Source organism: Desmodus rotundus, chromosome 8 (assembly GCF_022682495.2).
Source record: "Desmodus rotundus isolate HL8 chromosome 8, HLdesRot8A.1, whole genome shotgun sequence".
NCBI lineage: Eukaryota > Metazoa > Chordata > Mammalia > Chiroptera > Phyllostomidae > Desmodus > Desmodus rotundus.
Genome location: NC_071394.1, coordinates 67,567,778 through 67,639,866, shown reverse-complemented (window position 1 = coordinate 67,639,866; position 72,089 = coordinate 67,567,778). Strand labels below are relative to the sequence as shown.

General features: G+C 39.8%; 1 protein-coding gene and 1 pseudogene across 3 annotated transcripts; both read right to left on the bottom strand.

The window, feature by feature from the left end:
• Positions 1–17,034: 17,034 nt before the first annotated feature.
• On the bottom strand, positions 17,035–60,689 carry RIPK2 (receptor interacting serine/threonine kinase 2). Of its 3 annotated transcripts, none has more exons than XM_045200452.2 (12): positions 60,291–60,689; positions 51,383–51,536; positions 48,949–49,104; positions 35,290–35,447; positions 34,505–34,554; positions 33,583–33,744; positions 26,224–26,309; positions 23,663–23,752; positions 22,581–22,674; positions 20,941–21,009; positions 20,001–20,378; positions 17,035–17,483 (listed from the first exon to the last, which is right to left on the bottom strand). In XM_045200452.2, exons 1-11 carry the CDS (start codon positions 60,461–60,463, stop codon positions 20,041–20,043), a joined length of 1,530 nt encoding a protein of 509 aa, XP_045056387.2. In that variant the 5' UTR covers positions 60,464–60,689; the 3' UTR covers positions 17,035–17,483; positions 20,001–20,040. The 3 variants fall into 3 exon arrangements, with proteins under 3 accessions (XP_045056387.2, XP_024422299.2, XP_053785717.1); XM_053929742.2 differs by lacking the exon at positions 17,035–17,483 and adding an exon at positions 17,523–18,660; XM_024566531.3 differs by lacking the exon at positions 17,035–17,483 and having other exon boundaries at positions 17,521–20,378.
• LOC123480370 (RNA-binding protein EWS pseudogene) lies at positions 53,271–55,288 on the bottom strand (annotated as a pseudogene).
• Positions 60,690–72,089: the final 11,400 nt, after the last annotated feature.

Sequence of the window (72,089 nt, the reverse complement as noted above, 5' to 3'; positions counted from 1 at the left end):
TGGTGGTATAGGAAAATGTACAGTGTGGTACAGTGTATGAGGCTACTCAGTTTTGTCTTTTTTTTTAATATATTTATTGATTATGCTATTACAGTTGTCCCATTTCCCCCCCACTCCACTCCATCCTGCCCACCCCCCTCCCTCCCACATTCCCCCCCCATAGTTCATGTCCATGGGTCATACTTATAAGTTCTTTGGCTTCTACATTTCCTACACTATTTTTACCCTCCCCCTGTCTATTTTCCACCTATCATCTATGCTACTTATTCTCTGTACCTTTCCCCCCCTCTCCGCCTCCCACTCCCTTATTGACAACCCTCATGTTCTAGTTGTTTGCCTAGTTTGCTCTCGTTTTTGTTTTATGTGTGGTCGTTAATAACTGTGAGTTTGCTGTCATTTTTACTGTTCCTATTTTTGATCTTCCTTTTCTTAGGTAACTCCCTTTAACATTTCATATAATAAGGGCTTGGTGATGATGAGCTTCTTTAACTTGACCTTATCTGAAAAGCACTTTATCTTCCCTTCCATTCTAAATGATAGCTTTGCTGGATACAGTAATCTTGGATGTAGGTCCTTGCGTTTGATCTTGGGTAATGTAATTATGATGTGCCTTGGCGTGTTCCTCCTTGGGTCCAGCTTCTTTGGGACTCTCTGAGCTTCCTGGACTTCCCGGAAGTCTATTTCCTTTGCCAGATCGGGGAAGTTCTCCATTATTTGTTCAAATAAGTTTTCAATTTTTTGTTCTTCCTCTTCTCCTTCTGGCACCCGTATAATTCGGATGTTGGAACGTTTCAAGGTGTCCTGGAGGTTCCTAAGCCTCTCCTCATTTTTCCAAGTTCTTGTTTCTTCATTCTTTTCTGGTTGGATGTTTGTTTCTTCCTTCTGGTCCATACCATTGATTTGATTCCCAGTTTCCTTCTCATCACTATTGGTTCCCTGTACATTTTCCTTTGTTTCTCTTAGCATAGGCTTCATTTTTTCATCTGGTTTTCGAACAGATTCAACCAAGTCTGTGAGCATATATTGATAACCAGTGCTTTGAACTGTGCATCTGATAGGTTGGCTATCTCTTTGTCGCTTAGTTGTATGTTTTCTGGAGCTTTGAAGTGTTCTGTCATTTGGGCCACTTTTTTTTTGTTTGTTTGTTTGTCTTGGCGCGTCTGTTACTGTAAGGGGCGGAGCCTTAGGTGTTCACCAGGGCGGGGTAATGCTGGTCGCTGCCGTGTGAGGCTGTATGTGGGGGAGGGGCCGAGTGGGAGCAATGGCGCCCGCCTCAGTCTCCTCTGGCTTTCAATCTTTCACTCCGATACCCACAATCAAACTGGGCCACTCTGGTGCTGGTTCCCGAGTGGGTGGGCCTGTGCACACTCTAGGCCCCTGTGGGTCTCTCCAACAACCTCTCCTGTGAGGCTGGGAGTCTCCTGCTGCCGCCCCAACCCCCAGGGGCGCTGTCAATCAGAGGTTTGAGGCTTTATTTCCCCGAGCTGGAGCCCTGGGTTGCGCGGTCTGCTTCGCTGCCCGTCATTCCTCCGGTTTATCTGTGGGCGAATATGGTGCCGCAGGGTGCTACCCGCCACTCTGCCTGCCTCACTCTCCACCACTCTGAGTCCGGCCCTCTGGGTTTATCTGTGCAAATGTGGGGCTGCAGGGTCTGCTAGTGCTGGGACTGCCTGCGCCGTTTGTCCCACACTCCGCCAGTCTCAGTCCCGCCACAGCCACGCGAGTCCTCTCCACCCTGGTGCCCGTCTCCGCCCCTCCTACCAGTCTGGATGAATGTTTATTTTCTATTTCCTTGGTGTCAGTCCCCCTTGCTGTTCGATTCTCTGTCAGTTCTGGTTGTGCAAGGAGGCGCAGTGTGTCTACCTACGCCGCCATCTTGGTTCCTCCACCAGTTTTGTCTTAATAACTCATAAAAGAAGACAAGGTCCATGGGATGGAGTTTAATTTCTGACTGGTAAAGTGCAGGAAAATAAATCCATGTCCCACTCACTCTGTTTGTGTCCTTTCTGAACAATCAGAACATTTGGTCATTTTAGCCACACTGTCACTCCAAGTGCCTCATAAATTAGTGAAGAACCAAGATAAATAAAGTTTTCATGGAGCAAATGCATTAGGTATGCCACTTGATTTTTAGAAATTCCAGAAAGAAAAGATATAACCACTTGTACTTTTCTCTCTGTTCAAACAATTGAATAGTTATTTTGCTGATTGGTAACTGACAAATATCCAAATTTCCTTCTCCTGAGGAAAATCCAGGCCTGCCCTTTCCTGCCCCTGCTCCTTCTAGTTTGTCATTAGCAGAATGTCATTAGCAGAACCAGTTAGTTCTGTGTCAACACGAAAGTTCTCCAATGAACAGGAGTGGGTTTCTTTGCTCAGGTTTACCTGAGAAAAATAGGATCTGCCTGGAACTCAGGGTCCAGTTGCTCAGTCCTGTCTCAATAAAACAGCAATCATGGAATTTGGACTTAGAGGGAGAGGTGGGGAAAGGAGATTGTAGTTTGGGGTAGGAAATAGAAAGAAAGAAAAGGAAGGAAAGAAGGGAGGGAGGGAAACGGTGTTGAGATCTTCTCTATGGAACACCGTTTTGGTAAGAGAAGGATGTTAACAATTTGAAAAGCAATTGTCAAATTCTTTCTTTAAGAATCTAAGTCACTGCAGATAGGGCACTGACCTTGTTTCCTTTCTGGAGTTTCAGCTTAGTCTCAGTCCTGCCTGCCTGCACTGGGAAAAGTCAGGCGCCTTTAGTGGCTGCTAAATATGGTATTTCACTCTCAAGAGGTCTAGATGCAGTCTATACTTGATCTTCCTTTGGCACAAGTGTTAAATTATCTTAATAAGGGTGTATTCATAAATTGCCCATCACCCATGACCATGCAAAGCATTCAAAAGACAACTGAAAAAACATAGAACTTTTCAAAACAGATCTCTCTTTTCCACTGGAAATCAACATCTCCTTACTATGTAGATTTTTTTCTTATGAAGACTAAGTTGTTACAAATGACATCATTCTACTTTCACAATTTCCTGGTAGAGTTCCAGAATCATGATTAATGTAAACAATTTTAAATAACATAGATTTATCAAAAGTGTACAGGGTCTGGCACAAATAATGCCTCTTTTTATCATAAAATTGTTTATTACAAAATCATAAGCATGTAATTCTGTAAGATAACAATATAACATGCAAGCATGCCATATGACATTTTAAGTGAAATGTTTAAATTGCTGTTCATCTTGTGTGAGGCGTTCATATACCCTACCAACCACTCTCAAGCAGGTATTACTTCTGCCAGACACTGTATATGTAGGAAGAGAAGAAGTAATCTTCAGGACCTTCCATTTATTACCCTTCGGATAGTCACCATCTGTTTGCTATATTTCAGTATAACTTTATTTAACTAGTTTTCTCCTTTCTCATTCCTGATGACCTTACCCCTTTCATTATTTTAAGTGATGTCTACATGCCCTGTATTCATTGATGACTCAGCTTTATTTCTTTGATTACAGACTTGATTGGACTTCTCATTGCAATCCTAAACTTAATGTCCCCCAAACTGAACTCTTGATGTTTTTCATCTGCAACCTGGTTGTTCCCAGTTTTATTTACCTCAGAAAATGATACCATCATTCAACCACATTTTAAAGCTAAAACCTTGGGGCTTATCCTTATGTCTCTTTCTACCCTGTCCCTGTATTTCCAGAGCTGATATGTGGACAAGTCTTGTTCTATCTCCGAAAAATATATTGACTTGGCCACTTGTCTCCACTGCCACTGACAAGACCCTGGTCCAAGCCACACAGCCCTGCACCTGGATGGTTACATTGGTCATGGGATTCAAGGGATCAGACTCAGATCATATAGATTTTTTACTAAGCATAATGGAGTGTTTTAAGTGAAAGGGTGTTACATGTTTAAGCTGGCATGGTACCTGGCAAAGAGGTGCTGATTTTGAAGCACAGTAGTGCAGTTGGACAGAAAACATTGCCTTGAAAATTCACCTTTGGAGGAAGAATCGAAAGACTAGTGATTTCTTGGATGGACATGAGTGGTAGGGAGGAAAGCAGGCTGTGGCTGTGTGCAGCAGTGAGGAATGGAAGGCTGGCTGGAAGGTTGACTTTCCTGTGGAACCATCGAGGGCCAGGGCTACTGTGAGGAGTCAGGTCAGGGGAAATGACTGGCTCTGGAGCCACTGATATCTAGATGACCAAACTGGTGGGAAAGGGGGTGGCAATTCTGTCTAGTGGGGAATGGCCTGAGCACTTCTCCCAAATGGCTTTTATTGGGAATGGTATGTGTAGGTATATACAGCACACATGCATAGTTCATCAGTCAATGTCAAAAAGGCTATAGTCATACAAAAACAGGTATTGTCTAGACAACAATTGAAGGAACACAGATCTGTCATAGGTTGGGGTCTGTTAGTCATGCTGACGCCAGAGGGTCTTTAAGACGTGTTTCATGAGATAGGGAGCTTACTCCTTATGCCTTGAACTTAAACATCCAGTTTATATCACAAGGGCTATACAAAATAAAGCAGAGTAAGCTTTAAAGGATACAATGTATTTATCAGGCCTGATTCCCATGGGAACCCTTGGTGTTAGAGTCAGGTAATGTCTGCCACCTGCGTTTTTACTTGGTTTTGCAGGGAGACTTACTAGCCCCTTTCAGGGCTTGCTCTGGTGGGGCTATAGTCTCGGAAACCACACAGAATGATCCCCAACAGGGGAGGTTATGGATCATGGGACACTTCCACTTTGTATATTGCATATAACTTTGATTTTTTATTTTTATCTTATTACCTTAGAAAGGTGGGGGTGGGTGGGAGAAAAAAAGGAACTCTCTTGTAATAGAAAGAGGAAGGGGAAAGAGAGAAATGGATTGAGAGGGAAGAGACTATTTACTGAAACACAAGACCCTTGAGCAGGTTTAGTGTTGCTGGACAGAGCCTGCAGAGGCCAAGGCTCTGGGGGGGCAGGCACTGGCAGGCTGGGGGCCTCAGGAACACAGGGCTATTCCTAGAGGGAGGGGCCACCTCTGCTAGTACAGGAGAAGAGCAAGAGGACAACAGCACGTTGTCACTTCATTTACAGGAATTAGGAGTTGTTGCCCAAAAAGATGAAGAATCATTTATCCTTTGTCGTTGGTGTTATATTTTGTTTATCAAATAATATCATGGTTTCACATTTATGTTGTTTTAAGTTAGCATATCTCAAAGTCTGACCCTAAGACTCCCTGTGGCCTTGTCAGGGGGTCCATGAGGTCAAACGTATTTTCAGTACAATTCTAAAATATTGTTGCATTTCTGACTTTCTCTCCCAGGTGAATAGCAGAGTTTTCCAGAGGCTTTGCGACTTCTGGTTCTGCAACAGGCTGAATGCATATATGAGAACTCAGCTCACTCTATTTATCTCTCTTAAACATTTAAAATCATTTGCAAAAATGTAAGTAATACCAATACTACAGATTTTATTTCATTTTAGAAAATATAGTTATTTTTCATAAAGATATATTAACATGTGGGTATAATTATTTTTACATAAATTAATAAATGTTTTAAACATTTTCTCAGTTTAATTTTTACTGTGGTAGATATGGGTAGTTACAGCTCATATAAACAAAAGCTATGTGGTTCCTCAATAATTTTTAGGCATTAGCAGTAAATATCGTGTGGCTTAATCTTTACACATACCTGTGATTGTTACCTTAGAGAAGATTCTTGGATATTGAGTTGCTGGGTCAAAAATATGTAGAAGCCTAAGGAGACAAGATGGTGACCTGTGATGTGGTACTCTGGGGCATAAAAAGGACATTATGTAAAAACTTAGGGAATTTGAATCAACTGTTTACTTCAATATTGGTTCAACAGTTATAACAAAGACACAAATTATACTAATGCAAGACTAATGTTAGTAATAGGAGAAATTGAGTACAGGGTATATGGGAATTCTATGTGCTGGCTTCTCAGTTCTTCTAGAAATCATAGAATGTTCTAAAAAGATTGCTTTTTAAAAAGGGAGTGTATTTGTGTCTTAAGGGCTAACAATATCAAACTACCATAAACATGGTGGTTTAGGAACAGAACAGAAATTTATTCTGTCACAGTTCTGGAGGCTAGAAGTCCAAATGCATGTTGTCCCCAGAGGCTCCCTCCAGAGGCTCCAGTGGAGGGTCCTCCCTGCCTCTCCAGCTTCTAGGAGCTCCTGGCATCCCTGGGTTTATGGCTGCATCACTCCAATCTTTGCCTCCATCTTCTCGTGGCTTCTCTCTGTCTGTATCCTCTTCTGTATCTCTTACAAGGACCCTAATCATTGGATGTAGGACTACCCAATTAATCCAGGGTGGCTTTATCTTGACTTCATTAATTTAATGATATCTGCAAAGATCTTTTTTTCCAAGTAAGGTCATATTCACAGGTTCCAGAGATTAGGATGTCAACATAACTTGTTTTAAGGCCACTATTTGACATGTTTCATGGAGCAATACTACTACTACTGCTGCTGCTACTACTACTACTACTAAGCACACTAGTCAAAAACTGGGGAATCATGCAAAAATGATGGTTTTGGTTTTAGAAAACAAAGTCTCAGCCCTTCTTTCTGACTGTACTTGACCACCATGCTGCCTGCCTTAGGGGACCACTTGGAGTTTGAGATGGCACAGCTCTGTGATCTGCATATGAAGGACCTGGGAAGGGGGGTTGATGCGGATCCCGGCCAGCAGGATCCTGTGTTGTGGCAGCAATAGACAAATTCACATGGACTACAGAAATCCTGTACAGAAAAAGGGGACAGCATGGCCACTCTCTAAGTGAGAGAAAGTGTGAGGTTCAGAGAGAGCCCAAGAGAGAGCCCGACCCCTGCCTGGATAGGCTTTTATTGCTTTTCTGAGCACAGTACATCGAGGATGGTCCTCATTTACTATGCACAGGTTCACTGTAGGTGATTGTGGGGAACCATTCCAAGCATGGGAAATGTGGCTAGCCCCCACTCGGAAAAGCCAGTGGGGAGAGAGGTTGGCGGGCAGCACCCATGTCCATGGATAAGTTCTCCAGTGGGAAATCAGGCCTGCATTGTACTTAGACTGCTATGAGACTTGATCTTGCTAAAAAATTCCCTCACCCTGAATTGAGGAAGCAAATGTTTACTGAGTATTTTTATCTTTACAGAATCTGGGCTAGACCCTCCAGGTATGGGACAAAGCCATTTCAACCATTTCTCCTTTTACATTGCAAATGTCCTCCTTTGATATATTCAGTGACATCCTCTCTGTTGTCAGCAAGAGATAACCACCCAAAACAAACCTATGAATAATAAATGAGGACCATCTTTGATGTAGGAGGCCTAGAAAAACAATAAAGCCTGTCCAGGCAGGGGTGAAGAGGTCTCTCTCTAACTTGGAGAGTGGCCACGTAGCCCCTTTTCCTCCACAGGATGTCTGTAGTCCGTGTGTATGTGTGTTTGAATACTGAAACCTCAACAGCAGATCTTGCTGGCCGAGATCTGCGTCAACTGGCACCCAGGAACAGGGACCCAGGGCTCCGAGCCACAGTTGTGGTCAATACACCAACTTCGTGGGATTTGCACGCAATAGCCCAGGTAAGGGCAGACGGCACTGAGCGCTTTTCGGCACTGAGCGCTTTTCGGTTATGCCGTAGGGTGTATTGGATTCAGGGGAAAAGGGGTTTCTTTCCAAGGTCGCGCTCTCTTGCGACCGCTTTACAACTGCACTTTCTTCAGTAAGCAGGAGCCTTGCTCTTTCTCCCAACTAGGTCTAGGCTTGGGAGAAAGAGCAAAGACTTTTCCTTTAATCAGCTTTAAAAACAGCAATTAGTTACAGGGATATTTTAAACAAGCCGCCTCTTGCGGTCCTTTCCATTCTTGCCCTTTCAATCCGTCCGCCTGCATAGGGAAAAGTGGATAGGAAATGAGTGTTTCGGTTTCGGCCGGACTCCGAAGATCGCTTTCCGGAAGAATTTAGTGCTAGTCACAGGTTTTGTATGAGAGCCTTTGGCATTCGCCAAGCTCCGAAGACAAAAAGCACTTCCTCCCATCGGCTTGAGAAATTGGGTGTTCCCACGTGAGTTGGAACCTTGCGAGGGTGTCTGGGATCAATTCCTGAGATGTGCAGGGGCCTTACAGGGACCTCCAACATCACCTAATCTAACTTCTGGCTCATTGGGGGGAAGCCCCTTCATCGCGGTTCTAAACGCTAGGGGAGTACCCGAGACCCATAAGCAGGGTTAGGGCACTCGGAAAGTCCGGTGCCCCTTTCCCTGTCGGTCTTTCACCAACAGCATGTTACGACCAACACTCTATCCCTTAACAGTTAACTAGTTAGGGTTCAGCATAAGTGACGTAATCTGAAGGGACAAGAATCGAAAGTTAAAAGCCTTTTTAATAGCAAGAATAGGCTCTGGTTTATCTAAAGAGCAGGAGGTATACCTGCGAGTGTTACAGCAGCTTCTCCGGAGAGCAGGTTGTAAGGTAAAGAAACAGCATCTCATTCAGCTTTTACGAACTCATCTTAAAGGAAACAGGTGGAGTAAAAAGCAAGACTGAAACCGGTTTTATAAACACCGAGTTTGCGGCAGGAGGGATTTCGGAAAAGGTTTTTTTAATTGTTAAGGAATTTCTTTAAAGGTGGGAACGGGCTCTCTAAGGAACAAGAGCAAGTCTCATAGCAGTCTAAGTACAATGCAGGCCTGATTTCCCACTGGAGAACTTACCCATGGACATGGGTCCTGCCTGCCAACCTCTCTCCCCACTGGCTTTTCCGAGTCAGGGCTGAGCCACATTTCCCACGCTTGGAACGGTTCCCCACAGGTGATTACCTTTTACAGACAACAAAGGACAGAATGCTGCTAGTTACTTCAAAGAGAAGGATGTTACTGCTCAAGGGGGAAAGTGGTTGGACTGGTTACACTCCATACTTGGGAGGTTTAGCACAGACTTAAGGAAGTTAAAGATACTCAGTAAACATTTGCTGCCTCAATTCAGGGTGAGGGAGTTTTAGCAAAAGCAAGTCTCATAGCAGCCTATGTACAATGCAGGCCTGATTCCCCATGAGAGAACTTGTCAGTGGGTGTGGGTCCTGCCTGCCGAATCCCGCTCCCACTGGCTTTTCTGAGTGGGAGCTGGGCTACATTACCCGTGCATAGAACAGTTCCCTATAGGGGATCAGAGGTTGAGAAAGACTGAAGAGACTCACATGTATGTCCTATTTCCTGGTGCGCTTGTGTGTGAAGTCCTTAAGCAGTGCATGGCACACAGAGCTTCAGTAACTTTTGTTTAGTGAGTCATTGATCGCTTTATGCCTATCTAGCATACACATCTCTACACCCATCTGTCATCTTTAACTGTTGACGTGTATGTATCTTTCTCTACAACTGGAAAGAGGTGACTGGAGAGGTGACTGGTCCATGTTGTGATTTTCTCTGTGCTGCATAGTCTCAACACAGAGACTTCTACACAAGAGGCCCAGTAAAGATGGGTTAACTCTCTTGTCAACCCATGGCTGATTATCCAGATGTGCTCACAGTCCTTTTTCCCCCTTTTGGTTAGGACCACAATTCTTTTATTGTAAAAGAATACAATGTTAGGTTTCATTATAGCACCTATGAAGTGTTGTCAGGGACCCGGCAAATGAAAGAGGAAGAATCTGTTCAGTAATATAAAGAGTTGATTGAGGAGGTCAGGGTGGTTTATGGCATCATTGTTGGACTCAGCAGTGTGCTTCCTAGACTGTAAATGGTAGGTGGGTGACCTAGGGAAGGTCACTTATCCCCAGTAACCTCCTAATCTCAGTTTCCTCATCTGTATGATGGGGTAATGATAGTACTATCCTCAGAATTAATGATATTTGCAGAGACACTTGGCAGGATAACAGGTAAACATTCAGAGATGTTAGCTACTGCATTATTATTGACCAATTACAGAAATCATCTCATTGCTCATGGCTCTCATTTAGGTTTCTGGTTTGGTGCCCTTGCATGATATCCAGATGATTCCAGATGGGTGTCCAAAAGGCTTCTGAAATGCATTACATCCGGAACAGGTATCTGTTCCACTTTGCCAAACCAAGCATTAACTCAACCCCAACCCACCCAAACCAAACCAAACCAAAACTTAATCTCTTTCCCGTCCACTAAGTTACTCAGGTCCAAACTTAGAAATACGGTAATTATTAGTCCTTCCCTTCCCGCAGATCTCATCCATTACGACATTATGTTGGTTCAGGCAACTAAACCTGAAATGCATATTGAATCTGTTTGTCTGACCATCTAAATGGTACCACTCTGTCCAGGCCTCCAAGTGAAGTCCCCTTCTTGCCTCCCCCACAATCTACCATCAGTGTCATTAATTACTCCCTAGAACTCTTTGGTAATTTCCTTCCATGTTTAGAATAAGATCAAACTCCTTCTTAGAGCTAAATGAACGTCCAGTTCTGGGCTTCACTTATCTCTTCCACCTTCTCTCACCACTTTCCCCAAGGCTTCCAGCCATAATGCCCGCAGCCCTTCTTTGAGCCTCCAAAGGGCTTCCCCCACCCCTCATTTTCCATAATGTTGTATTAAGTGTCACAAGCTGAGAGGTGTTGCCTACCATTCCAAGAAAATTTATTCTCTCCATTTCACATCAATTCTCTCATGAGACCTTGTTCATTTCATTTTTAGCTCTTTCTATAATCTGCAATTATCTTCCTTTTTGTTGTTTGGTAGATAATTTACTCATCTATGAAAAGGTAATTTCCTTTAGGATAGGGTCCTTCTTGGAATGATATTATATGAAGGAAAAGTTATGTGCACATTGTGAAATGAGTAGCCCAGTTTCCAAGCTTTCAAAAATGCCCAGTTTGGTGTAAGGACAAACGCAAATGAAAACTAGGAGGCTTCCTTCTCCCTGTTAAAGATGTTTTACTCCCCTCCATTTTTACTCAGATCACTTACTTTTGAAAAGTTTTAATGGTAAGTGCCTCTCATTTATTTGGAATGTACATAAATTCTTTTGGAGACTAGATAGGCCTTTGGTCATACTTATAACCCAATTGTGTCTTTCTCAAGGACCTGGGGACCATCTCTTTGAAATGCAATCACCAAAGAAGGGAGTCCCTATCTCCCAGTATTTGTGGAAGGTCTGAGCCTAACTTGGTGGGAGGCTGCCTGGCTCTTAAATATATGAGTTTATTTTTCCTTTGAATAAAATCAATTGGTCAATACAGATGGTTACTCCAATTACTAAGTGTATCTAGGACGAACTGTGTGTGACCAATGGTGCTGTCCAGCCCTCTGACTTGAGGACTGGCTACTATTTATCTTGAGAGGATGAGTGGAATGGGTTGTGTTTGCTTGGCTACACACAAAAGGGCGACATTTCTACCTTTGCGGTCTTTGCGAATTGCTTGTGATGCACATCAAATTGTGGTTGAATGCTTATTCAGGAACTAACTTTCTTTACCACCTTTGTGGAGAGAATTTCAGGGTTAAGAAGATATTTTGTTTTTGATTATATTTCCGAGAGTAGTAGTAAATTGTTTAAAAATGTTAATTGTTAAGGTCTTAACATAATAATGTTAATATTGGCAAATAAAATATCTAGTTAACTGATTTTTAAAAGTTCTAATTGTCCTTAGTTGTCACATAGCATTTTCAGGGCAACTGTCCATGATGTAATCAATTTCCTTTCCTTTTGGCATTTGTTGATGGGAAACAGTTGTGCAGGTCTAAAATAACCAACTATTTTACCCATAATGTCATTGGCAAAAACTGTACTTGAACAACAACAACAAAAAAAAGTAAAAAAAAAAAAAAGGCTCTCTTTTAAAGAGTATGTTTACTAGTAAAGAAACTGGTAAGGCTGTGTATATAAGTCCACATCTGCCTTTATCACAGAGATCTGTTAGACAGTGGGTTTCTTCATTTAACTCAGTGTCATTTTCCTTCCTCAATGACTGTGGTGGGAATGATAATATGACCACTAATGGAGAAAAAGGGAAGTGATCTTAAAAGTTTTATGTTGATTAGAGCTTAATAAATGGCATACTTCAGATAGACATCAATTTAGGGATAAATTAACTGGATAATATCCTAGAACTTGGAACTCAGTGCCTTGAAAGGAGGATGGGGTTTTCCTTGATCCCCTTAGGTCCCTGGCTGGCTCTGAATATCAGACGGACAAAGACAGATGAACAGGAGTAAAGCATACCCATTTTATTAAATTTTTACATGTGCACAGGAGCCTTCACAAGAGAATGAGGACCTGAAGAAGTGACCAGAGCAGGAAAAATTGACAAGATAGAGCAGAGGTGTCAAACTCATTTTCACCGGGGGCCACATGAGCCTTGTAGTACCCTTAAAAGGGCCGAAATAATGTTAGGACTGTATAAATGTAACTACTCCTTAACTGTTAAGAAGGTGAAATTACACTTGGCCCTTTGAAGGCAACCACGAGGCTGATGTGGCCCCTGGTGAAAACGAGTTTGACACCCCTGAGATAGAGGAATTTTGGGCGAGGAATAGTACATGGTGGAGAAGTAACTAGGAAGATGAGGGTAAGTTTAACAGTCTTGGTGGTACAAATTTCTTGGTACCCAGATCTCCATCCAGTGAGAAGTGTCTGCCTTTTTCCTGGTGCAGGGAGAGCACCTTTCACAGTGAGTTTTTTGACTCATTTTGGGGAAGAAGGGCCAGGAGGCCAGAAGGTCAGAACGACCTTCCTGCTTCTCCATTTTCTGAAACTCCTTCAGGTTAAGATATTCAAGGAGCTACCATGCCTTGTGCTGCTGGAGGAGAGATTGCTTCCTGGGACAGACAGACAAGCACCTGCAACAGAGCATGTTTCCTCCACAAGAATTCCATTTACTTCTAAAACTATCTGTTAGCAATTTAAGATGAAATATTTTTCTCCCAAAATGCTTTTCTCCAATAAGCCTGTGCTTCAGGAATTATTTGCTTATAACTCTCAGGAACAAGGTATATCTTTGTTTTTAAATTAAATCTGGCTCAGGCTTTTACCTGAAGGTGTTGGTGGGAAATCTGAATCTAGTGTTGCTTCTGGGTCCTAAGGGCTATGCCCATCCTGGCAGATGGGATGGGAGAGCTCTCATGGTCCAAGGACCACACCTTAACTTGCAGTACTCACTGCCTGTCTGGCTGGTTGCTTTTCTGCCTCAGGCACAGCTGCTGGGCACTGGTTCTTCCTGAAGGGTATCCACATCTGTCCTGCCCCTCCTCATACCCCTGGAGTGCCCTGCTTGCTGGGTCCAGTCTTTACAACCCAGGAGAATATCCCAAACCACCAACCACCCTCTGTACCAGTAGAGACACTTCTCCATCAGGGCTGCTTTGGGACTTTTGTGGGCTCCTGACCACACAACATAAAATAGACAATACGATGTTTTAAACTACATTAAGACTACTACAGTCCTAGCTATATTTGCTACTGTTATATTCATTTTTCCCTTCTGATTTTAAAAGAAATTATGAGTTAAAATATCTTCCTGGGCCCTGGGCTCTGTGCTTGTGGTGCTTAGATTAGTGGGCCACACGCCCCCGCTGTGTCCACCTCCTTTCCTCAGGGCAGGTTCAGCTCCTTGTCCATGGGAGCCTAAAATTCTAAATCTATGAATTCTCCTGGGATTAAAAGAAATTCAGATTTTCAAGTCCTTTTAACCTTCTTGGGAGGTATGGGTGAAATATCTCTCACTTGTGATAAGGCTATGCCCCGTAAACTAGAGATAGTTAATTTTCAAACTTTGTTTTCTTGTCGCTTTAAACTGTTCACCATCTACTAAGGGCAGAGGTGAAAACGAAGGTGGTGGCCACCCCTACCAGCTGAACCTTTTTTAGTGAGCTCATTTTCCTTCAGTTACTGGGAGAGACTCAGAGCAGATGTGGGAGAGCTCAGCACTGTCACACAGGAAGAGGAGGGACTAAAGGGCAGAAATGACAAGTGCCTGCAGCCACATCCTTTTTGGCTTCCTGTTTGCTCAGGAGTCTCTAAATATCCTCAAAAGGAATCAACCAAAGTTTAGGAAGGTGGAGCTTTTGACTGGTTGTCTCCTGTAGCTATTGCTCTAGGTCAGGAGTCAAATGAGAAGGTGTTATAAAAAAAAATGGAGGTTTGGCTGCCTGCCACCCCAAAAGCCAAACTCGTGAGGTGGGCATTGGTACAAAAGGCGTTTATTTAGGTGCCACACCACCTGGGAGAATGGTGGACTCCCGTCTCAAAGACCATCTCAATCTTCCAGCTCATGCCCGAGATTCATATAGGAAAAGGGAGGTGAGACTTTTAAAAAATACAGTTCTTTCTAGCTTTTACTGTGTCAGGGTCCTATCCATTCATATTTCTAGCTTTCCACCAGCTCAGTTTAAGAACCTCTCCCTGCTGCCATCTTGGTCAATAGGATGACTCCCCTGACACTCTGGACAGATTGTCTACTGGTAACAAAGGGGGATAGTTTTTAAGAATGGACAGTTTCTTGCTTACTTTGAGAATCACAGTTCCAAATTTTCCCAGATTTATACTTGTTTCTATTGCATAGTCACTTCTAATTTTAAAAATACACCCATTTAATCTCTCTAAGGGTATTATTTTAACTAATTTTAAGGTTGTCTTCTGTTTAATCTTTAATTTTCTAAGGTTTTTTTTTCAGATGTTGATTTTGGGGATTCTTCATACAATTGGTATACTTAAATCATGAGATTTTGGTGGGCACAGTGCCTTGCACCCAGATTTCATAGGCAGAGCCTGAGCAATACCATATTGTTTCTATGTAAGGAGAGGGGGGTCACGTCCTTTTAATATTTTAATATCATCATTGTAAAACAAAAGTGTGCTTATGTTGAAATACACATTTTACATGAAAAAAACTAGGCAGTGCTTCAAAAACTGACCGGGAAATTGGGATTACATATTCTTTTAGATGAATATGTCCATACATTAAAATGTTTTAATTGTATTCATTAGTGAGCAGGGGAATAGTTGTATCTGAACAGCAATGATTAATTGAGCTCATCAAGTTGAAGGAAGGAAGACTGTGGCATTTGTTCTTGTCCCAGCACCATTCAACATTTTAATTAGTGACCTGAATGAAATTACTAAAGGCAGTTTGTAATTTGCAATTTTATAATTTGTGAATGGTGAGCTTTGAGATTCCAGATTTAGGAATCAAACTATACTGAATGACTGGAATTAGGGATGAAGTTAGAGAATTTAATTTAAGAGGGATAAAGGCAAAGTGTTATATGTGGGCCTAAAAAGCCAACTCAATTCTGAGTACAAAAAAGGAAAAAGAGGGGAGGGTCTTAAATAGAAGGCTTTGTAGTTCAGATTCCATTCAGTAGGCAATGATATCTCTGCTGTTTTTCGAGCCTGGGCACAATGTGATAAATATGCTGATGGAGAGATATATCACTAGAGTAGGGTACAGGGTGAAAAAAGGAAAATGATCCTGGAAGCTTTTCCAGTGACTAACTTAGGAGTTGATGAGACCAGGCCTGGGACAGTGGCAGTAGGAGTTAAGAGGAAAACCATAAATGTTGAGACATGGATGGAATATTATCACGATTAGTATCCTCACACCATCACTCATCTTTGCATCCTAGGAACCAGCATTGTGCCAGTGCTCGGGGCAAGCAGCAGCCGGGATGATTTCTAGAACATGTCTGTACTTTCCCATAATTATTCCTTCCCCTTTTCTCATGCCAAAGATGCTGTACTTTTCATATGGTGCTCATCTGTGAGCAGAGGCCAGAAAATAATTAGGAGTATGCAGTCTCTGCCATGTGTTTGTCTGATGCTTTTAAAAAGAACACATTTTAGAGATCTGACCTCCTTGTTTCTGCCATGCTTTTAGCCTCTGTCTCTTTGGTGCTTTTACCTTAGTTTTGTCATTTGTGCACTTGGTTCTTCTGCCTTCTTGTAGAAATTTCAAAGCAAGACAGTTCTCTCAACACCACCTCTGTCTCCTGTTAAATGGATATCTAAGGTGTTATTTTCTGGCAGCTTATCTGATGGTGCTGAGATCAGAGGCCCTGTGATTTTCAGCAATAGGAGGTTCGATTCCAGTATGACATACTGTAGGGGCTCAGGCTTCAGCAGATTCTCCCCAGTGGCACAGTGCCAACAAAGCCATCTTCGTCTTACTCCCTCAGCATCCATTACCATCAGGAACAGTACACACACACATACACAGCAGGTTAGGAGAGTTAAACTGATCATTTGGAATCCATGGACAGAGGACATATTAAAAAAAGGAGAGAGATGGCAAAAACAGCATAGTAAGAGTATTTTAGCTGACAGTGACATATCAATTCAACAATGACATGTGATGCTGATAAATGGGCTTTTAGTATATTGGTTATACAGCAGGAGATACCCCACTGTGCTGGTGAGACCTAACTAGACTGGAGTATCATGTCAGTGACAGGTACCATTCTGTACAGGAATACAGATCAATCCTCTTTAAACAGCCATTGAAGGAAAAGGGAATATTTTGAAGCATAAAAAAGAAATTACCAGGAACATGACAGTTACCTGGAAATACACAAAGTGCTGTCATATGCGCATGCGTGAGATTTACTGTTTACTCTGTCCCAAGGTTTGGATCCAGGAACAGTGGATACAAACTATAGGAAGTCGATTTTTAAAACAGCTTAGGAAAGATTACCTGGCAGGACTGTCTGGGGATGGGCAGTAGATCTGAATGGGCAGTAGATGCCCGTCATCAGAGGAAGTTTTTGCTTAATATCTGTAGCGTAGTGGAATTTGAGGCATATCCAATGTGTTACTATTCCTTTCTACCTAGAGAGTCATTAATTCTATGACATAAAATTTTAAATGATTAAGAACAAAATTGCAAGAGTAGAGGCAGTTAGAATAATTTTCCAGGAAATGGATTAGAAGAGACATGCAGGAGAAGTAAAGGAGTTTTGTTTTTGAAGGAAATCTTGACTGTTTGGGAGGATGAAATCATCCATTGGAGGGAGGGAGGGAGGGAGGGAGGGAGGGAGGGAGGGAGAGAGAGAGAGAGAGAGAGAGAGAGAGAGAGAGAGAGAGAGAGAGAGAGAGAATGCAAGAAATGGTTGGGGAACCAGGCTTTGTGAGGGATAGGAGGTGCAATTTTAGAGGAGAAACAAATTTCTGAAACTAATGAGATGCTTGTGAGAATGGCTAAACGTGAATGTTTACTGATTCTCCTGTTCTCCCAACTAGTCATAACTTTTCTGCATAAATTAGGAAACCAAGTATTTCACTGAGGGTGTAAGGGTGGGCAGAGGATGACTGACAAAGGAAGGAAATGAAAAGCAGCCCCACTGCTTGGCACTTCTGCTGGACCCCAGTCTTGTTGGTGGAACCTTCAGCAGTTAGTCTTCGTCTTGTCTTGTCATCATTCAAGTGTCTGTCCCTCTGAACTTCTTCCTTGAAGAGCTGAGTTGCAGATTCAAGCCTACTGGCCTGATTATCGTGGTTAAGTGATCTTTCTGAAAAACAAAACATAACCAAACTTGTTTAGGGAATTCAACTTGGATGCAAAAAAAATGTTAAATATTTTCATCAAACCTTGGTTCTGAGACTGTACATTCTGAAGACAAGGGCAACCAGACATAAGGAAAACACATTTGTGAACCTAAAGAGAAATTATTTTATGTACAATTATAGTATTTTTCAAAACAAGAGGTCTGGAACTTTTGCATGCATAATGGCCTGGAGGGTTTGTTACAAGAACTTCCTGGACCTCAAACCAGAGCCAGATTCGGAAGGTCTGAGGTGGCGCCACGGGTTTGCATTTCTAACACACCCCAGTGCTGCCACACCATGGCAGCACCTCTGTGGACTGCACTTCTGGCAGCACCATCCTAAAATACAGTGTGAAGAATGCAGTCCTCAGTGTTATCTAGTACTTCCTAGTTCAAACAGATCATTATAGATTATTTGGTCCTTTCCCAGAGTGAATGAATCTTAATTTGACATTCTCCTAGTACCACTATGATTATTATCACATTCAGGTACTACCTATATAATTTCATACTTCAAATTGTCTTTATTTGGATACTATAAAATGAAACTTTATTATAAATAGAAAACTAGTACTAATTGTTACATGTAGAAGGTCATTTTCAAACAAAATATAATTTAAAACAATGAAAAAATTCTTGCAAAGTATTATTTCTGAAGTTCTCATCCTGAAGTCTATTCTTTTTGTTAACAACGGGGGTTAAAATGTGACAGCGGTTGTGACATTCTCCTTTACTTAATTAGAAGGCTCGAGCAGGAACTGAAAAGAACTTCCTTACCACAGGACCCAAATGTCATTTATCACTGTGTCCTCTGTGTGCCACCCAATGTGGCCCACTGAACTACCACCTCTGCACCAAGCCCACTTGTCTTCTGACCGGTTATACTCAGCATACCCGGCCACACTTTCCCTTATACATCATTGTTACTGAACATGGCTGCAATGAAAACTGGCCGCTGGGATGGCAACAGTTCTACCAGAGATGAGGGTTGCTTGCAGATCCACCCAGATCTTCGATATTTCACCATAAGTTGCTATTCATGGATGACTATTCTGTCTCCCCATATTAAATTATGGGGACAAGTAGCTGGTATGCATGTATCATATGCATATAGACTGGTTGGAAGGCTGAGTTTTTAGATCTAGGAAGAATGGAAAACAAGGGGCAAATGGTCACTTTACCAATCAGATTACCACATCATCAAGCCAATATCAAGGCCTATTTGAAACCGTCAAGATTTAAAATAAATAAAATTTTATAATATGTAAAGAGAAAGGGGAAACTTCTCAAATTAAATCTTTATCCTAACACTTTAAAAAATAATAGTTATAACAGATAACCCGATACTTAGTTTCCATTTTCCATATTAATTTCCATATTTCTCAGAGCCATAGTAATGTGGCACTACAGGTTAATGTCAGCCTCAAAATGGAGATTAAAATACATATTTTATAATCTGAATAAAATGTTTAATTGCCTCAATGCCATCCAGTCATTTCTCCTCTTATTCATTTTTTCATACTGTGGGTATAGTGCTTGTTGAAAGTTTGTACTTTCAAATTTGTCCCATATCATACTTTTTGCTGACATGGCTAATATTATAAATATTTTCAGAAAAGGGCTATTATTCCTTGTGTATTTTTACTTTGAAATAACTCAACCAAGAAAGAACTCACATTATATCTTAAAGAAAAAAAAATGCCGCCTTGATATTATGCAGTTAAAAAGAATGCACCAGAGCTTTGTGTGGTACAGACATGATATTACTCAGTGCAGAAAGTGGGCTGCAGGATAAAGCTATAACAATGATAGTATGAAGCAAGGTCCTTTTCCAAATGATCAGGAAGAAGGGGACAGAAGAAAACACACATCACGCTGTTTACTCTGTGTGATTGGTTGAGGTCAGAAATGGAGGTAGAAACACATGTGGAAAGATGAACATTTTTCTTTATATACTTGGTATTGTTTTACCTATGAAACAATTTTTAAAAGAATTATTCAATAAATAACACACATAATTTTGAATAAAAATTATTCCAAAAAATTACATAATAAAATGTAATCTGGGGAGTTTAATACACACCCCTTGGGAGAGGATATGAAACTGGATGGCAGGGCTGTGCTCTCTCTGATGTAAGCATAAAGGGCACAACGCAAAAGCCAAACTGCATCTCAGATGAGTAATAAATAATCCACAAAGTGAACATGAAGATGGCTTCCATGAGAAATGCCTGAAAACTACAGACATCATTCGGTACAAAAAGCATATAATTATTACATTTAAAAATAGCTTCAATTAGCCAGATATGAAAGTTGAACTATGTAGCAAAATGCAAATTTTCTACTATATTAATTTAAAAAATACTGTAATATCATGTAGGAAACTAATATTTACCTGAAGGAGAAACTTCATTAAAGCTACCAATACTCACATGGATTTCATAACAACAGTCTGATCAGGGCAACATAAACACAAAATACCTTTTAATAAACTGACTTTCCTTCTTAAAAAAAGAGTCACCTATAAGCTTTTATTTTGAAATAAATTTAAAGATGGTGATTGAGAAGCTGGCAGTATTTCTGGATATGGCTGAAGACCCATCTGCTTGTTGTCCTTCAGCTTTTGTACTATAACTTTGGCAAATTCCTCTCCTTGGATGTCAGTGGTGTCCAGTAACTGTCTGACTTTTGCAGTCCTTGTGGGTTTGGTGCTGATGAGTTCATAGTCCTCCTTCATGATCAGGTCCCTGGACAGAAGGGCATCCAGTGACTGGTTAAGGCAGGCTTCAGTCATCTGGTTCACAATATCCTCCCTTTTACTCTGGATCCACTGCTGGGCCACTCCAGGCTGTGACCATTCTGTATAGAGCAGGGGTAACAATTAAAAGGTAAGGACAGATATGTAGTGAGAAGTAAAATGAGATGAAAAAAGAAATGATAAGGCATAAAACCCAATTTGCTATGATTGTGCTAATATGGAAAACTAGTATTTTGGGGGGATGCTGTTAATTTTTGGGAAACATTCAGACATTTGAGTTATCTCTTCCCATCCCCTCCCAGAAAAAAAGCACTGCCTTTTTATATACTATAAATCACAGGGGCAACACCATTTTTCAGGTTTTTTAAAAATATATAAAAGATACCTGAATATTTGTTAAATAAATGGAAATAACTTTGCCTTTACTAAGGTATCAGGTCACATCTCCTCTTAGCATCCCTGCCTAGAGTGATGCTCATGGCATACCATTGAGCCTGTGGTTACACATCAGCCTTCTTGTGTTCTGGGATTGGAAGTGCTTTATGACTTAAGAATGTATATGTTTATCATATTAAGGAAATAAAAGACAAAACACTGTATGGAAGATCTACTGAGCATGTAGTTGTGAGGTGAATGGTATCACAAGCACCTCATAGTATTTACCTGAATTTCCCTTGGCTGAGAGTGGATTTATTGCTAAAGAGCACAGGGCAGAGAAGTCCTGGGTTTTTCCTGAAAAACAACATCTTCATTAGGGTATAATATTCCTTAGCTATTCCTGTTAGATCAAGTATCAACATTTGGTCATACAGACGAGAGTACTCAAATATCTGTAATTTTTCATTGCTGTTAAAGCTGGCTCATAAACCTAATTCTGCAAGTACGTATTTTTTAGAACATATAAAAAGGTTTATACTGAATGTTTCTATCATGCTTCTGTTTGTGCTTGTTGCTCCTGTGTAAATTAAAAATCATGGAAAATCATTTCTTTACACCATCTCCTCTTTCTTCTTCCATGTCATCTTCCTCCTCCTGCAGTTTAAGTGTGTCTTCTAATTCTGTGCATGACATATGTGTCTACACTCTCCTTTGGTAATCCAATTCAGCCTCAGGGCCTCAGCTGTCACTTCTCTTCCCGAGTCTATGTAATTAAATTTTCTGGCTTCACAGAACCTCAGTCTCAGATTTTAAGCAGCCCACTGGACATCACCCACATATACATTGCTGAGTATCTCAGATTAAAAAAAACATGAAAAACTTAATTATTCATCTTAACTTTAAAATCTATTTCAGTTATCAACATCAGTGTTCTCCCAGTCACAGCTTTATTTTTCTCTGTTCCCTCCTACAAGTGAGAAGTTATGAAGTCCTATCAGAGTGTCCATATACCTTGCACACCTTCCTCCCTTCCTGATCAGGCAACCTAGTCTCTCAGCTGTGCTGCAGCAATAGACCAAGAGTCTCCTAACCGATCTCCCACCTTGTCTCCTTTTCCTTCCAAAATATCCTACAGACTCTGGCCTGGATGAATCTTCCTAAAACAAAAGATTTCATCATGTCATACCCTTGCTCAAAAATTTGCACTAGTTGCCTCCTACCCTAGGGAAAGCCCAGAGAGTGCAGCCGGTGTTGGACACCCTACTGACCTTTGCTCCTCTCCTTCATTCCCTCTTCAGATAATCCCAACTACTCACTGTTCTGTGTTTTCTTGCTGCTGAGCCTCTATGCTGTTCCTGTGCCTGGAATGCCCATCCTTTATAGGTCAAATTTATAGGTCAAATCATCAGCCAGAAATAGTTCTTCATGATGACCACATGGTATAGCAGAGTAACATGAAAATATTTATCAAAGACCTGGCTTCAAGTCTTGGATTTGTCAGCTACTAACCATGTGATCCAGAAGTCTTGATCTTAAAAATCTGTAAAATGAGGAAAGTCTCCCTCACAAGGTTGTTGTGAAAGTACTTGTAAAAATGCTACTCTCCTACTGAAATACTACAGTTCTGTGTCCAACTCCCTGTTACCTCACTTTCTATCTCACACTGTGGATACTTAGACACATTGTTCCTTCTTCTTACAAGAGATTTTTAAATATTTTTCTATAATGTCTAACATCATGTCTTTGATACTTAAGTGTATCTATTGAATATCCGTAGAACATCTATACTCTCTGTCCCTTTGTAAAAATGAGATGAATGCAAGTGAAAGACATGTGTCATACAAACCATGATGGTTTGCCAAGAATATCATCTTGAAAGAAAACAGAAAATTTGTAAATCATACTGACTAAAAAAATTTACATACTATATAAAAAATCATTGTCTTGAGGAGCTGACAGGGACTTTGAGGTTCCGGGAGAAGCACTATGTTTATGAAGCTGAGAGGATCCACATGATTCCTAAAGTAAAGAGGGGATAAACAACTCAGGTTAATGAAAAGCCATTTTAAAAGTTATCCAGCTTTAATTTCTAAATAGTTCTTGCATTTGGGTTACTATAAACAAAGAATCAAAATCACTACAGATTATACCTTACAAAAGTAAAGACACATATATCAAATAAACAAAAAAACTTGATTTTATCAACTCACATGGGGGATACAATAACTAAATGCATTAAAAATCATTAGTTTTTCAGTATTTGCTATATGACCTCAGAGGCTTTGTACAGTTGATGAGAAATTTGAAATCTGTAACTCTGGTTACCTACTGATTCAGAGCAAATGCCCACTCTCAATGTATCAGATTCCTTCCACATGAAGGGGCCCATGGAGAAGTGGGAGAGAGCTCGACCTACTCCTAGCTCTGTCATGGAGTTATGAACTCACCTTCTACAAGGCCTTTCAGCCCTCTGGCTCTCTTGGTTGTCCTTCTGTGATCTCTGTACTATCTAAAAATGTGCATGTATGGGCTCAGAGATCCAATGAGATAGTGTATGTAAAGGTGATTCAGAGACCATGTAGAGTGTTTTATGGTTCATTTTGAAGCTATTTTCTGAATCTGTAAAGTGAACATACATATTCTTAAATGAAATGATCAATATGAAGTAAGCCTGCATGAATGTGCCTGAAGAAGTCTTTTTTTGTGGATAGCCACACAAATGGCATTTTTCTTTTATTAATAACCATAAGAGGAAAGGGCAGGCAGGCATAACTGTAGTGGCAGAACTGTAGTCAATAGAGCACTATAGTCAGTGCCAAATGAGGAAGAACTGTGCTCGGTGGGGACAACTCAAAGAAGCAGCACTGCAGTTCCAGTGGGGACTTCCCGGGCTACCTGACAGACCCTATAACCTCCCCGTCTAGCTTCCTGAATACAAAAGAAGGAATGAGAGTAAAGGACTTTGCATATTCTCACAGTTTGAGTTTATAACAATTTTTTTTTTTACCTCTTGTGGAGCACGATTTAGAGGTATGTTCAGAGATGACTCTGTTTTCTTCTTGTCACATAAGTGAACAGTATTTGAAGCACTCTGCAACTGGAATGAATATATACATATATATATATATGTACTTTAATTGGAGGTGATTAATAAATTATATGAGTAAAACATTCAAACAAAGCAACTCACGCTAAATGGTGATCTTTGTTTTCAGAAATTTCTTTATGAAAAATCTTATTAAATTTGTATTCTACTTTTGGCCCCGCTGTTTGCTAGCTGTGTGTGGTGTTATATCACTCACTTCTATGTACCTTGTTATCTCACCTATACAATGAAGATAATATTCTTGCCCTACCAGTTTTACAGAACTGATATAAGGATTTTTTTCAATTAAAAAATAACTACAACCACTGAGTGAAAACAATACTGCAAGTTAAAAAATAATGATGAAAATAATGCTATCATTAAATGATATTCAGGTATTTGAAAATATATATTCAATACTTCAATTATTTAAAAACTCAAAATTTCTTTTTTTCTTAAAGTTTTTATTTATTTATTTTTAGAGAGAGGGGAAGGGAAGGATAGTGAGGGAGAGAAACATCAATGTGTGGTTGCCTTTTGCATGCCCACTACTGGGGACCTGGCCCACAATCCAGGCATGTGCCCTGACTGGGAATCGAACCCACAATGCTTTGGTTCACAGTCCAAGCATTCAATCCACTGGGCCACACCAGCCAGGGCTAAAAAGTCAAAATTTCTTTTAAAATTAAGTTTTAAGTATAGATCCTAATGTGAAAGTTGTTTGGGGACAAAAGGGAACTGGAATGGTTCTCTTCTATTTTAAAACCAAGAAAACAGACCCTTCTTTCAACCTCTGCTTAGAAGAGAAAGTTATGAAGAAAGAAAAGGGAACTGAAAAATAAAGCAAAAAGAAATGTTATCGGAAGTTTTTATCTAGATACTAAGTAGGAAAATTGTAATGTTCTGGAAAAGACTATACCTACTCAGACGTAGTAAGTCAGTGAAAATTTATCAAAAGAAATAACATAGTTCATCTTTAGTTCCTTAAAAAACTCAGGTACTAACTAGTACTATCACTGTCAATTTTTAGTTCAGTTAAGGGTAGCTGTTACCTTTATGTGTGTCCCTTCTAAACCAAAGGTTATGTCAGTCCACCCAGCAAATTGCAAGAGGCCAGGAGCAATGTCACTTGGTGATAAGTAAATAATTCAAGAGTTTGGATCATAAGTAATGATTTTTATTGTCATATTTCAAATGCAATATAATGAAACCCAGCAAGTGCTAAACTATGCTTACTCCATCCCTAAAGGACTATAGTTGCTTTTTAAATACCTTTTGATAATGTTAATAAAACCCTGTAGTATTAGGTCTGTTCAGTTCTTCTAATCTGCAAGAGCCAGTGTAAGTGAATAAGGCACCTGTTTTAGATCCATATCAACTGCTACTTTGGTCTATGCAACATCAAGTGAGGACAACTAAAAAAAAAACAATTTAAAAATACACATTTTGGCCTCAATATTTAGTAAAAATCCTGAAGCTTAACTTAAATCTCAGAAAAGCCCTAGAACACTGGACAAAGAGAAGTGTGAAAACCCAGACATCTATTACTCTGAATATACTAAAACTTTAGGGAAGTAAATGTAGATTTAAAAAAACCTCTAGTTGATTTAGGGAATTCATTGTAAACACTGGCACTTATTACATATTACTTTTAAATTTAATATATGGGAGTCCTGGAAATATCTTTGAAATTTGGAAGTGGCCAATTTGAATGAAGTGGAGGTGCTCTTAGGTGAAAGAAGAATAGTACTTACAGTCTCTCGTAAACTCTCCCACCCTATAGGGAATGTATAGGGTGTGGCATGGTGAATGTAGCTCAGCCCCTGATTTGGAAAACCGATGGGGAACGAGTCAGCACACAGGAGCTGAGCCCATGGACTGGTTTTCCCATGGGGAATTAGGCCTGCATTGTACCTAGGCTGCTATGAGGCTTGCTTTTTGCTAAAACTCCCTCACCCTGAATTGAGGCAGCAAATATTTACTGCCTATCTTTAAAGTAACTTCCTAAAATCTATGCTAAACCTCCCAAGGATGGAGTGTAATCAGTTCAACCGCTTTTTCCTTTGCATTTGCAAATATCCTTTTTCTTTGAAGTAATTAGCAACTTCTTCTCCTTTGTTATCTGTAAAAGGTAATCACCTAAACCGAACCTGTGCATAGTAAATGAGGACCATCCTCAATGTAATGTACCCAGAAAAGCAATAAAAGCCTGTCCAGCCAGGGGTCGGGGCACTCTCTCACTCGGAGAGTGGCCATGCTGTCCCTTTTTCTCCACAGGACTTCTGTAGTCTGTGTCAATTTATTTTTTGCAGCCACAACACATAGACCCTGCTGGCCGGGTCTGCATCACCACCCCAATACTGTTGCCCATACCTGTGAAAAGTATACAGGGTAAGAACTATAAACTAAACTAAAAATTTTCATGACTAATATGTAATTATTTAAAGTCTGATTTCCAAGACTTCATTTAGCAATGGATTTACCTTTGTTTTCTTTAGTTGCATAATAGCTTCAAGAAAACTTATCTCTTCAAATGTCCTCAGAACTGGTTCGAGTTCTATTAAACATTCTAAAAAAGAAAAAAAAAATCAGAGTTCAGATTGCATATAAGCATTAAGTTGAACAGTATAAATACTAATATTTAATTGATAAGACCTTAAGTCAGTTTTTCCCCAAACTGATGACAATCAACTGTCTTAACAGCCTTTATTATAGGCCTAGAGACATCATATCTACATCGTACAGAAAAATAAACTAAAAGTGGATTAAAGACTTAAATGTGAGACCTGAAATCACAAAACTCCTAGAAGAAAACAGGCCATAAACTATTTGATATCAGTTTTAGTAATATTTTCTTAGTATGTCTCCTCAAACAAGGGCAACAAAAGCAAAAATAAACAGGTTGGACTACAACAAACTAAAAAGCTTCTACACAGCAAAGAAAACCACCAACAAAACAAAAAGACAAACAACCGAATGGGGAAAGATATTTGTAAATGATACATCCAATAAGGGGTTAATATCCCCAAAAATATAAGGAACTCACACAGCTTAATACCAGAAATAAACAAACAGACAATCTAATTGAAAAAAATGGGCAGAATAGCTGAATATACACTTCTCCAAAAAGTATATACAGATGGCCAATAGTCATATAAAAAGATGCTAGACATCACTAATAATCAGAAAGATAAAAATTAAAACCACAAAGAGCTACCACCTCACACTGCCAGAATGGCTACCATCAATAAATCAACAAACAACAAATGCTGGGGAGGATGTGGAGAAAAGGGAACCCTAGTGTAATGTTGGTGGGAATACAGATTGGTACAGCCACTGTGGAAAACAGTATGAAGATTCCAAAAAAAGCTAAAAATGGAACTGCCTTATGGCCCAGCAATTCCATTTCTAAAACTATATCCAAAGAAAACAAAAAAACTAATTTGAAAAGATCTGTGCACACCTATAGTCATGGCAGCATTATTTACAATGGCTAAGATAAGGAAGCAACCTAAGTGTCCATCAGTAGATGAATGGATAAAGATGTGGTACATATACAATGGAATATTACTCAACCACATAATGCATGAAATCCTGCCATTAGAGATAACATGGATGGATACAGAGTGTATTATGCTAAGTGAAATAAGACAGAGAACAGACAAATACCATATGACTTAATTTATATGTGGAATCTAAAAACAAAACAAAACACTTCTGGCCAAGATGGAGGTGTAGGTAGATACACTGTGCTTCCTCGTACAACCAAAAGAAGGACAACAATAATTAAAAACAAAAACAACCAGGGGACTTCTGGCCAAGATGGAGGTGCAGGTAAACACACTGTGCTTCCTTGCACAACCAAAAGAAGGACAACAACAAATTTAAATACAAAAAATTAACCAGAACTGACAGAAAATCGAACTGTATGGAAAAGTCTGACAACCAAGGAGTTAAAGAAGAAACATTCATCCACACCGGTAAGAGGGGCAGAGATGGACAGCCGGGGTGAAAAGGACTTGCGGCAAGGTAGCCTCTGGAAGACCAGGGCGTGCAAGGCAGTGGCTGGTAGAGCAGGCAAGGGGTGGTGGATGGCGGAGTGGGCAGTCCCACTTTTGAGTGCACATAAACTGGAAGGAACAACTAGGGAGCAAGACAGACCATATAACCCAGAATTCCATTACGGGGAAATAAAGCTTCAAAACCTCTGACTGAAAAAACCTGATGGCTGAGGTGGTGGGAGAAACACACAGCCTCACAGGAGAGTTTGTTGAAGGGAACCACAAGGTCCTAGAACACACACAAAACCACTCACGCGGGAATTAGCACCAGAAGGGCTCAATTTGCTTGTGGGTAGCAGCGGGAGTGACTGAAAGCCCTGGCGGAGAGCAGAGCAAGCGGCATTGTTCCCTCTTGGACCCTTCCCACACATACAGCATCACAAAGCAGCAACATGGGTTGCCCTGCCCTGGTGAACATCTAAGACTCCACCCCTTAGTATGTAACAGGCACGCTGAGACAAAAAAATATGGCTCAAATGAAAGAACAGATCAAAGCTCCAGAAAAAATACAACTAAGTGAAAAAGAGATAGCCAACCTATCAAATGCGGAGTTCAAAACACTGGTAATCAGGATGCTCACAGAATTGGTTGGGTATGGTCACAAAATAGAGGGAAAAGTGAAGGCTATGAAAAGTGAAATAAAGGGAAATGTATAGGGAACCAACAGTGACAGGAAGGAAACTGGGACTCAAATCAACAGTTTGGACTAGAAGTAAGAAATAAACATTCAAACAGAACAGAATGAAGAAACAAGAATTCAAAAAAATGAGGAGAGGCTTAGGAACTTCTGGGTCAACTTTAAACATTCCAACATCTGAATCACAGCAGGGCCTGAAGCAGAAAAGGAAGAGCAAGAAATTGAAAACTTATTTGAAAAAATAATGAAGGAGAACTTCACCAATCTGGTAAAGGAGATAGACTCCCAGGAAGTCAAGGAAGAGAGTCCCAAAGAAGTTGGACCCAAGGAAGCACACACCAAGGCATATCATAATTCCATTACCCAAGATGAAAGATAAGGAAAGAATCTTAAAAGCAGCAAGATAAAAGGAGACAGTTACCTACAAGGGGTTCCTAGAAGACTATCAGCTGCTTTCTCAAAAGAAACCTTGCAGGCAAGAAGGGGCTGGAAAGAAGCATTCAATTTCATGAAAACCAAGGACCTACATCCAAGATTACTCTATCCAGTAAAGCTATCGTTTAGAATGGGAGGGCAGATAAAGTGATTCCCAGGTAAGGTCAAGTTAAAGGAATTCATCATCACCAAGCCCTTATTATATGAAATGTTAAAGGGACTTATCTAAGAAAAAGAAGATAAAAAATATAAATAGTAAAATGACAACAAACTCAGAAGTATTAACTGAACCTAAAAACAAAACAAAACAAAACAAAAATGAACTAAGCAAACAACTAACACAGAAACAGAATCACAGAAATGGAGATCACATGGAGGGTTAAGCAGCAAGGGAGTGGGTGGGGGAAAAAGGTACAGGGAATAAGTAGCATAAATGGTAGGTAGAAAATAGGGGGAGGTTAAGAATAGTATAGGATGTGTAGAAGCCTAAGAACTTGTATGTATGATCCATGGACATGAACTAAAGGGGGCGGATGCAGGTGGGAAGTGGTGTGCAGTGCGGAGGGGAATAAAGGGGGGAAAATGGGACAACTATAATAGCATAATCAAATAAATATATTTTCAAAAAATAAAAGATAAAAACAAAATACAACAGAAACAGACCCAGAGGACAAACTGATGGTTATAAGAGGGGAGGGGAGTAGGGGGATGGAAAAAAAAAAGATAGACATATAGATCAATGGAATAGAAACAGAATAGAGAGTCTAAAATTAAACCCTTACATTTATGGTCATTTGCTTTTTTGGACAAAATTACAAAGGCAATTTAATGGGGGAAGGTAGAGTCCTTTGAACAAATGGTGCTAGGACAGTTGGATAGACACAGGGAAACAGATAAATTTAAATCTTACCTTCATACTGTATGTAGAATTAACCTGAAATGGATCATGCAGGTAAATGTAAACATAGGAGAAAATCTTCATGACCCTGTTAGGCAAATAATTCTTATATATGACATAAAAAACAGGATCCATAAAAAAACCTGATCATTGAACTTCAAAATATTGAAAACTTTTATACTTCAAAAGACACTATTAAGAAAAATGAGAAGACTAGCCACAGACTGAGAGAACATTGTAGCATATCATATATCTGCTAAAGGACTTGTATCTAGAATACACAAGAACTCTGGACAACTTATTAAGACAAAGTACCCAATTTAAAAATGGGCAAAGAATTAGATTTCACTAAAGGAGATAAATAGATAAAAAGCACATGAAAGTATATTTAACATCATCAGACATTAGGACATGCAAACTAAAACTACAATGAGATATCTTTCCATACCTCTAAAATATAAGAGGGGGACAATAAACCCTGGAATTTATTTATAAAAAATTGTGTATTTATTCATACATGTTTAAACTTCAGTTTCCCTCCAGGTACTCTCCATTCAATGCAATACTTCTATGAAGACTTTTTTTCCACTGCTCAAAACAGTTTTTGAACTCCTTGATTTTGATGCCTTTTAGTGCTTCAACTGTTTTTTTGTTTCACCTCTTCCACATGGGCAAAATATTTCCCTTTGAGGACTTTTTTCATCAAGGAAAAAAAAAGTTGCTCAGGGTGAGATTGGGTGAATAGGGAGGGTGGGGGCAGTGTGGCCATGCAAATTTTGGTGAAAAACAGCTAAATAATCAGCACAGTGTGGGCAGGAGTGCTCATAAATCACCCATCATAAAATGGGCAAATGCGTCTTCAAAAAATATTCACTGAAGCCAAATGCAGCTTCTCACAACAATGCCAGCTGGTCCACTGATACAGATGGGTTCCTAGAACACTCACCTATTGGGGAAGCCTGTAGTACAAGGGGCCTGCCCTCCAGAAGATAATTCTGGTTTTTTGGGGTCCCCCTTCATAGCTATTATTAAAAAGACAGGCAGTAGCAAGTATTGACAGTGGTGCAGAGAAACTGAAAACCTCATCCATTAATGGTGGAAATGCACATGATGCAGCCATTATGGAAAACAGTTTGGCAGTTTTTTTAAAAAATGGAAGATAAATTTACCATACAACCGAGTAATTCTACTCATAGGTAGTTACCTAAGAGAAATGAAACATGTTCACACAAAGACTGGCATATGAATAGTCATAGCAGCATTATTCATAATAGCCAACAAGTAGAAACAATCATAATTACTACTATTACTACAATAACAAATGAACTTGTTGCTCAAGGGAGGGGCCAGTGCTCCAGGTATCAAAACAAGTGCACTAATACATAGGTGGTATATAAAGTTATAGTCTGGACTGCAACACGTGGGGAGAGTATAGACAGCAAGGAGTCAATGACCCATAATAGAGTTCTGGGGTTTTCAGGCAGTTAGAAATTGAGCAGAGGAAGATAAAATATTGAGGAAGAGACAACAGTAGTCTCTTGTGCCTTGGGAGCCACCAGATGGAATGTTTTAGGAGTTTTACTTTGGAGACATAAAAATGTCAAGGTGATCATCTAAGATAGCAATTCTCAAGCCTTTAGGACTCAGGGCTTGTCAAAATTATTGAGTAACCCAAAGAGCTTTTGTATGTGTGGTTCATATTTACTGATATTTAGTATATTAGAAATTAAAATGGAGAAATTTAAAACAAGAGTATATAAGAGCACATTGCACTATGTATTATAGCAATGATACCATCATGCCTCATTTAGCCTTTGCAAAAACAACCACTACAGGCTCTTGAAAGGATGAGAGTAAAAAAGGAATATAGTTCTAGTATTTATTATTTTGAAAACCATTTTGGTTTTGTGAACCCCTATAAGAATCTCAGGAACCACCCCCCCGCCGCCTTCCCCTGGCAGGAGTCCCTCACCACACCTTAAGAACAGCTGGTATGTCAGAATGGAATAGTAAATATATTTAAGAAGCATTGTTTAGGGCCCAGTTTGGGCCATTGATTTAAAAAGAAACTAGGAAGTTCTACTGTGGTCACGATGGAGTAACAGGGATAAATTTACTCTCTTGCCTGAAGAAACCAAAAAAGCCAGACAAATATACAAAACAATGAGTGGTTTTCAAGACAGCGGCTATCACGTAACAAAGGACAGTGACCTGAGAAATGAGAAACAGATGCAGTGAGCCTTAGGATTGCCAGGCTTACTGCCCTGAGAGAAGGATGTGCATGAGGTGGAGCCTGGGGACATTGAGTTCAGGAGACTGTCAAACAAGGCAGACTGTGTTAACAGGACGGAGTACCAGAGAGGAGAGGTACTCTGGAGTTGTTGCATAGACAACTCCAGAGTGTGTGGAGGATTCTCAAGTACTCAGAGTCCTGACCAATGCAGGTGGAGAAGTCAGTAGGCTAGATGCTCTAGTCTTCAGGCAATAGCAGGGAAAACCCAGAAGGTGTACAGAGGAAGTATTGCCTAGTGCATGGTCTGCAGAAGAGCTAGAACTTTCAGGAAATGGAGAAGAAATTACTATTTGGAAGTGGCACTGGGGACACAGGAGGTAGTAACCTTCCACACAGTTCTGGAAAATAAGAGACAAAATGTGAACCCATTATTTTAGCAAATTTTGATTTTTTTAATATAACACTGATGAGTCCTGAATACAAGTTTTGAATGGAAAATATATTTCATTTTTTAGTTGTAATGAATATTCCCAGTCTGTGGCTTGTCTTTTTATTTTTTAATACATCTTTGAAATGCAAAAAATGTCAGTTTCTGTGAAGTCCAAATATCAATTCTTTTATGGATCTTGTATTGGATGTCATATCCCAGAACTCTGCCTAATCCAAGGTCATGAAATTTTCCCGTCTGCATTTAGGTGATGATCCATTCTTCCCCCTGAAGTAAATCTTAATTCTGTCTAATTTTTCTGTCTCTAGGATTACCATGCCAATTAGGAAGGTCTCCTGGCTGGTCTCTGCCTCCATTCCACACAGCAGGAAGAGTGACTTCTAAACTCACATTAGATCAGCTCATTTCCTGTGAGACATGCTTCCATGGTGTCCCACTGTACTGGGAGCAAATATCTAGCCTTTTCATGATAGCAGCCTCTCCTTCCCTCCGCGCATCATTGCCTTTCCAGCTCACTGTATTCCAGCCACTCAGGCCTCTTTTGTTCCTCTCGAATACAAATTTTCCTCTTCCACCTGAATGCTTTGCCTTGGCTGTTTTCTCTGCCTGAAATACCTGCCTTTAGCTGTAGAAAGCTGCCTCCTTCCAAGCTGTGGATTTCACTTTAAACATTTGTTCCTAGGTAAAAGGGTTTCCTTCCCTCCCATTACTATTGTTACCTTGCTTATTTCCTTATAGGACTCCCACAATTTACAGCTTGTTTATTTATTTGTTTTTTTCTCTGTTCTCTCAACTAGGATGTGAGACACAGGAATTTAACAACTTAGACTGTCTTGGTCACTACTCTGCTCCCAGTGCTCACCTCATAGGCGTGGCACAAGGGAAGCGTTCAGTAAATATTTGTTGCATACAAGAATGGAATTATTACCCCTATCAGATTTCTTTTCTATTAGGAATCTCAATTCTGCTCTAGAAGCGGTTACCCTTTTATTAATACTATGAATAACAACAGTAAAGAGAATAAAAACAACTTTGAGTTTGTCATCTAATTTGTATTTCAAGGAATATTTTATTCACAGTATATTCACTATTTTGTAATTCAGGAGGTCCAGAGGAAAGTATTTACTCACTTAGGAAGGATGGCCTTTCATCTGGGTTTTGTGCCCATCCACTTTCTATGAGCGAAATCATCAGTGCTCGATGAGGTATATCAAATGGCAGACTTTCTTCACTAGTGTCGGGTCGATGTCCTTGTGACACACTATACATAATCTGCAAAGGATTGGTGACTTCTGTCAAAACAAACATGTCATTCATTAGAAATATTTTATCATCCAATATGCTAAATGCATTCTAAACCCAACCAAGTGAAAATGAGGGAATCTTAGGACTAATTCACTGCCCCCCCCATTCTGTAAAGGAAATATATACTATCACAAGGCTTGTCTGCCTCCATGGGCGGAGTTTACACCATCACCTCATGGGCATTAGGTTCTGCCATGTGATTGGATTTGGGCAAGCTGAGCTGAACTTATTAGACCCAGGAAGGGCCACAGCAACTAATATCCAATGTAATTGAGAAATAAAGGTTTATTTTGTAAGCTACTGAGATTCTGAGATGTCTGATACACAGCAAGCTGACTTATACAAACATCAAAATAAAGAAATAATATTTTCAGAAAATTTAAACATTCTTTTTTAATGTTTGTTGGTTTTTGTACTGGGACCTCTAATTAAATTTTCATATGAAGAACTTTATAGCTGGAATGTATCTTAGAAATAGGAATTCAAAATTCTCATTTCACACAGAAAAAAATGAAGACAAGAAAATTAGTAGCTTGATGACAGAACTAATTAGTGCCAAAACAAGAATTAGAATCTAATTTTTCTGATTTTGAATGTAGTACATTTTCCGGTATACAGTAGATTCATGGTAAGTTATGTTTTATAGTGTGTTTTCTACAAAATGAATGGTAGGCAGATTTAAAATAAGATGAGCTTTAGAGAATTCTACATGTAGCCCACCAACATGATGTTACCCATAACGCTTACCCTCAAAAGGCTGTTTTCTGGATAAGACTTCCCATGTGATAACTGCATAGCTGTTTAAGATAAAAATATACAGACAGTATATTATAAACTAGTTATACATAATAAACTATAATACTAAATTTAAAAGCTGACTGTGGAGATATCCTTTTTTGAAAGTGACAAGGTAGTGAATTGTATAAAGAATTAAGTGTTTAGAACGAAGATGATGAATATTCAGTTAGTTTTGAAAGGGAATTAATCTTAAATTGAAAAACTTGGAAATTACTGTTATAAAAATGAAGTTATATGCAAAAATAACTTGTGGATGATTCAGTAATCATTCTCAAACACCTAGATAAGCTATGCCCTTTAATTATATGATTTCATTATTCACACAAAATAGAGAGCAGTAAGAAAACTATCCTATGTAGCCCTATTTATTGACTTTGTTATGGTCTAAGTACTGTCTTCTTCAGTAGTGTTAAGTGATAACCAGACTGTCCCTATCCACACCCCTCTCCCTGCCCCACTGCCCACATTAAAGTCACATATGAACAAACCCTTAAGTATTATATTATAAATCGATAGGACAACAAGATGTGTTTTAAAATATTTTCAAGGATGTAAAAGTGGCTTAAAGTAAAGCATGTTTAACTTCAGAAATACCAGTCACTGTGGGCTCGATTTTATTTTCCCCACACTTAGGAGAGAAGAAAAATCACACTTTAAAATGTACTCTGAAAATTCTGATGGATTAACCTTGTTTTTTAGACAAGTTAAGTCTGAGCATAACTAATGCACCATACCTGTATATGTCATGCTTGACAGTGGCCCTTGATTTTTGTCCAGGCTCATAGTTTTCAGGTGGCATATAGATAATGGTCCCTCCTTCTGGTGCAGATTTGCTATTTCGTGATTGTGACAAGGACATCATGCGCCATTTTGACAAACCAAAGTCTGCAATCTGTGAGGGAAAAGAGTAATTGAATTTAAAGATTTTCTCTTTAAACAAATCCAAGAATCAATTGCCTTTCTCTACATGTATTCAATATGAGACCAGAGGAAATATTATATATGTTAATATTTTATTTCTACATATTCCATGAGTTTCTTGGATTCCATAGTGCTGAGCCCAATAACTCTAGAAGAAATACATACTGACTTAAAATTTAGCAAACTATTACAAATTTCAAAAGGGAGACTTTTGAAAAAAAAAAAGAGGATTATTTTTTCCGTATAATCTGAATGAGTGTATACACTAAACACTTTGCTGTTTGTGACAAATAGCTTCATAGCATGTGATTTTCAAATTCCCCTACACCTCACAGAACTGCTAAACTACTCATATGTCATGTGATTGTCAAGGCATTTTTACAACTCAGGTTTTTATGCTCTTATTTATAATGTTCTAAAAATAGCATCTTAAATTTTGAAGTAAGCAGAACACAAATATCATATAGTTCGTTATTATATGATTTATGACTACTCAAAAGTGTCATCTGTTGGCAATAGTAGAGTTAGCATATAAAGCATATTTACGTCCATGACAATGAGTGCCTAAAGAATTATTAGTGACAAACATTCCATGCTTTTTATATGTCCTTTATAGTTTTATATTGCTTGTAAATCTTGTCTATATGTTATATATCTTATAACTATTTTATAAATATCTTATAAATGTTTAAAAGGTACCTTATTTTTCTAAATGGAAGAAAAAATATAAGAACAGAAACAATATTTATTGGACAAAAGAGTATGGGAAAACTTTGAAGGCACTTAATTTAAATTACTTACACCTCTACACTGCAGAATTTCAGAGTCAACATAGTGGATTGAGTGCCATCCAGGACACTACTTGTGTTTGAGCTATTTAATGCTTATATTTTTACTAGTTTTAATAGAATAAATCATTTGTTTAGTGTGTAGATGAATTTGAGATAAAAAATATGGCCCCACCCCAAAAAGGGAGGGGGTAGACTGTATGAATCTTTCATGAGTTATTATAATAAAAGGGTTAGTCTAAGGAAAAAATTAGAAAAGATTGAGAGAGAACATGGTGCCAGTACACAAACTGCTAAGCTGGACAAAATTAAAAGGCACATGCTGAGAACACAGGTTCTGGAGCCGAGACTGTTTTTATAGTCTCTTCTAATTCTACCCCTAATTAGGTGTGTGACCCTGAGAAAGTTTTAAAATTTCTGTGTTGTTGGGAGCCATCTTGCCTGGTTTCAGGGACTGTAGCCTCATTAACAGAGAATAAGGGTCCTGCGGCTAGAGCTGAGTGAAAAGGCCTTGGGGACATGAGCCACTAAGGAGACAGAACATTTCCTCCTGGCAGGAGCACAACCCCTGCCTCCCTCACTTCCCCCTGCCTCTCTCACTTCCCCCTGCCTGGCCCTGGTTGGATGACTGGTTAGCCAATGATGGGTAAGATCCCTCAAGGGAGGGATGACCTAAGACAGGCACAGTTGCAATGGGCCATTGGGGAAGGACTTAGGGGTCTTCAGAGAAGGGGCAGGAAGGCCCTCACCCTTTGGCTTTATCATAGCCTGAGTCCTCAGTCTTTCTGTAAAAGTCTCCTAGTCTCTTGGCTGCTTTGCTCTCCACACCTGACTCAGCCTGGGAAGTATGCCAGAGGCAGCTTCAACCTTGTATTGGAACTTGTATTGGAACAGAGGGCTCCCACTGGCTAATCTGGCCAGAGAAATAATATACATTGTTTCCTTTGAGGTTTGCTCTGCCCTGTTGCTATGAAACAGACACTTGAGCTAAAGCCAACCCTGACCAGAGACAATCCCTGTGTTTCTTCAACTATTATCTGTAAATGATGTCAGTTTTTCATGACTGCAGCTTTTTGGACACTGGTTGATGAGCTTCATGTGCATACTATGCTATGTATCTCTGTGTGAGCTGAACTCAATAAACATGCAGAGAAGAAGGTGTTCAGGACCTTTCTCCTTTGAGGGACTGGTCACCTTTCCTCCCCAAGCAGATCACCTGTTGGGCATTTTTATTCTCATATGCAATGACCCGGGGGACCTCTGCTGGTAGAGACCCCCCCCATCATTCTGTACCTCAGATTACCCATCTGCAAACTGAGAGTAATAACAGTCTCTGTGGGTTGTACTGCAAAAATTAAACGAGCTGAATTAGCATTGCTAATGTTTTGGTTACAGGAATATGTGTCTCCCTAAAGGTTGCTCTTATTCATACAATACCATCAAGCACAGAGCCAAGTTTTAGGCTCTGAGTCGCTCTGAGTGGTATTAAGGTTCCAAGGAGCATACATCCCACTTAATTCCATTTGGCTTTGCAGAGTCTACTCCTCCCTCACCCTCTGAAGGCAAAACCAGTATTCCAGGTATACACCTGCCAGGATTGTAAGCATTACCATTGCAACTAATTTTATTTTTGTGCCCGAGTGAAAAAACTAAAAAAAAAAAAAATAGGGATGTGCTCTCATTTATACTTGACCCGTAATTTACAAACTACTGGGATCCATATTGGTTTGGGTACTGTGTTGGAGAAAACAGCCTGAATTTGCTTCCTATGTGCTTTCTCCTTTTACTTCATGTAAGAGTCTCATCTTTGAGTTTTCCAACCCAGCCTAGACCCCTTAGTCAGGATTCCCTGTATCAGCTAATTTAGTTTGTCTTCCACATGGAGCCATATTTCTCCCCTTCCTCTGTCCCAAACAGTATCATACATGAAATATATAATTCATTAAACCTGGGTTTTCAACAGAAGGAAGACACAAAGAATATGATGACAGTAATAAGCACTCCACAATTTCATGAGGGTTTTGATAAATCAATCATTCACCAATGCAGACAGAATAGGAACTTTCCCTTTCTATACAAGACCTTTAAATATATTTCAAAGATAAAGGTTTTCTTTTTAATTAAAAAGTTGAAAAAAATTAGAGGAAATTAAAATACCCTACTCAAAAAATCATCCATAATCCTACCACTCTACTAGAATAGCTGTGTATTTTCATTTATATATACTATTCATCTCAAAAGTATAAACAAGCTAGGAAGAACCACTTGTAAGTATCCTGGTTTCCACAAAGGACTGACATAATAGCAGAGAAATATAAATACATTCTTTTAAATTCTATTCATATCAAATCAAGACCAAGGGTACCCTACTGATCAATGAAGAAGAAAAAGGATGATTGTCCATTACTTTGCTTCTGTTTTCTCTGGACTAAGACTCAGCAAGTAAAGTCCAAGGAGGTTGAAAGGTTTATAAAGTGCAAGTCTTAGGTTATTTTATATATACTTCAGGTTACCGAACACTTGCAAATACCTCCTGGGTGCTCTCAGTGTTCTTTGTGGGATGGCATATGAGAAAAGTGAATGTCCTTCTGATTTTTAAAAATGAAAAATATTACTGATTTCACAAATTTACATACTAGCAAGAGACTATCCTTAATCCCTGGTTTAAAAATTTAGAAAATTTTATAAAAGAGATACTTTATGAGTAATTAATGAAAAAGTCAGCAAGAATTCATGAAAAAAATTATATTAGACCAGTAGTCAATTTCAGACCTCATGTGATATGTCAGAAGCACTGGACACAGTGCTTGGCACACCGCAGTTGCTCCACAAACATTCACTGAGTATAATAATGATTGACTTCATTTCCTTTTTTGATAGTATTGCTACTGTTGAAGAGAAGTGTAAAAACAGTTTGTATATTACAAAACATTTTGAGGTACTTTAATGATAACATACTTGACTACAAAGCTAGTAGGCCTATCTGGTATAAATAGAAGATCTGGAAGTCATTCATTTGTTCATTCAACAGATTACTGAATAGCACAAATATGGCACATGCTGAGTATATGGCAGTTAATAAAATAGACTAAATTTCTGTCTTCATGGAGCTTACATTCTAATTGGGGGAGATGGTCAATAAACATATTAGTAAAAATGTTATGTCAGATGGTGAGAAATAGTAGGGAGAAGCATAAATTGAGGCATGATGTAGAGAGGAACTGGCTGGGTGGTCTAGGGACAGTCATCTGGAAACAAGGCTGAAGACATAGAGGGAGTGAGTCATGAGGATGTCTGGGAAAACAGTCAAGCAAGGACTTTCATAATATTCTTATGGACAAAATAAGGAAATATGGGCTTTTTAGGAAATTCCTTGAGGAGTTCTCCAACAAACAATGATTATCTTCCAACAGTGCTGATTAACACAGACCTGAGGGAGGTTCTTAGTAACATGTAGTGTAGCTCTGACCTAAGCTCTGCACAGTTAATATTTAATCATGACCCAAATATACGAAAAAAAAGCCTAATTAAATTTTAGGATGATACAAAGCTGGGAAAGAACTTACAACCCATGGAATACAGAAATAACATTCAAAATGGTCTTAAAGGGTGAAGTGAATTGCTCTAATCTAACAAGATAAAACTGCCGATATCCAAAAAGTTTTCTACAGACCACGTGATAAGATGTGGCTTAAGCAATAATACATGAAAAAAAGAACATCTCAGGACTTTTTATTGATACTAAGCCCAATTTGAGTGTTGTCATGTGGCTGTTCCTCAAAAGCTGGTGAATTATTAAGGAACTATAAGTAAAGTATTTAGGACTCGAGGGTAAATGATAGTTCCATTCAATTCTACAGTGGTCAGACCACATTCAGAACATTTTGTTCAGTTCTGAGGATCAAAATTTAAGAGAGATTGAAACACAGATTCATATAGATAGCATCTGGGATTAAAACCCATGTCATAAGGAAACTGGTTAAGGAACTAGGGGTGCTTGGCAAGGAGAAGGCCATAACACAAGAGTGTGAGGGGCAGACTATAGCCATCCTCAAATATCGAAAGAGCTGTCCTGTAGAAGCAGAACTGGACTGACTCAAATTAATACACAGAGAAGGAGTTTTGGTTGATCACATAAGAAAATGTGATAGTCATTCAAGTATGGATGTTGAGACTCCCCTGTCATAGGATAACTGCCTTGGGAGGCTGGAGATCGTTGCAGTGAGGACCCAGGGGACTAACTGACTGCTAAGGAACTTCCACCTGTAGGGTTCCCTAAACTGATGTCATAGACTAGTCTCTCTTTCTAGCAATACTTAGGTAGCAGCTTGCTTCCCTTTCCTCTCCTCTCCCATTTTATTCTAGGAAGAGGAAGTGCCTTTGGTAAAGGTTTATTTTTTTCACTTAATTTTTCTCAAATTTTTTGTATCAATTTTTCTATTGTTCTAACTTCCCTATTAATTATTTCTTTGAACATTTTTGATGTTTACAATAATCTTCAATTATGTACATTATTGTGAAAAATGTAGCAAAATAATATGTAAAAATAAAGTGAGTTACATTTAGTATTAATTACTCAGCAACTACCTCTTATTTGCTGTCATTAGTTAGATGTAGGGTAATTGAAATCACTACTATCTACTGCCTTAAGATACTTAAATCTTTTACTTTACACAAATATCAATGCAAAATAAAAAAAAATTAGTTCAAAAGCATACAATTACAAAACTTTTTGAAGATAACATAGAAGAAAACCTTCAATACCTATATGACTTAATGAAGAGTGCTTAGACATGACAGCAAAAGCATGATCATAAGAGAAAAAAATGTTAAGCTGGACTTCATCAAAATTAACAGTTTTGCTTTGTGAAAGACCCTGTTCAAAGGATGAAAAGAACAAGGTATGGATCAGGAGAAAAATATTTGCAAAATACATAACTGATGGAGGACTCATATCAAGAAAATATATAGACTCTCAAAACTCAACAGTAACTCCCCTGACCACCAAATTCAATTAGGAAACAGCTTAAGACATAATGAGACATTTCACTGAAAAGGATATATAGATGATATGTAGTACATGAGAAGGTATTGATCATTAGCCATTAGGAAGATGCAAATTAAGGCCATGATGAGATATTACTATATACTTATAGAACAACTAAAATAAAAACTGTAGTAATACCAAATGCTGGTAAGGATGTGAAAAACCTGGGTCTATCACACATTGCTGGTGGAATATAAAATGGTACTGCCACTCTGGAACATAGTTGGATAGTTTCCTAAAAACTAAACATGCCCTTACCATGTGACTAAACAGTTGGGCATTTATCCCCGAAGAATTAAAACTGATATTCATTCAAAAAGTTGCACAGGATTGTTCACAGGAGCTTTAAAATAATTACGAAAGACTGGAAATAACCAAAGTGTCTCTCAATAGGTGAATGGTTAAATAAGTGGAGTATACTCATACTGTGGAATATTATTCAACAAAAAAAGAATAATTAGGAGCCCACTGCCGCGTGCGCAGCTGGTCCGCCCCGCGGAGCCCCGGGGTCCCGCGGCCTTGGCGCCCGCAGCTCCCAGCTCGGTGACTGCAGCCTGTAGAGCAGTTCAAGCTCTACATTTGTAACATCAAACTGCTGTCTCTCATAAGACCATTTCAAGAACTGACATCAGTTTTCATATAGCTTAGAGCTTTAGCACTGTGGCCTCATGTGCCTTGGGAAGCTAAAAAGCAACTGAATCTGGAGACCCACCAGAACAGAGGCAGCAGTGAGGCGCGTGCTTGCATCCCTGGGGACAGTGACAGCTAGGAGTGCGGCACCAGGCCCGGTGGTGAAGGGAGTTACCAGTCCTCGAGAAGGAGCCCAGCAAGCAGCTGCGCCAGCGCCTTCCACCAGGGACCACAGTGGCAGACACCTGCCGAGTGCGGCTGAGCCTTTGGCTCGCAAGATCTCCAACCTGAACAAATGCCAGTTGACAAGAGAACACTGAGGCCAGCCATTTAAGGATTTTCACATTTGCTTGCAGTGAATGCAGAGTCCTGAATTTCTTGGCCACAGATTGACAGCCTGGAATCCTAAAGAACACCAAGCCTCCTCAAGGTTTTTGACCACACAAACCAAGCTTCTCCAAGAATACACCTGTGGAATTCAGGGTGAATCCCAAGGGCATCCTAGGAAAGTTTCCAAAGAGTCTCACAAACAAAGGGAAGACAAAGAAACAATCCCCAAATGAAAGGAAAGGAGGAAGCATCAGAAAGAATGCTAACTGAAAAACAGGCAAGTCAACCATCAGATACAGAGTTCAAAGCAATCGTTATCAGGAAGCTCACTGAGCTCACAGAGAACTAACAGAAACTACAGGGAAACTACAATGAACACACTGCAAACTATATCAACATGAAAAAGGAAATAGAAACTATCAACAAGGGCCAAGAGGAAATGAAGAATACAATTTCTGAACTGAAGAACACAGTAGTAGGAATCAAAAGTAGACTTGATGAAGCAGAGGATCACATCAGCTAGCTGGAGGACAAAGTAGAAAAAACACCCAGAAAGAGCAAGAAAAGCTAAAGAGGCTCAGAAAGAATGAAGAGGGATTAAGGGAAATGCAGGACAACATGAAACGTAACAATATCTGTATAATAGGAATACCAGAAAGAGAAGAAGAAGAGCAAGGGATAGAAAACCTGTTTGAAAAAGTAATGATGGAAAATTTCCCTAATCTGAGGAGAGAAAAAGGCACCGAAATCCAGGAAACACAGAGAGTCCCAAGCAAGAGGAACCCAAAGAGGCCCACTGAAAGACACATCATAATTAAAATAGCAATATTCGAAAACAAAGAGAGGATCTTAAAGGCAGCACAGGAGAAACAGGAAGTATCATACAAGATAGCCCCGATAAGGTTAGCAGCTGACTTCTCAATGGAAACGCTCCAAGCCAGAAGAGAATGGCAAAAAATATTCCAAGTAATGAGAACCAGAGACCTGCAACCAAGACTGCTTTACCCAGCAAGGCTCTCAATCAAGATAGAAGGCCAAATAAAGAGTTTCCCAGACAAAAGAAGTCTAAAAGAATACACTTCCACCAAACCAGCTCTGCAAGAGATGCTAAAGGGGCTGTTTTAAGGAAAGGAAGGAAAAGAGAAAGAGAGAGGAACACAGGTAGGAAAAAATCGCAATGAATAAGTACCTATGGATAATAACCAATGTAAATGGATTAAATGCTCCAATCAAAAGACATAGAATAGCTGAATGGATAAGAACACATGACCCACACATATGCTGCCTACAAGAGACCCACCTAAGCACAAAAGAACTACACAGACTGAAAGTGAAGGGCTGGAAACAAATTTTCCAAGCAAACGGACAGGAAAAAAAAGCAGGGGTAGCAGTACTCATATCAGACAAAATAGACTTCCAAAGAAGGGCCATAAAGAGAGACCCCAAAGGTCACTTCATAATACTCAAAGTAAGAATCCACCAAGAAGACATAAACATTGTAAATATATACGCACCCAACATAGGAGCACCCAAATACATAAAGAAAATCTTGGAGGATTTCAAGAAAGATATTGACAGCAACACACTTATAGTAGGGGACTTTAACACCCCACTATGAAAAATGGACAGGTCTTCCAAACAAAGTATCAAGGAGGATATTGTGTCACTTAACAATACCCCATATGAAATGGACTTAACAGATATATAGAGAGCTTTACATCCAAAAGAAGCAAAATACACGTTCTTTTCAAGTGTACATGGAACTTTTTCAAAGATAAACCGCATGATAGGACACAAAGCAAGTCTCAACAAATCAAGAAAATTGAAATCATATCAAGCATTTTCTCTGACCACAAGGGAATGAAACTAGAAACCACCCCCAAAGGAAAAAAGCCAAAACACTCAAAATCATGGAGACTGAATAGCATGCTATTAAACAATGAATGGGGCAAGAACAAGATCAGGGAAGAAATCAAAAACTTTCTGGAAACAAATGAAAAAGAATTCCAAACAACCCAAAACCTATGGGCCACAGCAAAGGCAGTCCTGAGACGGAAGTTCATAGCAAAACAAGCCTACCTTAAAAAGATGGAAACATTTCAAACAAACAACCTAACCTGGTGCCTATAAGAACTCGAGGAACAACAACAAAGACAGCCGAGAGCAAGAAGAAGGAAGGAAATAACCAAGATCAGAGCAGAGTTAAATGACATAGAGATTAAAAGAACAATTCTAATGATCAATGAATGTAGGAGCTGGTTCTTTGAAAAGATAAACAAAATCAACAAGCCTTTATGTAGGCTCATCAAGAAAAAAAGAGAGAGGATCCAAATAAACACAATTCGAAATGAAAGAGGAGAGATTATAACTGATACCACAGAAATACAAAGGATTGTAAGAAATTACTATGAAGAACTGTATGCCAAGAAATTTGAAAAACTAGGTGAAATGGACACATTTCCTGAAAAATATAATCTTCCAAAACTGATGAAGAAAAAGCAGAAAGCCTGCACAGACCAATAACAGCAGACGAAATAGAAGGAGTCATCAAAAAACTCCCAATACTCAAAAGTCCTGGACCAGATGGTTTCACAGGAGAATTCTATAAAGCCTTTAAGGAAGAGCTAACCCCTATCCTTCACAGACTATACGAAAAATTCCAAACTGATGGAAGACTCCCAAACTCTTTTTATGAAGCCAGCATCATCCTAATTCCAAAACCAGATAAAGACACAAGGAAGAAAGAAAACTTCCGACCAATATCGCTGATGAACATAGACGCTAAAATTCTCAACAAAATATTGGCAAACCACATCCAGCAATACATTAAAAAGATCATACACCATGACCAAGTGGATTCATCCAAGGGATGCAAAGATGGTACAATATCCGCAAATCAATAAACATAATATATCACATCAACAACAGCAAAGACAAAAATCACATGATCATTTCAATAGATGCGGAAAAAGCATTTGATAAGGTACAGCACCCATTTCTGATAAAAACACTCAGCAAAGTGGGAATAAAGGGAGCATTCCTCAACATAATAAAGGCCATATATGAGAGACCTACAGCCAACATCATACTCAATGGACAAAAACTTAGAGCTTACCCACTAATATCAGGACCAAGACAAGGATGCCCTCTCTCACCACTCCTATTCAACATAGTATCGGAAGTCCTAGCCACAGCAATCAGACATGAAAAAGCAATAAAAGGCATCCAAATTGGAAAGGAGGAAATGAAACTGTCACTGTTTGCAGATGACATGATAGTGTACATGGAAAATGCTATAGACTCCACCAAAAAAGTACTCGACCTAATAAATGAATTTGGCAAAACAGCTGGATACAAAGTCAATACTCAGAAATCAAAAGGCATTCCTGTATACCAACAAGGAAACTGCAGAAACAGAAATCAGGGGAAAAATCCCCTTTGACAGAGCAACAAGAAAAATAAAGTACCTAGGAATAAACCTAACCAAGGAGGTAAAAGACCTGTACTCAGAAAACTACACAACCCTGAAGAAAGAAATTAAGGAAGACACAAACAAATGGAAGCATGTACCGTGCTCATGGATTGGAAGAATGAACATTATCAAGATGGCCATACTACCCAAAGCAATTTATAGATTAAATGCAATCCCCATTAGAGTACCCATGACACATTTCGCAGATATAGAACCAACATTTCAGAAATTCATATGGAACCATAAATGACCCCGAATAGCCGCAGCAATTTTGAGAAAGAAGAACAAAGCAAGAGAGATCCCAATACCTGATATCAAACTGTATTACAAGGGCACTGCAATCAAAACAGCCTGGTACTGGCATAAAAACAGGCACATAGACCAATGGAACAGAATAAAGAGCCCAGAAATAAACTCAAGTCTTTAGGGTCAATTAATATTTGACAAAGGAGGCAGGAGCATAAAATGGAGCAAAAGCAGCCTCTTCAACAGATGGTGCTGGGCGATCTGGACAGCTACGTGCAAAAAAATGAAACTCGATCACCAACTTACGCCATACACGAAAATAAACTCAAGATGCATAAAAGACGTAAATATAAGTTGTAACACCATAAAAGTCCTAGAGGAAAACATTGGCAGAAAAATCTCAGACATTCCATGCAGCAACATCCTCACAGACACGTCCCGTAAAGCAAGGGACATAAAGGAAAGAATAAACAAATGGGACCTCATCAAAATAAAAAGCTTCTGCATGGCTAAAGAAAACAGCATTAAAATGAAAAGAGAACCAACAGTATGGGAAAACATATTTGCCAATGATACCTCAGACAAGGGCCTGATCTCCTAAATATAGGAAGAACTCACATGACTCCACTCCAGGAAGACAAACAACCCAATTAAAAAATGGGCAAAAGACTTGGACAGACACTTCTCCAAGGAAGACCTACAGAGGGACCAGAGACAGATGAAAAGATGCTCAGCATCACTAGCCATCAGAGAGATGGAAATTAAAACCACAATGAGGTACCATCTCACACCAGTCAGAGTGGACAACATAAACAAATCCACAAACAAATGTTGGAGAGGGTGAGGAGAAAAGGGAACCCCTGTGCACTGTTGGTGGGAATGCAGACTGGTGAGGCCACTGTGAAAACGGTATGGAATTTCCTCAGAAAACTAAAAATGGAACTGCCCTTTGACCCAGCAATTCCACTGCTTGGATTATGCCCTAAGAGCCCTGGAACACCAATCCAAAAGAACGTATGCACCCCAATGTTCATAGCAGCACAATTTACAATAGCCAAGTACTGGAAGCAACCTAAGTGCCCATCAGCAAATGAGTGGATCCCACAACTATGGTACATTTACACAATGGAATTTTATGCATCAGAGAAGGAGCTTATACCCTCTGCAATAGCATGGATGGAACTGGAGAGCATTATGCTAAGTGAAATAAGCCAGATGGTAAGGGACAAATACCATATGATCTCACCTTTAAGTGGAACATAATCAACAGAAGGAGAAAGCAAACAAAATATAATTAGAGACATTGAAGTTAGAAACAATCTAACAGTAGCCAGGTGGGGGTTGGGAGGGGGTAGTGGGGAGAGGGGATTACAGGAACTACTATAAAGGACACATGGACAAAATCAAGGCAGAGGGTGGAGGTGGGGGAGGGCGGTGGGTTCAGCTGGGGTGGGGTGGAGGGATGGGGAGAAAAGGCATACAACTGTAATTGAATAACAATAAAAATTTTTTAAAAAAGCAACTGAGTCTCAAAATTAACTCATTTTTTTAAATTTGTGTGTGACATTATACATGCATTTATAAATAAATATTATATATATATACATATTTCCCTCATTAGAATGAAAATGTGTGTCACACACTATGTGCAAAGTTTTCTTTGGCTGCCTGCAGTTACAGTACTGTGCAAAATGCTGACCTTTCTTTGTTGCTTGTGTGCTGACTAATCAAAGAATTGATTTTCCCCCCTTTTACATTTGTAGAATGAGAAGATTATTTCTCAAGTTCAATTTTTGCTCATATATTAATTTTCAAAGATTAATATATTATACTTTTTCAAGAAGGAGATAGAAAATGTATTTAATGAAACAAAAATAACTCCCTTTTGTATATAAGCAAAATGGAGATTTCTTATAGCAGAAAATCAGTGAATTGCTTGTGAATGACACACTGGCATTTTATGTAGTTAAAACTGTTTTTGTGGTTCAGTGTAGAAATAAACATTAGTTTTGTATTACTTTGCAAAAAAAACAAGAACAATTATTGGTGTAACAACCTGGATGGATCTCATAGGCATTATGCTAAATAAACAAAAGCAATCTCAAAATACCACATACTATATGATTCTATTTATAAAGCATTCTCAAAATGACAAAATTACAGATATCAAAAACAGATGAGTGGTTTCCAGGGGCAGGGATGGTAAAGGGCAGTAAGCAAGTGTGACTGAAAGGAGTAGCCTAAATGCTCTTTGGGTTGTGGGGTAGTGCTGTATCTTGATTGGTGATTATACAGATTTACACAGGTGATAAAGAGATACAGAACTACATATATACATCGTATTATGTCAAATTCTTCGTCTTGAATTGTGGTATCATTATGTGTGATGTAACTATTGGTGGAAACTGGGTGAAGGGTGCATGGAACCTCTTTGTATTATCTTTGCAACTTCCTGTGAATCTATAATAATTTCAAAATAAAAGTAAAAAAATGGTGTACTCCCCAATTTCAGTTACATCATAATGATTTTGTATTTTGTACTATAATTATATCTATCTCTGTGGTCTAGGAATAACTAAAGCCATTGTGGCAGGAAGAAGGGATACTGAAGATAAGATTAGGAATAAACTGACAGTAACCAGAGAGGAAAAGGGAGAAGGATAATAGGGGAAGGACCATCAAGGAACATGTATAAAGGACACCTGGACAAAGCCAAAGGGGGTAGGTTCAAGGGTGGGAGGCGGGGATGGGTATGGCGGGGGAGGGTGTGGTGGGGTGAAAATGGAGACAACTGTGCTTGAACAACAACAAAAATAATAAAATAAAATATTAAAAGAAAAAAGAATTAGGGGCTATGGAAAAGGGAGAGATATTTTATTGGCTATGTGGAAAAATAACTAAGGTCTTCGTAAAGCTATTAATCACCAGGATACACATAGATTTTTTAAAAAGTAATTACCTTAACATGAAATTCATCATCCAATAAGATATTCTGAGTCTTTAAGTCATGATGAAGTAGAGGAGGATTCATATTGTGCAGGTAATTTACACCCAATGCAATTTCATGCAGGATACGGAATCTTAATGGCCAAGCAACATCAGGATATTCCATTTTCTTCATATATGCAAGAAAGAAACAAACCCAAAATCACTGGCCAAATTTCATTATATTCCCACTTAAAAAATTAAACATTCTATGATGAAATATAATATAAACTAAGGTCAAAACATATGCTCATTTTTATTACATACTATCAATTTGACATTAACATACTTGTATCTTATTTTCCTTACTTTTTAGGGAAAATAACAACTACACAGTATTAATATTCCCTTTTAGTTTATATTAGTAATATAACTACATGATATCGAGTCTTTTTCTTCTGTTGACACAGCTTCAATTATTTCTTAATTTGTATGATACCTACATACATAAACCTATATTCACACCCATCTCCCCATTCTATGGCTTATATCAAGTAGTTTGTGCACGCACACACAAAATTTGTTTCTAGTACATACCAAATCATTCATTCAAGTTAATGTTTTAATTTTCCTATAAAATAAAAATATAATTTAAGGTATTATAATCAGTGCATAAATTAAAAAGTATGACAATGTTATATTAAGCATTAATATCTCATGCTTTTAATTATATAATTAATTTACTGCATTCTGACTTGAAAAATTAGCCTCAGGTTTTGTTTTTATGGAGACAAAGACCATCTTCATTTACAAAGCATATATAATACAGACACATTAAAAATAATGTTTTATATTTCTTAGTGCTTAAAAGTGATATCCATCTGAACTTTCATAAAATAAATGTTTCTGAATATAAAAATTAATGCAGCATCTCAGGAGAATGAGTATAATCAGAAAAACTAGATATTTTGGGGAGATCCTCCAATGAATCCTCAGGCACCAGCCACTGGGTATGTTTTTCTAAATGATATGAAAAAGCACACTTCTACTGAAAGCTCCAAACTGTTCTTGAGAATTGTTTCTGTAAATGGATCAGCTTATAATGCAGTGATCAACCTGGCAGGGAAGTGGGTCAAAATACTTTGTGTTTACATTGTATTTTGATTTATTTCAATATTTTGTGTGGGTGGAGGAGGGTACTTTAAGATAAATCCCACACTAATAATGCAATACAGAAAACCAAAAGAAACACACATATTCATGTTGAACATTACTGCCTGAATAACTGAATCTTGAGTAACTGAATCTATTAATCTGTAAAAAGATAACTTTTCTGAAAATTATGTAGTTTTAAAGCCAGAAGAAGTCCTCTCTATATTATAGTGTTAAATAAGGGCTTCTAGTCATGATTCCTTCCAGGAGTTAGTAGTCCCCCTGCAGGAGGCTTTAGAAGTCCTAGTGGGCTCCAAATTTGGGTGTCTGAATATCTACTAGAGTGCTGAGGTATGGGAAGAAAAAATTAATATTTCTACTTGTTTTTCAAAAAGAAAAAAGAAATTATGCTTAATTAATATTTGCAATTTGATTGCTGTGGTGGTTACACAAATCTCATACACTGACACCAGCTACTAGGCCTCATGCTGTTTTAGTCAGTCACATCATAAACAAAGAGGGAGTCACTCCACCAGGGGCTGACAGTGGCACCCACTCTTTCTTTTCACTTACAAAGCACTAACACATCAGGATTTAGGAGCACTCCAGAATTGGATTTTACGCTTTATATTATCCAGTTTTAACTAAGCCAACTCTCACTAAGTGGACTGAGTAGTATAAAAAGACTTAGATTGAGAGAAACTGCTGGTTGGAGATAATATCAGCTCAAGCAAACAACAGATGAATACACATATTTTGAGAATGAAGAGCCCCTAATTTCTTTACTGATGGGATTCACAGTCAAAGCCAGAGTAACTGGTATCTTGAGAGAAAAAGTAAATGGCTCATGCCATTGTTGATTGTGGAAAAGCTAATGCATTTGATATTCAGAGATAGATTTATTTGGCCTATTAATTTAGAACTTTATGAACTGGTATTATCAACATTTAGTTTGAACCCTAAATTGTCTTTAATATAAAGTAAAATCCAGCCTAACTAACAGTGGATTGCACAGAGAGCAGAGTTTATCTTTTCTCTCTCTTACACCTCCCTGTGGATAATGCAATTCAGTGTAAAATTCAGGAACAGTAACCTAAGCAAAAAATCTAGGTCCCTTAGAATACAAGGCCTGACCACACAATTTTTAACAACACAAAAGAAGATGTAAATGGTGAAACTTTACAACTGCAATTGTTTTTCGTTATTCTTATTTTGATTCATCTATATATACCCAAATAAGTTGATCATATGTAAAACTAAAGCACTATATTGCTTGATTCACAGAATTATATCCACTGAAAGTGTACAATACTTACCCTATGTAGGAGTTCATTTAATGATCCATTTGGCATGTATTCAGTAACTATTCCCAAAAATTCAGGCTCATTGCAAATTCCCAAAATAGGAAGAATGTAACTAAATCTAGCTTTGTGTAAAATTTCAGCTTCTCTTAAGACATCATTTCTTTCACTAAAGAAAAAAAAACAATTATTTTAAAGTAATGAAAAACACAATTATGTGCATGATATTCAGTTAGTCTGGACTTTTTCCGTAATTAGCTTTTAACTTCCTGTGAATTATGCAACTTCTTTGTCCTTTAGTTTCATCATTGATAAAGTAAGGAAAACACCTGCCTTATGTATTGTAAGGCTTGTTTAGAGACCAAAGTAACTTCTGTAAGCCACTGACAGAAAAAAAAAAAAAAATGCTGTACCTAGGTTATCATTATGGTACTTTTCTAGGAAAGGGAAAGAACACAATAGACAAGTTTATAAAGTCTGTATTAGAATGATTAGTGTATGAACTAGTTAAACTATTAAGTCTGTTATATTAAAATGATCATATTTGACTAGGATATTATATTAAATTTTATGGTTATATACCATGTAAAAATTTCCCAAATATCCTGAGTATTAAAACATCTAAATGTTGTAGATTTAAATGACTAGGTGATAGTTGCATGAGGGTCAATAATACTTAGAGATTATAGTCTGGAACCCGGGGAAAGAACACTGAGAACAGGGTAGTGTTTCGTTTCTTTTTTATTAAATTTTTAATTTTTATTTTTATTCAGTTACAATTGTCTGTATTTTCTCCCCATCCTAGTACATTGCAGGTGAGTGTTTCTAACAGATGCCTGGGATAACTCTGTCCCAGGTGCATTTGCTTATTCATATACAAAATAAATAAATATCAAACTATTATTAAGAATAAATTGTGCTCAGCAGTATGGAGAATATAAAGATGAAAAAACAGTCTGTGCTTTCAAGCTGCCCAGAAATCTTTTAAGAAAAATATGTATAGCACTGGGAATATAGTCAGTAATAATGTAATAACTATGTATGGTGTCATGTGGGTACCAGATTTATCAGGGTGATCACTTCAAGTTATATGAATGTCTAATCACTGGGTTGCACATCTGAAACTAATATAATATTTTATGTCAACTATAATTGAAAAATAAAAACAATTGAGAAAAAAAGGAAATATAAATACTCATTGTGGTTTTGATTTGCATTTTTTCTGGTGGTAAGTGATGTTGAAAACCTGTTCAAATACTTGTTGGCTTTTTGTATGTATTCTTTGGATGTGTTAATTATCTTGATTTGGTAATCATTCCACAATGTATGTATATCAAATCATCAAGAAGCACTTCATCTTTTTTTTTAAATATATTTTATCAATTATGCTATTACAGTTGCCCCATTACCCCCCTTTATTCCCCTCCACCCTGCCCTCTCCTCCCATCTGCATTCCTCCCCACTTAGTTCATGTCCATGGGTCATACATATAAGTTCTTTGGCTTCCCCATTTACCATACTATTCCTAACCTCCCCATGTCTATTTTGTACCTAGCATTTATGTTTCTCTTTTTTTTTTTGTTTATAAACATTTGGAATTTTATTGAAAAGAAAAAAACCCATCACAACCATGAACATTGTTACAATTAGTTAGAGGACCTCTTGGTTCTCCACAATGATACTGAGCATGCTCACAAGGGGTTCCCATTGTTTAGTCTTAAACAACCATCTTTAGAAGGAAAAAAGAAAACAACTCATCATACTACCATTTAACTTGTTTTAATGTTTCTTCACAAATGGTGAAACATACTAAAGTACAGACAAGGAATAATCATAATGTTGTGACCAACATTATAAATATGGAATTATAAACTTAAAACATTTTCTGGTTTAAAAAATAAATCTGGTAGTCAATGCAGTTCTGCGGCATCTTTGCATCTAGTAGGGCCAGTCTCTGCACTCCTGACGATGTTCACCTTTATCCATTTTTACAGGGCCTCCATGCCCTCCTCTTCTTCCTCCCATCTATTCCATCAAAGGTCCAGGAGGACCTCCAGAGCCATCTCGTCTTCCTCCATCATAGCTACCTCGGTCCATGCCCTGGCCACCACGGAAGCCACTTCTGTCTCCACCACAGCCACCTCTTAACATGCAACCAGGACCACCACAGTCCCTGCATGCCACCACGGGCACCTCTGCCACGGTCACCACCCGGAGGTGGAAAGGGTGGTGGGAAGAAGCCTTCAGGCTTCGGGGCCTTATGCTGGCTGCATTCTGTTCTCCAGGCAAAGTTCTGGTTTCTACACCCTGGACAAGGGCGCTGCCAGTCTCCCACTTGGTGCTGGACATTTGCTCCTCCAGATGGGTTCCCTCGGGAACCCCAGGGTCCTCTTGGGGGAAAGCCTCCTCTGTCTCTGCCATGGCCTCCCATGCAACCCATGGGAGCCCCAGGACCTCCTGGGCCCCCTGGATCTCTACGGAGCAGTGGCGGCATCCCCCTGCTCTCTCAGGGTGTCAACCCTCCCGCCCCTCACACACACAAGCTGTTCATCAGAGGCTTCTTCTGAGCAAGAGAAACTTTGTTTGCTACCTTGAAAATCTTTCCCATCAAACCACTCCACTGCAGCCTTGGCAGTTGACGGATCTTCATAGGACACTGTAGCATCACCTTTAGGCTTTCCCATTTCCTTGTCCAAGTAGATATGGATCATGGGTTGCCCGGTTCTCTTGTTCATCTTAACAACTCCCCACTGCTTGAAGAAGTCTGCCAGATCATCTAGAGTCACATTGTCATTTAATCCTTGTACATAAATTTCACTGTTGTCAGAATCTTCATCTGGATCAACAGGTGGGCCTAGATCAAGATCTGGTCCTTCCTCCAGGGGTCCACTAGGCTTATTGAAGCCACCTCGCTCTCTAGCACTGCCCATTCCACGGCAACCTACTCCTCGCCCACCTCTGCTCATGCCTCCTCGATCAAATCCCCCTCTTCCCCTGACCCAGTTATCAGGGCCACTCATGCTTTGGTTCTCTCCTGGTCCAGAAAATCCTCCAGACTCCTGTCCATAAACACCAATGCTACTGGGGTGGTCCTGTTGGAATGAACTCTGCTGTCCATAGCTGCTGCTCTGTTGGCTATATTGACTTGGAGCCTGGCTGTAGGATCCAGTTTGGGGGTGGGTAACTAGTGGGTGGCTGCTGCACATAGCTGCTTTGTTGACCATAGCTACTCTGCTGTCCATAGCTGCTCGGCTGCCCATAGGTGTTCTGCTGAGAGTAATTGCTCTGATCATAACTAGTCGGCTGTGTAGAAGAATAGCTGGTAGGAGGATAGGATGGCAGTGCTGTGACTGGCTGCACTGGGTAGCTCCCAAGTACCTGGGGATAACTTTAGTTATTCTGTCTGAATCCCAGGTTGGGTTGGTTGTAGCCCCCTGTGCTACACTGAGGCTGACTAGTCTCAGCAGTTTGTTACCATCCTGTGGTCTTGCAGGTGCCATGGCTGCCAGCTGTTGCCCATAGGCTGGGTAAGCGGAATGAGTGCCATATGCAGACTGAGCTGCATAGGAGGCCTGGGTGGTAGTGACGGTAGCAGTGGTGGTATAATAAGCACCAGTGCCATACCCCTGGACAGGCTGACTGTATGTGTGGGGGTCAGTTGGAGCAGTATAACCTGTGGGAGGCTGTCCACAAGAAGTTGCGTAGGCTGTCTACCCAAAGGTAGCAGTGGCTGCCTGTCTCCGGCCTCCTACCAGTCTGGATGAATGTTTCTTCTTTAACTCCTTGGTTGTTGGACTTCCATGCAGTTTGATTTTCTGGCAGTTCTGGTTGTTTTCTGTTTTTAAATTTGTTGTTGTCCTCCTTTTGGTTGTGCAAGGAGGTACAGTGTATCTACCTACGCCTCTATCTTGGCCAGAAGATCATGAAGCACACTTTAAATACCAGTCATTTATGCAGTCCATGGACCATATAGAATGGTGGATCTGTAAGATTGTAATGGAGCTGAAAAATTTCTATGACTTAGTGGCATTGTAGCCATCATGATGCCTTAACTTGGTGTAATTTTGTACAGTGACATGCTATACATCTTGTAGCCCAGGAGTAATAAGCTGTGCCGTGTAGCCCAGTGTGCAATAGGCTATACCACTCAGGTCTGTGCAAGTGCCTTCATGATGTTTGCACAATGACAAAATCATCTAATAATGCAGTTGTTAGAACGTATGCCTGTCATTAAGTGGTACATGACTGTATACAATTGTATTTTTCAATTGTTCTTTAATAAAGTTAAAAAATAAGAAAAAAAAACCTTAAAATATAAGGCAGAATGTGATTAGTTCTCCCCCCAAAGTAACTAAATGAATAAATAGAGAACTGTGGGAACCCAAAGAAAAGAGAGTAAACTTGGGTCTTGTGGTGTCACCACAGTAGTCAGAGAGGTGGAATTTCAACTACACTTTAAGGATGGATAGAATCTCAACCTTTGGAGAAAGGACATCCAAGATGGATGTAGCCTCCAAGATGAGAGGGACCCTGCCTTTTTCATCTGTATGTCCCTAAGACCTGGAACAGTGTCTGGCACGTAGTAGATAGTAGATAATAGATATGTACCAAATATATTCAAGGAAGTTAAAGTGAGGGCTATGTTTAGAAAATGGCAAGTTATCTAACATGAATCAGGATATAAAACAATTGTAAAAGAAGTGAAGGTTATTGGTGCATGCAGGACTACATCTCAGAGCCTTAAAGCCAGACAAGGGTGTTTAAACTTTACTTGCTAGTGTCTGAGCTGTGACTGCAGGTTTTTAAGCAAAGGAATGACATGAGCAGAACAAACTTTTAGGATTCACCTGGCAGAAGGATGGAGGATCAGCAGAAATGTAGATTTTGAAAGTCAGGTGTTCGCTATAATACTATTTAAGATGTGAAGCAATGAAAGCCTGAAACTATAAAGGTCACAGTGGAAATGAAAAGAAAAACAGCAGCTAATTAGCATGCCTAGGCTGTGGTGACTGACTGACTCATTATGGGGATTAAAAAAAAGGATTTAAAGATGTCATCAGTTTTTACTCTATGAATGGGTGTTGGTAGCAGCAATAATAAAAATAGAACAGTCTCCAGGAGAAGCTTGCTAGGTAAATGAGGGTGATTAGTTGGGTCTTAAACCACCCAACCTCTGGGTAAATGATTGTTGCAAGACAAAAAGCAATAGACATTCCAGACCAGATGATAAGGCCCGCTTTAAAAGTAAACAAAAACAAAAATATAGCAAAAAATCTTAGTCATTTATGTTTTGAATAAATGATCATATATGTTCATAATTGAAGAATTACACGAGGGTACACACTCTGCTCTTCACTCATTATTAAGCTCCCAGTTGAGAGATGTGTTTTAATTAAACTTCTTTCCCTAAGTTGAAACAGTTCTGTATTTGCATCAAGAGATGTAGGTCAACAACAGAGTCACTGGGTAGCACGCTGGCAGGGAGACAGAGGATGGACACTCTGAGAAAGAACTACAGACAGATGGAAATGCTGGAAAACTCTCAGTGGTACTTACTATACTCTTTCCGCCTCACAGCAGGAAGGGTATGAGGCATTCTTCCTTCTATTTTGATCTATTATGTGTCAGCCATTTTACATACTCTATCATTCTACTATCAACCCCTAAAGTTTGGTTCATTACCCCACTTTATACATGAGGACAATGAGACTCCAGTCAATTTGTAATTTTCTAGTGGTCACACCAATAATAAGGGGCAGGGTTGGAATCCGATTTGAATTGCAATTGTGGGACTCTAAAGCTTGTGTTCTTTCCATTCTAGTGCACGATCAGAGAAGACAGTAGGTTCTTCAAGTCAGGTTTTGGTAAGATTTAGTGAGTGGGAAAAGAGAAAAAGCCAAAACAGTTTAAAAACAGTTTTTTATATATTAAAAAATAAAAATGTGTTTTGGAGATCAAACCCTTGTCCAAGGTATCACTGGCAAATGTTTTCCCAAACAGTTGGTTTCCTTTTCATTTTGATGATGGTTTCTTTAGCTATGCAGAAGCTTTTTAATTTCATGTCCCTTTTGTTTATTCTTTCCTTAATATTCCTTGCCCTAGGGGACATATAGGTGAAAATATTGCTGCATGGGATACCTGAAATTTTCCTGCCTATGTTCTCCTTTAGGACTTCTATGGTGTTACGATTTATATTTAAGTCTTTTATCCACCTTGAGTTTATGTTGGTGTATGGTGAAAGTTGGTGGTCTAGTTTTATTTATTTGCACATGCAACTGTCCAGATCTCCCAGCAGCATTTATTGAAGAGGCTATTTTTACTCCACTTTATGCTAATGCCCCCTTTGTCGAATAGCAATTGACCATAGAGACTTGGGTTTATTTCTGGGTGTTCTATTCTGTTCCATTGGTCTATGTGTCTGTTCTTATGTTAGTCAGTACCAGACTGTTTTGATTGTAATGGCCTTGTAATATGGTTTGATAACTGGTACTGTGATCCCTCCTACTTTGTTCTTCTTTCTCAAAGAAGAAGCTCTTTAGGGTCATTTATAGTTCCATATACATTTTTGAAATATTTGCAAAGATTTGATCTTGTAAATATATAAAGAATTCACATGACTACACCGGGAAGACAGACAATCCATTTAAAAGACAGGCAAAGGAGCTGAACAGACAGTTCTCTAAGGAGGACATACAGAGGGCCCAGAGGCATAAGAAAGCATGCTCAATATCACTAGCCATCAGAGAGAGGCAAATTAGAACTACAATGAAATACCACTTCACACCATTGAGAATGACCATCATAAACAAAGCAACAAACAACAAATGCTGGCAAGGCTGTGAAGAGAAGGGAACCCTACTGCACTGTTGTTGGGAGTGCAGACTGGTACAGCCACTGTGGAAAACAGTATGGAATTTCCTCAGGAAACTAAAAATGGAACTGCCTTTTGACCCAGCAATTCCACTGCTGGGATTATACCCTAAGAATCCTGAAACACCAATTCAAAAGAACCATGCACCCCGATGTTCATAGCAGCATTATTTACAATAGCCAAGGGTTGGAAATAGCCTGAGTGCCCATCATTAAATGAGTAGATCAAAAAATTGTTGTACATTTACACAATGGAATACTACACAGCAGAAAGAATGAAGGAACTCCTACCCTTTGTAACAGCCTGGATGGAACTGGAGAGGATTATGCTAAGTGAAATAAGCCAAGCAGTAAAAGACAAATGCCATATGATCTCACTTGTAAGTAGAACCTAATCAACAAAGTAAATGAGCAAAAAAGAAACAGAGACACTGAAATAAAGAACAAACTGACAGTGACCAGAGGAGAGGGCGGCAGGGGCTAAAGGGGGAAAGAATGGGAAGGGTTAAGTCAAGGAACAAGTGTAAGGGATGCAGGGACAAGGACAATGGTGTGCAGATTGTCTGTGGGAGCAGAGGGTTGGGCAGGGAAAGCAATGGGGGTAGAATTGGGATGACTGTAATTGAACAACAATAAAAAAAATAAAAATGTAAAATAAGCTTCTGTAGACTTATCACCAAAAAATTATCAGCAAAAAAACACTTTACAGGGTGTTGGAACAACCTTTCAGTACCATCTACTCATAAGGAATTGGGAAATTGTTGGGGAATCTCCACTCAGGAGCTGAAATCAGGTTACGGAGGAGGACTGACCAATCGCTAAAATAAGAACAAGAATCATCACATAAACTTATTTTTCTTTTAGGTGATCCCAAAGAACAATGTAAACATTATCCACACCAGAGCCCAAGAAGTCCATGTATTATTATTCCCATTTTATAAGTGAGGAAATAGCCTGTGAGCCAACAGCTCAGCCCTGTGCTCAGACTATGCAAATACTGCTAATGTCCACATCGCAGGAACCAAGTAGTAGAAAAGCATGTGATGCAGAGATGCCGGAGTATTTCACTAGTCTTATGGCTTTTTTGAAGACTCAGTTAATTTCCTACCCATTAAATGAAGAATTTTAGATTATGAAAATTATTAATGAGTAAGCAAAGGGAACTCCCTCTTCATTCCTTGGCCCCCACAAGGCACAAAACTTGAATTAATATCCACAATGGAGGGTCAGTTAGCTTCGGAACAGGCCCCTCAGCACTGGCTTTCAGTGTATTTGCACAGCTGATTCCACCGCCACGCCCCAGGTCGGCTGCGTACCGTCCACACCCTTGCCCTGCACTCGCAGCACGGAATTCAAGGCCCAGGGTAATGAGGCCACACCCAGTGTTAATGAGGCTAGGGTTGGAGTGTGCGCGAGGTGGGACCGCCTTAGGGGCGTCGCCACTCTGCTGAGATCTGGGCCAGACAGGCCTGATACTAGAGCGGCTACAAGACGCAGGCGCCAAAGCTGAGGAAGGGCTTTGACACGGGTCACTTCGACTTGGATGTGAGCTCAGGAGAACGGACAGGAAGAGTGACCCCTGAGCAAAGGGAGGTCACGGCCGGTCGTGCGTGCGTGGTTGCAGTGCTTTCTGGAAACAGAAACTAGAGCTCCCACTGAATCGTACAGGATGTGCCAGGCTGTCCGAGTTTCTGGTCCTGTATAAGTTCTGATTCAAGTCATTATTAGCAGAAAGCACAGTATTTCCTCTGCGACAGGCTCTCCTGTGAGAATAAGCCTCAGTGACTAAGCGTTCAGCCACAGAGTACAAGAGTCCCAAGCCCAGACATCCCAGACCCAGAGCCCACAGGGACACCCACAACGCCCCGTGCTGAGTGCCCGGCCTGGCCCGGCCACACTGGATGCTCAACGCGCTGTGGGCAGCGCGGCAGGGGACGCGAGACTGGGACCCAGGGAAACGCCCGCCACGGGGACAGTGCGTGGGGACCAGACGCAGGGAGGGAGCCGGGCTTCCAGGCTGCCGCAGTCTTCGCGGTGGTGCGGAAGGGCCTACCTGTCTAGCAGAGTGGTGTGGATGTGCAGGTGCTTCACGGCCACCTGCACGCGCCAGTCTGCGTGGCGCGCGGACGACACGGTGCCGGACGCGCCACGGCTGAGGAAGCGCAAGTCGGCGAGCTTGTGCGAGGGTACGGCGGGCAGTGCGCTGCAGATGGGCTCCGCGCTCATGGTTCCCGGCGGCGCTGCCGCACCCGGCTGCCCGCTCCTGCTTCTGTACGGTCCTGCTGCCGGCCGAAGCCCCTGCTGCCGGATGGCACTAAGTCACCAGGGCACCCATGCCCACGCCGCGTGCCGCGCAACGCTTTCCCGGAGACCAGAGGAGTGCGGAAAGGATGGAGACTGGCAGCTCTGCTCTGCTGCGGTAAGGGGCCTCCTACTCAACTGTGCACCCGGCCCGCAGCCGCTGGCTCCTCCTCTTACCCCGCCCATGCCACGCCCCTCATCCTGTCCGACCCCTCCCCCAACGCTTGTGGCGGGCTCCTCCCCAACAAAGCGCCCTTGCCCACGTCCTCCGGCTCCTCCCCTCACTTTGCTCACTGGCCAGCCTTACCCGCCCGACCCCACCCCCAACCCCACCCCACTCGGTTGGCTCTTCCCACCTCCACCCCCACCGGGCCCTGCCCCCAGTCATTGGCTCTTCGCTGCACAGCTCTCCTTAGCAGAGCAAAGGCCCGAGGCCGCTGACTCGGAGACTTCAGGGGGTGGTGAAGAAGCTAGACGCCCATTTGGTCCCCTGGCCCGGGTTTGGGGACGCGCGGTCGGCCGCCCGCCAGTTTGTCAGCCCGCTCGCCCTGGGCACAGTCCCCTCAGCTCCACTCCCTGACCAGGACTGGAGGTCGACTACAGCACTGATGGGGCCTCACACCTGAGGAAGCGCAGTGAGCCAGGTAAGGCTGCGGGCTCCGGGTTTGCGGAGTTGGGCAGGGCAACTACCTCTCAGACACACGCTCCCGGGCCCTCAGCCTGAGGACCTAGCTAAGACCCTGACCAATGGGCGCCTCAGCGACAGAAGGCGAGGCGGTCGTCGGTGTCCCGGTATGTTCGTGTGACTGCGGTGCACAAGGGCAGCTGTGTCCTAAGAGCTCCTGTCACTCTCATTGAGAGGCTCTGTGTCACACATGGTTCACACTCGGTACTTTGTCTTCAGTGAGCGCTTGGCTAGAGTGCTGTCCAAACTCAATCATTCCCTTTGTCACTCACTTATTCATTCTTCATTTATTCACTCACCCATGCATTCACTCATTCATTCAGTCACTCATTCGCTCATTTATTGATTCATTCACTCACTCATTTATTCATTTTTCTCAGATGCTCATTCATTCACTCATTCACTCATTTATTAATTCTCTCATTCATTCATCCACTCACCCCCTCACTCATTCATTCACTCACTCATTCATTTGCTCACTCACCCCTGCACTCACTCATTCACTAACTCTCCCACTTATACACTCTCTCATTTACCCACTCATTCCTGTACTCGCTCATATATTCATTTACTCATTCACTAACTCATATATTTACTCACTCGCACATTCATTGACTCATTCACTTATTCACTCATTCATTCACTTACTCATGCATTTATGCATTCATTCATTCGCTCACTCATTCTCTCATTCGTTTTCTCTCACATGCTGTTTCATTATTCACTCATTCACTCACACACTCATTTATTCACTCACTCATTCACCTCATGAGGTAACAAAGACTTCCAGAACAGGAGAGCAGAAAACAAGTGACAGAAAATGACCCAAAAATAATTGAAGCACTTTTCCTGGCCTGAAGCACAGGGGTCTCCACACTGAGAGGAACCATGTGAAGCTTGTGGTTAGGAAGCTCAGGACACCAGGAACACATAAGATTTCAAGAGTTTTCAGTTGGGAATTAGAAGACCACTGAATTTCTCAGCAATAACACTTTTACGCTAAAGCAGAATGGAGTGAAATGTCTTTTAAATTCTGGAAGAGAGTAACTTTAACCTAGAAGACTGTGGTCAGTCAAACCAACCATCAAGTACAAGGGCAAAATAAAAACATTTTCACATACTCAAGAAGACAAATATTTACTTTCTACCCACCCACCTTTTTAAAAAAGAAAGCTGTTAGAGGATGATGTGCTCCAACAAACATGGGAATAAGTCAAGAAAGAGAAAGACGTGGGATCCAAAAAACAGGATCAGGACAATGTGAGGGGAAACCAAAGGATGGAAGAACTGCCTTCAATTTATCTACCACAACCTCAAATCTTTACCTTTCATAATAGTTTTCACCATTATACAGTTTTTAAAAATATAGCCCTGGCTGGTGTAGCTTAGTGGATTGATCGAAGGCCTGTGAGCCAAAGGGTTGCTGGTTTGACACCCAGTCAGGGCACATGCCTAGGTTGCAGGCCAGGTCCTCAGTAGATGGCCTGCATGAGGCAATCACACACTGATGTTTCTCTCCCTCTCTTTCTCCTTCCCTTCCCCTCTCTCTATAAATAAATAAATAAAATAATTATTAAAATGTTATTAATCATATATAGTTTAATTAATTCCCATAATTAATCTGTTGACAACAAAAAGCTTAACAAATACTTGTATGCTGAAGGACATCAAGTAAATGAGAAAAAAATGAGTAATTGTGCGAATCAAGCTAAAATCAATTCACCTGTTACAAATCCTCTAAAATCATTAAGATTTGTTTTCCCATGTGCTATTTTAGGAAATAATAGCTTGGAATCTCTTATCTCTTTAATTAGAAACAAGAGAGAAAAGTTGAAAAATAAACCACAAAAAAAGTAGAAGTCCAAGAATTTAAAACATCTCATATTTCTAGATTTTAAATTTTTAGTTGAAAAGCATCTAGTAAGTTTTAAAACCAAATTCTGCAGAAGTCCCTATAATTACATAATAATGAAAGTTTTACATGGGAAACAAACATTTGGGGGTATATTTGGTGTCATTTCCCCAAAAAGCAATCTCAAAAATACTTGGTATGTTTCATGACATGGAATCCTATTATTATGAAGAGTCAGAGAAAAACACATTTTTGTGGTTAATGAGCACAATGATGTTTCTAACTTAATTATGTTCAGATCTAGATTAAACATGATGTCATTTTAAAATTTATTGATAAAATGAATTTCTGGTAAATAAACTAAATTCTCCACATGTCAACTAGAAAAAGTAAATAGTCACACCAGAACTATTAGTAAAGATAATATTAAATCAAGCTTTTAATATCAAAAAGATAATATTAAAATCAAGAGAGAGGATACTTTTCTCAAACATTTTTCCAATTAAAGTTACATCTTTGTCCTTTACCCTGGAAGACAGTATTTATTTTTTTAAACAGAGTTTTACAATTTTCTATATTTTATTAATAATTTTTTGCATTTTTATTATTTTTTAGCATTTTTTAATTGTTGTTCAAGTACAGTTGTCTCCATTTCCTGCCATTACTATCCATCAACCCACTCTAAATCATTCTCACCTTTGGCTTTGTCCATGGGTCCTTTATACATATTCCTTGAAAACCTTTCCCTTTCTACCCTCGTTTTTCTCCTTCCCCCTCCCCTCTGGTTACTGTCATTTGTTCTTTATTTCAATATCTTTGGTTATATTTTGCTTGCTTGTTTGTTTTATTGATTAGATTCCACTTATAGGTGTGGTATTTGACTTTCAAGGTCTGGCTTATTTCACTTAGCATAATGCTCTCCAGTTCCATCCAGGCTGTTACAAAGGGTAGGAGTTCCTTCATTCTTTCTGCTGTGTAGTATTCCATTGTGTAAATGTACGACAATTTTTTCTCTTCTCTTTTTAAAAAAATTTTTTAATTGTTATTCAGTTACAGTTGTATGCCTTTCTCCCCATCCCTCCACCCCACCCCAGCTGAACCCACATCCCTCCCCCACATCCACCCTCTCCAATGATTTTGTCCATGTACCCTTTATAGTAGTTCCTGTAATCCCCTCTCCTCACTGTCCCCTCCCCACTCGCCCCTGACTATTGTTAGATTGTCCTTAACTTCAATGTCTCTGGTTATATTTTGTTTGCTTTTTTCTTCTGTTGATTATGTTCCAGTTAAAGGTGAGATCATATAGTATTTGTCCCTTACCACCTGGCTTATTTCATTTAGCATAATGCTCTCCAGTTCCATCCATGCTGTTGCTTCCAGTACTTGGCTATTGTAAATTGTGCTGCTATGAACATTGGGGTGCATAGCTTCTTTTGGATTGGTGTTCCAGGGCTCTTAGGGCATAATCCCAGCAGTGGAATTGCTGGGTCAAAGGGCAGTTCCATTTTTACTTTTCAGAGGAAATTCCATATTGTTTTCCACAGTGGCCTCACCAGTCTGCATTCCCACCAACAGGGCACAGGGGTTCCCTTTTCTCCTCATGCTCTCCAACATTTGTTTGTGGATTTGTTTATGTTGTCCACTCTGACTGGTGTGAGATGGTACCTCACTGTGGTTTTAATTTGCATCTCTCTGATGGCTAGTGATGCTGAGCATCTTTTCATCTGTCTCTGGGCCCTCTGTATGTCTTCCTTGGAGAAGTGTCTGTTCAAGTCCTTTGCCCATTTTTTAATTGGGTTGTTTGTCTTCCTGGAGTGGAGTCATGTGAGTTCTTCCTATATTTAGGAGATCAGGCCTTTGTCTGAGGTATCATTGGCAAATATGTTTTCCCATACTGTTGGTTCTCTTTTCATTTTAATGCTGTTTCCTTTAGCCATGCAGAAGCTTTTTATTTTGATGAGGTCCCATTTATTTATTCTTTCCTTTATGTCCCTTGCTTTAGGGGACGTGTCTGTGAGGATGTTGCTGCATGGAATGTCTGAGATTTTCCTGCCAATGTTTCCCTCAAGGACTTTTATGGTGTTACGACTTATATTTAAGTCTTTTATCCCTCTTGAGTTTATTTTCGTGTATGGCGTAAGTTGGTGATCGAGTTTCATTTTTTTTGCACGTAGCTGTCCAGATCTCCCAACCCCATCTGTTGAAGAGGCTGTTTTTGCTCCATTTTATGCTCCTGCCTCCTTTGTCAAATATTAATTGACCGTATAGACTTGAGTTTATTTCTGGGCTCTCTGTTCTGTTCCATTGGTCTATGTGCCTGTTTTTATGCCAGTACCAGGCTGTTTTGATTGCAGTGCCTTTGTAATACAGTTTGATATCAGGTATTGTGATCCCTCCTGCTTTGTTCTTCTTTCTCAAAATTGCTGGAGCTATTCAGGGTCGTTTATGGTTCCATATGAATTTCTGAAATGTTTGTTCTATATCTGTGAAATATGTCATGGGTACTCTAATAGGGATTGCATTGAATCTATAAATTGCTTTCGGTAGTATGGCCATCTTGATAATATTAATTCTTCCAATCCATGAGCACGGTACATGCTTCCATTTCTTTGTGTCTTCCTTAATTCCTTTTTCAGTGTTGTGTAGTTTTCTGAGTACAGGTCTTTTACCTCCTTGGTTAGGTTTATTCCTAGGTACTTTATTTTTCTTGTTGCTCTATCAAATGAGATTTTTTTCCTGATTTCTGCTTCAGCAGTTTCGTTGTTGGTGTACAGGAATGCCTTTGATTTCTGAGTATTGACTTTGTATCCAGCTGTTTTTCCAAATTCATTTATTAGGTCGAGTAGTTTTTTGGTGGCGTCTATAGGATTCTCCATGTACACTATCATGTCATCTGCAAACAGTGACAGTTTCATTTCCTCCTTTCCAATTTGGATGCCTTTTATTTCTTTTTCATGTCTGATTGCTGTGGCTAGGACTTCCGATACTATGTTGAATAGGAGTGGTGAGAGAGGGCATCCTTGTCTTGTTCCAGATCTTAGTGGGAAAGCTCTACGTCTTTGTCCATTGAGTGTGATGTTGGCTGTAGGTCTCTCATATATATGGCCTTTATTATGTTGAGGAATGCTCCCTCTATTCCCACATTGCTGAGTGTTTTTATCAGAAATGGGTGCTGTATCGTATCAAATGCTTTTTCCACATCTATTGATATGATCATGTGATTTTTGTCTTTGCTGTTGTTGATGTGATGTATTATGTTTATTGACTTGGGAATATAGTACCATCCTCGCATCCCTGGTATGAATCCCACTTGGTCATGGTGTATTATATTTTTAATGTATTGCTGGATGCGGTTTGCTAATATTTTGTTGAGAATTTTACCATCTATGTTCATCAGTGATATTGGCCTGAAGTTTTCTTTCTCTGTTGAGTCTTTATCTGGTTTTGGGATTAGGATGATGCTGGCTTCATAAAAAGAGTGTGGGAGTCTTCCATCAGTTTGGATTTTTTTGAATAGTCTGTGAAGGATAGGGGTTAACTCTTCCTTAAATGCTTTGTAGAATTCTCCTGTGAAACCATCTGGTCCTGGGCTTTTGTGTGTTTGGAGTTTTTTGATGACTGCTTCAATATCGTCTGCTGTTATTGGTCTGTTCAGGCTTTCTGCTTCTTCTTCATTCAGTTTTGGAAGATTATATTTTTCTAGAAATGTGTCCATTACACCTAGGTTTTCAAATTTCTTGTCATACAGTTCTTTGTAGCAATTTCTTACAATCCTTTGTATTTCTGTGGTAACGGTTGTAATCTCTCCTCTTTCATTTTTAATTTTGTTTATTTGGATCCTCTCTCTTTTTTTCTTGATTAGCCTACTTAAAGGCTTGTCCATTTTGTTTATCTTTTCAAAGAACCAGCTCCTGGATTCATTGATGCTTAGAATTGTGCTTTTAGTCTCTATGTCATTTAACTCTGCTCTGATCTTGGTTATTTCCTTCCTTCTGCTTGCTCTGGGCTGTCTTTGTTGTTGTTCCTCGAGTTCTTGTAGGCACCAGGTTAGGTTGTTTGTTTGAAATGTTTCTTTCTTTTTAAGGTAGGCCTGTATTGCTATGAACTTCTGTCTCAGGACTGCCTTTGCTGTGTCCCATCGGTTTTGGGTTGTTTGGAGTTCTTTTTCATTTGTTTCCAGAAAGTTTTTGATTTCTTCCCTGATCTCGTTCTTGACCCATTCATTGTTTAATAGCATGCTATTCAGTCTCCATGATTTTGAGTGTTTTGGGTTTTCTCCTTTGGGGGTGGTTTCTAGTTTCAGTCCCTAGTGGTCAGAGAAAATGGTTGATATGATTTCAATTTTCTTGAATTAGTTGAGGCTTGCTTTGTGTCCTATCATGTGGTCTATCTTTGAAAAAGTTCCATGGACACTTGAAAAGAATGTGTATTTTGCTTCTTTGGGATGAAAAGCTCTATATATATCAGTTAAATCCATTACATCTAGGATATTGTTATGTGACTCAATATCCATCTTGATATTTTGTTTGGAAGATGTGTCCATTTTTGACAGTGGGGTGTTAAAGTCCCCTACTATAAATGTGTTGCTGTCAATATCTTTCTTGAAGTAATGCAAGATTTTCTTTATGTATTTGGGTGCTCCTATGTTGGGTGCATATATATTTACAATGTTTCTGTCTTCTTGGTGGCTTCTTCCTTTGAGTATTATGAAGTGACCTTATGGGTCTCTCTTTATGGCCCTTCTTTGGAAGTCTATTTTGTCTGATATGAGTATTGCTACCCCTGCTTTTTTTTCCTGTCCGTTTGCTTGGAAAATTTGTTTCCAGCCCTTCACTTTCAGTCTGTGTAAGTCTTTTCTCCTGAGATGGGTCTCTTGTAGGCAGCATATGTGTGGGTCATGTTTTCGTATCCATTCAGCTATTCTATGTCTTTTGTTTGGAGCATTTAATACATTTACGTTTAAGGTTATTATCGATGGGTAGTTATTCATTGCGATTTTTTCCTACCTGTGTTCCTCTCTCTTTCTCTTTTCCTTCCTTTCCTTAAAGCAGTCCCTTTAGCATCTCTTGCAGAGCTGGTTTTTGGAGCTGTATTCTTTTAGACTTCTTTTGTCTGGGAAACTCTTTATTTGGCCTTCTATCTTGATTGAGAGCCTTGCTGGGTAAAGTAATCTTGGTTGCATGCCTCTGGTTCTCATTACTTGGAATATTTTTTGCCATTATCTTCTGGCTTGGAGCGTTTCCATTGAGAAGTCAGTTGCTAACCTTATTGGGGCTATCTTGTATGTTATTTCCTGTTTCTCCCTTGTTGCCTTTAAGATTCTTTCTTTGTCTTGGAATTTTGCCATTTTAATTATGATGTGTCTTTCAGTGGGCCTCTTTGGGTTCCTCTTGCTTGGGACTCTCTGTGTTTCCTGGATTTGTGTGAATTTTTCTCTCAACTGATTAGGGAAATTTTCCATCATTACTTTTTCAAACAGGTTTTCTATCCCTTTCTCTTCCTCTTCTCCTTCTGGTATTCCTGTTATACGGATATTTTTACGTTTCATGTTGTCCTGCATTTCCCTTAATCCCTCATCATTCTTTTTGAGCCTGTTTACCTTTTCTTGCTCTTTCTGGGTATTTTTTTCTACTTTGTCCTCCAGCTGGCTGATCTGATCCTCTGCTTCATGAAATCTGCTTTTGATTCCTTCTACTGTGTTCTTTAATTCAGAAATTGTATTCTTCATTTCCTCTTGGCCCTTGTTGATAGTTTCTATTTCCTTTTTCATGTTGATATACTTTCCAGTGAGTTCATTGTAGTTTCCCTGTAGTTTCTGGTAGTTCTCTGTGAGCTCAGTGAGGTTCCTGATAACAATTGGTTTCAACTCAGTATCTGATAGTTAACGGCCTGTTTTTCAGTTAGCATTCTTTCTGAGGCTTCCTCCTTTCATTTGGGGATTGTTTCTTTATCTTCTATTGTTTGTGAGACTCTTCTTGTTAGCCTCTACTTCTTAAATTGATCTGTTCTGACTCCCTGGGTTCATGGTATGAACTTCTATGGTAGAATGCCAATGAGATTCAGTGGTGCTGTCTCCTTAATCTCCTGTGCTCACTGTTCTTGAGCTGACTTTTATTGGTTTGACACTGTCTAACTCTGATCTTTTCAGTGCTCCAGGTTTTATTGTCTCACCTGTGGGAAAAAGAGAAAGAAGGGAGAAAAAAAAAAAGAGAAGGGACAGAGAGGAAAAGGGTATAGAAAAGGAAAGGAAGGAAGGATGGAAGGAAGGAAGAAGGAATAAGAAAGGTGGAGGAACGATAAGGAGAAGGAATTTTAAGAAAAATTAAAACAAAACAATAAAGAAAAGAAGGCAGGAAGAAGTAGTAAATAATGTAAAGGATGGAAGGAAGAAGGAATACAAAAATAAAGAAGGACAGAAAGGAAGAAGGTATTTAGGGGGAAAGGAGAAAAAAAAAAGTCTTCTGCTGGCTTTAAACTGGTCAGGTTAGTTCTGCTTGTCTTCCTGTCTGTGAAACGGTAGGGAGTTGTTGGAAGGATTGATTTCACTTTTCTCCCTTCCTGAGCCACATTCTTCGCTGTTGTTCAGCCTCCAGTCCATTCCTCAGGGTCCTTCTGCTCCCCACTAGGCCTTAATCTACCAGTTGTGCTGTCCTTGAGTTGCACCAATTAGGGGCAACTCACACTCCACCTTCTTGCTCTTTGCTGTCTTAGATGCTAGGGGCTCTTGCTGCTCCTATGGAGTAGTTCAGCCCCCTACTGGGTCAAGTCTTTCCGGGGAATGCAGTCTCCCCTAGCCATGCATCTCCCCTCTGCTGAGTGTTCTGCTTTCGTCCTAGAGAGCCAGTAGGCCCTGCAGGACTCTGTGTGCAGTGGCTAGGTGGAAGTTGTTCAGAATAGGTGGTTTTAGGTGTGGTCACCTGCAGGCAGCCAGGTGGTGGATTGGGTTGGGCCTCTGATCCTTGGCTTTGGGCTTGGGTTGCTCTGCCGATCAGTGGCTTTGTGCCTGTGCGTGGAGCACCCAGCCACTGATCCAGGTGCGCACCCCAGGTTTGAGGTGTGGGTGCCCAGTCCGCTAATCTTGGTGTGGGCCAGCCAGGCTTCAGGTGAGAGCTGGGGTTGCTCATCCTGTGTTCACAGTCCAGGGGCTGAGGGGGGAGGGGCGCCAGAGGCCAGGGCTGCTGCAGAGAGTTCTCTAACTAGCCGTAAATGCCTATATTTTCTTTTCGAGAAATTCTTCCTATTCAAGCCCCCCTGGTCCAAACCAGCACCTGGCCTCTCACACAGCCCAGCCTGGCTCTTTCCCAAGAATCCTGGAACAGACCCTGTGCCCGGCCCGGGGGCTTCAGCCGCCCTGGTCCCTGCGCTGGTCCCAGGGACCTTATTGTCCTCAAGCACTCTTCTTACCGTCAGTTCTTTCAATGTCCTCTATCTTTAGTCTCTGATCTTCATATATGCTGGAATACTGTTGGCTGTTCAGTCTGTTCCTCAGATCAGCTAGGTGTTTCATTGGTTCCGAGGGGAAGTGGACTCAGCTCCCACCTATCTTGCCACCATCTTCCAGGAGTCCTGTACCATAATTTTTTGATCCACTCATTTAATGATGGGCACTCAGGCCATTTCCAACCCTTGGAAATAATGCTGCTATGAACATTGGAGCGCATAGGTTCTTTTGAATTGGTGTTTCAGGTATAATCCCAACAGTGGAATAGCCGGGTCAAAAGGCAGTTCCATTTTTAGTTTCCTGAGGAAATTCCATACTGTCTTCCACAGTGGCTGCACTAGTCTGCATTCCACCAACAGTGCAAAAGGGTTCCCTTCTCTCCACAGCCTTGCCAGCATTTGTTGTTTGTTGCTTTGTTTATGATGGCCATTCTCAACGGTGTGAAGTGGTATCTCATTGTGGTTTTAATTTGCATCTCTCTGATGGCTAGTGATGTTGAGCATCTTTTCATATGTCTTTGGGCCCTCTGTATGTCCTCCTTAGAGAACTGTCTGTTCAGCTCCTTTGCCCATTTTTTAATTGGATTGATTGACTTCCTGGAGTGGAGTCATGTGAGTTCTTTATATATTTTGGAGATCAAACTCTTGTCCAAGGTATCATTGGAAAACATATTTTCCCATATGGTTGGATCCCTTTTCATTTTGCTGATGTTTACTTTGTCCGGGCAGAAGCTTTTTATTTGATGAGATCCCATTTTTTTCTTATTTCCTTTATGTCACTTGCTCTAGGGTACATATTGGTGAACACATTGCTGAATGGAATATCTGAGATTTTCCTGGCTATGTTCTCCTCTAGGACTTCGATGGTGTCACAACTTACATTTAAGTCTTTTACTCATCTTGAGTTTATTTTGGTGTGCGGTGTGTGTTGGTGGTTGAGTTTCTTTCTTTCTTTCTTTCTTTTTTTTTTTTTTTGCAATTAGCTGTTCAAATCTCCCAACACCAGTTGTTGAAGAGGCTATTTTTATTCCATTTTATGCTGCTGCCCCCTTTGTCGAATATTAATCAACTATAGAGGCTCGAGTTTATTTCTGAGTGTTGTATTCTGTTCCATTGGTCAATGTGTCTGTTCTTTTGCCAGTGCCATACTGTTTTGATTATAGTGCCCTTGTAATATAATTCATATCAGGTATTGTGATCCCTCCTACTATGTTCTTCTTTGTCAAAATTGCTGAGGCTATTTGGGGTCATTTTTGGTTCCATATATAATTTTGAAATGTTTGTTCTATGTTTGTGAAATATGTCATTGGTACTTTCATAGGGATTTCAGTGAGTCGATAAATTGCTTTGGGTAGTATGGACGTTTTGATGATGTTAATTCTTCCAATCCATGAACATGGTATAGGCTTCTATTTATTTGTGTGATCCTCACTTTCTTTCTTCCATGTTGTGTAGTTTTCTGAGTACAGGTCTTTTACCTCCTTGGTTAGGTTTATTCTTTGATACTTTATTTTCCTTGTTGCTATATCAAATGGGACTTTTCCCCCTGATTTCTCTTTCTGATAATTTGTTGT

What these genes read in the sequence shown, in the direction of transcription:
- RIPK2 (XM_045200452.2), bottom strand. Translation starts at nt 60,463, where the DNA reads ATGAGCGCGGAGCCCATCTGCAGCGCACTGCCCGCCGTACCCTCGCAC. An exon ending in TGCAACTAAAGAAAACAAAG is followed by an intron (nt 23,753 to 26,223) that starts GTAAATCCATTG and finishes TATTCATTCCAG; the next exon opens with TTGCAGAGTGCTTCAAATAC. An exon ending in TAAATCGTGCTCCACAAGAG is followed by an intron (nt 22,675 to 23,662) that starts GTAAAAAAAAAA and finishes TCTTTACTTTAG; the next exon opens with GAATCATGTGGATCCTCTCA.